The sequence below is a fragment of the Colius striatus genome, chromosome 5 (assembly GCF_028858725.1).
Source record: "Colius striatus isolate bColStr4 chromosome 5, bColStr4.1.hap1, whole genome shotgun sequence".
In the NCBI taxonomy this organism is placed as follows: domain Eukaryota; kingdom Metazoa; phylum Chordata; class Aves; order Coliiformes; family Coliidae; genus Colius; species Colius striatus.
This window is the reverse complement of record NC_084763.1, coordinates 30,099,131-30,171,219: the sequence shown is the minus strand read 5'-3', so window position 1 is coordinate 30,171,219 and position 72,089 is coordinate 30,099,131. Positions and strand designations below refer to the sequence as shown.

The 72,089-nt window shown below is 38.2% G+C and overlaps 2 protein-coding genes across 2 annotated transcripts; one reads left to right on the top strand and one right to left on the bottom strand.

The window, feature by feature from the left end:
- The first annotated feature begins 1,964 nt into the window (after window positions 1-1,964).
- LOC104551389 (von Willebrand factor D and EGF domain-containing protein) lies at window positions 1,965-10,827 on the top strand. The gene is made up of 5 exons (XM_061997309.1): window positions 1,965-2,196; window positions 5,166-5,261; window positions 8,357-8,461; window positions 8,846-8,941; window positions 10,481-10,827. The coding sequence occupies exons 1-5, from the start codon at window positions 1,965-1,967 to the stop codon at window positions 10,588-10,590; spliced, it is 639 nt and encodes a 212-aa protein (XP_061853293.1). The 3' UTR covers window positions 10,591-10,827.
- A 5,673-nt stretch (window positions 10,828-16,500) lies between these two features.
- VWDE (von Willebrand factor D and EGF domains) lies at window positions 16,501-48,445 on the bottom strand. The gene is given in 29 exon segments (XM_061996964.1): window positions 16,501-16,521; window positions 16,916-17,019; window positions 17,558-17,653; window positions 18,924-19,019; window positions 19,119-19,214; window positions 19,687-19,782; window positions 19,925-20,020; window positions 21,342-21,437; window positions 21,958-22,233; window positions 22,556-23,230; window positions 24,686-24,748; window positions 25,329-25,466; window positions 26,001-26,220; window positions 26,339-26,589; window positions 28,488-28,602; window positions 28,957-29,061; window positions 29,618-29,773; window positions 32,230-32,366; window positions 33,559-34,544; window positions 34,985-35,193; window positions 36,401-36,674; window positions 38,666-38,739; window positions 39,477-39,691; window positions 40,341-40,485; window positions 41,631-41,720; window positions 43,201-43,460; window positions 44,136-44,201; window positions 46,224-46,455; window positions 48,386-48,445. Coding segments are annotated over 29 exon segments (5,433 nt in total). The 5' UTR covers window positions 48,431-48,445.
- Between the last annotated feature and the right edge of the window lie 23,644 nt (window positions 48,446-72,089).

Here is a 72,089-nt window from a genome sequence, read left to right as displayed (position 1 = left end):
AGTAAAGCACTTTTACCATTAAACTGTCTTACGGAGAAAAGACAAAAATAGAAAAAAAAATATCAGTGAAGAACTTAATATGGTCAAGATTATTGGCAGAAGTCAAGGAAGTGTAAAATTATTATATATCCAGAGAACAATACAGCACAGAATCACTGTCTCAGTTCTTCTCTGCTTTTGCTTTTGTGGGGTTGGCATAAAGCAAGTTGTTCCTTTTGGGGAGAATTTATTCCTCAATATATTTCTGGCAAGCAATTTTACCGTGAGTGCTCTCACTGCACAATCCAATTACCCTTATACTTGCAAGAGGGAATACTGTATATGAAAATGAGAGCCTCTGTTCTCCCCACCACAACTGGAGCTGCAATACAAAAGGAGCTTAGATGTTTTTATTCTAAAATAACAAACTTTGGCAATTTTGGTGTGGATAATTAGATCACTGCTTTTTTTCCCTTTTTTTTTTTTTTTTCAGCATCAGTGCTATATGAAAGGATATTTGCAACATGGGTTTGCATGGGATGAATGTAATTGTATCTATGTAGAATACAACTAAAAGTTTCTTTGCCTGCATAGGCACAAGCAAGAGGGGAATTGTGCCTATTTCAGACAGTAACTTAGTATCGCGCTTCTGGCCTTCTCTTGTTTAGTCATTTAACATGTTATTTTGTTTCTTGACAAATACTAAAATACAGTCTTGCAAAGATCATGTTATATGTGTCTCAACCTTTGCAAGAAGCCATGCAGTATCTCATGCCATGGGTATGAGATTTGCGTTTTGCTCTACTCCCTCTAGGAACTGTATGTTCCTTACTTTTTAAGTGTTGAGAGCGATCAAAGCCAGTTTTCCAACAAAAGTACCTCTGCCTTTTATTCTATCTAGCAACTACACAAATTCTTAATTTCCAGTCAAAGTGACTGCAGTTACCATATCATACTACTACTTCATCTAGACAACAAATTAAGCTGCTCTATCCCACTTGCAAAACTAATTCAAACTCAGCTTTCGCTGTGGAAGATGGACGTCCTTTTTTATTAGCTTTTTGAAAGGCATGAAGTTTATTTCACTGTTCTATAGATGCCTTGTATAGGTGCTACTATTGGTCAATCAATAGCATCTGAAAAAAATCCCTTGGGCTCAGTCTTGGGATTGAACGCATGTGCTCTGGGACATCTTTAAAATGACAGGAAATGTTGTGAAAGATGGGAAATAATGAAGAAAGAAAAAATGTTTTCTGATCATCTATGTTTGTGATGTCACAACAGAAGATATTTCCACAATTGAACTGAAATCTATTTCTATTTTATTTGTCACAGAGTTGTATTCAAGACATTTGCTGGAAGAGGTGACAGCATGAAATCTGTATTCCTCTTGTCTTCAAAGTGCCAGCGAGCTCGGCAGGTCAGTCTTCTCTCTCAAATCACCCTTTGAATATTGTGTCATCTTCGCATCCTATGACGACTTCAAAGATGAAAGTAAACAAAAACCTGCCTCTGTAAGGTCGAAACGAGGGAGGGAGGGCGGTTACACGGCAAGAGCTGTGCCCTCCTGGAAACTGGTGGAGGGGCCACCAGTCAGCCGGCACGCTGCTATGGCGAGCTCCTCAGCCGATGTATAGTTTAGCTCTGGCAAAAAGCTAGCTGGTGACTGATGCCCTGCGCGGTAGGTGCCCTGCCTGTGGGCCCGGCTGATTGCGGGGCTGCCCTCGGCCTGGCCGCGCACCGCTAACCCCTGGGCTGTTAGGGCGCCTCCGCCCGCCGTGCCTTGACACGAGGCGGGGGGCGGCCGGCACTGGGGGGAGGGTGGGGGTTTGGTGGGGCGGTGAGGAGGAGGAGTAGAAAGAAACTGAGAGGGAAAAGCGAGAGGGGCGTGAAGACGCGGGGAGCGAGTGTGGAGTGAGCCGAGCCGCGGCGGCGGCAGGGAGCGGAGCGGGCGCGCAGCCGTGAGCGGGCGAGGCGAGCGGGCCATGGCGCGGCGGGACGGCGGGGCGCGGCTGCGCCGCCTGCTGCTGTGGCTGGCGCTGTGCGGGCTGTGGCGCGGCGGCCCGGCCCGCGCCCTGCACGCCCCACGGGCAGCGCTGCCCCGCGCCGCGGGCGCCTCGGCCGCCTGCAGCCCGCGCTGCCGGCACGGCGGGCTCTGTCTCGCCAACGGCACCTGCCTCTGCTCCAAGGGCTACGAGGGCGAGCTCTGCCAGCACGGTAACGGCTCTGGGCGGCCGCAGAGGCGTGAGAGCGGCGGGCTGTGGTGGAGGTCCCGCCGCGGGGAGCAGCCGGGGGGTGGGCGCAGGTGCGGGGCGATGGCGGGCGAGGAGAGGCCGCTCCTCGCCTCGCGTGGCGCGGGGATGGGCGAGAAGCGCCGCGGGCCGGGCGGGGGTCGGTCCCTCGCCGCGGGACGCGGCTTGTCGTGAACGGGGCCGGGCGCATGTAGCAGGGTGAGCTGTCTGACCGCACGGCCAGCCTTCCTGCGAGTCTTCCCTCCCCCGAGACGGTCTGAAGGGCTTGGGGTTGGGATCTAGTGTGAGGGGTTTAGGTGCCGGGAGGATGTCAATAAGGTGCGGTGGAAGAAGAGGTGTTAGGACACCCAGTTTCTGGTGAGGCGAGGCAGTGATAGGAAACTGATAGAGCACAACCAAGATCCACGTCCGTTATGAAAGACATTCATGTAGGCGAGTAGACCCAGCCATCGGGTCGGAAATGGCTGTGCGGTCGGGAGATAGCACTCTATTGGTATCGCGTCATTGGGAACCATCCTCTTACTGGGCAGGTTTCTGCATCGGCTTCCTCCGTCATCTTCACCGTGCGTGTTTAAATACTTGGCTGAATAAGGAATGATGCTTTTAGAGAGTTGATGGCTTTCCAAGCCTCAGGTTAAACTGGTGTTTCTAGGCACTAATGGAAACATCAAAAAAGTGTGTAGGAAGTAGGTTATTTTCTGGATTTCTTGGTTATTTAGAATACATTGTGCTTATAAAAATATTGGAATTTACTTTCTAGATGTTACCTGATCCATAGAGGCATTTCTACATCATCCCATTTCCATGGTAGGAGGTGTAAAACTAGAGTGAACTGTAGTCTGTTGCTGTTGATTTCTAAGGGGAGACAATGTGGTTTCAAAGACATCACCCAATATGCAAAAGTAAACATTGCACATAAGAGTTTTTGTTTAAATCCTGTTTAATGTAACATGCCTCATTTTTAAGGCATTTCTTCAAAAGTTTAACTGCAGAGGATTGCAGCTAGAAATTGCTGAAAATCACTCAATGTGAGTTATTTTCCTTCACATGTCCTATGTGAAGAGGTGATATAATTCCTAGTTCTTGAGCCCCTTCATTGAAAATGTGATTTTTTTAAAATATTTTTTTAAACTTTGAAATAATGTGCTAAAACCTTAATTCATCACTGTAACCATTCATAGAGTGTTTTATTTATAAGCTGAGGCTAGCAGGTGATAAATGATACATAACTAATGCACTGTATAGTGGGAATGAATATTTACAAATATCTCAATGGTGGATGTCAGGAGGTTGGGCATCACTTTTTTCTGTTATATCCGGTGACAGGATAAGGGGTAATGGGAAGAAGCTGGAAAACAAAAAAGTTGCATTGAAACGTAAGGAAAAACTATTTTACTGTGAGGGTGATGGAGCCCTGGCACAGACTGCCCAGGGAGGGTGTGGAGTCTTCTTCTCTGGAGGTCCCTTCCAAGCCCTACTATTCTGTGATTGTGGGATTCTATGAATAACTACTGTTCCAGACAGCTGTTGGATCCTAGACACTTTTGGGTTTCGGGGAGATGTGAAACATTGTTGGAGATGCAGATCTGTGTTTGAACTAGAGAGGTGAAGTGTCTGGAATTAAGTGGACCACTGAATACTTGTTTTGGTCATCAATATAGGGGAAAAAAAGTATAAATGAGGCTATATCCCTTGTTCTGTCACAAAAAGATAATTGAAAGCTACACAAAAAACCACAAAAATAAAGTTTTTCTTAAATTGAGAGATGCTGTATGGCATTTCCAATGAACTAAAAGCATCTTGTGAAACAGTTATGAAGAGCCGAGTGGGTCTTTTCTGAAGGTCTGTGTTCTTTATTTGCATGCAAGTACTCAGTTCTGCAGATAATAATGCAAAAAATCATCTATTCTTCAGTTGGGTTGCTGGAGAGTAGATAAGGGCAAAATCAGTGTGGTGGTACTCACTGCTTGTCTTTTCCCTTTTCTTCCTGCCTCTGATTCAGACTTGTCACCTGTCCAGTGAAAGGATAAAGCAATGTGGTGTAGGGAAATCTGCAGTTAATTCAGCTGAGACTCTCAAACACATGAGTTTCTAAAGTCTGAGAAAACATTTCTTTACTCACACACAGATATCAGGAACAATTTACAGGTAGCAAGGAAGTCTATGTGATAGGCAATTTATTTTCAAAGTGAAGATTTCTATTTTAACTTGTCCAAGCTGTCAGCAATGGAAAAGCTGCAGAATCTGTGATAATAAAAGCTTTTCTCCCAACAGGTAATTACACTTATGATAAAAGTTACTTTTGTCTGACATAATTTCTAAACGAACACTGTACATTTCAGAAAGATCTCCAAGAGACCAGTAGAGTTAAAAAAACAGAGTATGGAGGTGAAGGAAGTGCTGATTTACTTTTGCAGATGTTTTAGAGAAGAGATATGAGTAAATGAGCATGTAGTTTTCTGGAGTGGTAGGTAGGAATCCGGAAAACAGTGAAGTCTGGTATTTCTTCTGAAGAATCAGAAGACATCCCTGAAGTTGCAGCATTTTTTATTAAATAATTTCCTTTTACCATCTCTTTTCTCACCTGTCATTTCTTGTTTTCAGTTATGAAAAGCTGCCTTGGCAATCCAGCTGTGTTCTTTTGTCTCCTTTTAGTATGACTCTTTTTCTTTTGCCTATTCTGTCTAGTCTAACAGCTTCCTTAGTTTTGAATGTTTAAAAGCTTAAAATAGCGGAGTGCTCTCTGTGCCAGCAAACTCACGCGATTGGCAGTGTAGGATGGCAGAGCAAATATATCTTGGGGAATGTGAAGATAAACTGAATATTCAGAGAACTGTAATAATGCAAATTTGTTATGTACATAAGTAGCAACTCTGGTGAGTTTCACCAATATTTATCCAAGCTTTTGTTTGTTGTCTTTTTTCTGTCTTTCAGCAACATGTTACCCGAAATGCAAAAATGGTGGGGAGTGCCTCAGACCTGGAAAATGCAGATGTCCACCTGGCTATGGGGGTAGATACTGCCATAAAGGTAAGACCCAAAGAGGAGACAAGGAGTTTGAAAACAGACAAAATTGATCCCGGGATTGAGGCATCCCAAATTTAATACACTTTTAAATAATAACCCTAGTAAGTTCCTTAGACCTCTGACCTTACTGATGAAAAATCACATTGAAGATCCACATGCTTGCAGCAGAATGGGGTGGAGTATATATACTGAAATGGGCTGTGGGAATCTGAGAGGATTTTGTCCCTTGGAAAATACCTTGTAAATGTGTTATGTAAATGTTTAGCTCTAGAACAGACTCTTTCTAAATAACTTAATGAGATGACTTCTATAGATACATATTTCTGCATTAGGTGGTTGAAAGTTTTGTCTAGTATCTGCAAAACAGTAATAATGAGGACAAGTCGCTAAAGATACACGTGGCAATGTACTGTTGATAGGTAATGGAAGATGACAGATATGAGGAGTAGTAAAGTCCAATTTTTATGTTTTTGTGAAGACTGTTGAATATATGCATTGGCTGGAAAAGGCAATCCAAGAAAATACTGTTATGTTGTTTTGATCACACTACTGATTATAGCTTGAATTCTGGGATAAAAGAGGAAGCAAACTTTTGAAGTAGTTTGAGGGGAAAATGATGTAATAGGCAAGAAATCCCTAGAGAGTGAAGGAAAAGAAAGCATTGTTTTCTTTCAGAAGAAATCCCTCAACCTAGCACTTAAAAAATTTCTGAAACTTCTTTTTTAAAAGATTCTAGAAATTTAGTTGGGCAACTGTCACTGTGCTGAGAACTCAATAAGCATTCTGTGACTGTAGTCACAGCAGGTGGTAACACTTCACAGCATTCTCTGCTGATGCATGATGTTTATTCATTAGGCTTTTTCTTTATTTCCTTCAAATGCAGAATAGCTACAAGAGATTACTTGGAGTGCAACCTAATGGATACTTGGAGCAGGAACCCATCTAGTTTCTGTAGCACTCTGCAATCTTGTTGAGTTGTCTGGGTTTGTGGCATTTTAGGTGGTTGTTGTGTATTTTTGTGTTTTGCTTTTTTTTTTTTTTTTAATAAGCCTATATTTTATGAAGAAATCATAAATTACGTGAGTGTACCTAATGTGGTAACACCTAAGTTTTCCGAAGCTTAAACTATAGCTCTGGCATGTTAACTAGACTGAATGGAAATTAAACTGCCAGTGATAATAATTTGGTATCAATATCATTGACATTATAGAAGAATAAAAAAGGTGAGGAAGTGTCTTCATTAGAAGATCTGTATAACATAATACTGTTGTGTAATGCTTTGAGAAATAACTAGTGATTTTCAGTAGACGTAAGTGTTAACAGCAGTGAGGTAAACTGGAGCATGGTCAGCTTCATTTTCCAGCAAAAACATTGGTGTGTGGTTTTTGAGTTTCTTTTTTTTAAAATTACTTCAAAGCTAACTTGAAAGTGTGGGTTTGTAGGGTCTTAACAGATACCCTCACAAGAAAGGGGATTTAATGTTCTCAGAAGAGCCTAAATTGGAAGCAAGGTGAGAAGTACTGCTTAAATAGAAGTGAGGTTTCAGTTTATGCTAAAACTAGAGTCTAGACTTGGATTTGTATCTGTGTAGAAGTCCTGCTTGTATTTTTTATGTTACCCCTGTAAGGCAATGTATATGCTTGTGCTCACCCTTAAGGTGGGGTACTGGGGAATATAGAGCCTAGATGTAGTAACTCGCAATGTGGTGCAATGTGCTATTACAGAATCTGTCAGAGTCACAGAATGGGTAGAGTTGGAAAGGTCATCTGGAGGTAATTTTATCCAAGCTCCCTGCTCAAGCAGGGCCACCTAGAGCCAGTTGCCAAGAACCACATCCAGGTGGCTTTTAAGTATCTCCAAGGATAGAGACTCTACAACTTCCCAGGGCAATCGGTGCCAGTGCTTGGTCACCCTGATTGTGAAGCTATACTGACTCTTCCTGATGATTTTCTTGTCCTTAATGTGCCTAGAAATGGTTTCCAGCATCAGTTGTTGCATTACCAACCAGCGATTGAGATGAGGCTGACAAGAGTGTCGTCCCCTGGGTCCTCCTTGCCCTTCTTGAAGATCAGAGTGAAATTTGCTTTCCACCAGTCTCCAGGCATTTTTCCCAGTTCCACGATCAATCAAATATAATCAATATTAAATACATTAACTTACAATATGTGACAAAGAAGTATGCAATCAAGATTTGAAGAGCTTTCCTAGCTGTGCTGGAGCTGACTCACATGTCCCCGTGTGCTCAGCATTTGTGCCAGAAGTCTGCTGAAATTGTGCTCAAAACTTGTGGTAGAACAGATATTTGGCCTTTTTTCTACCAAGTATCAAGCAGAGAAGTCAACTACACTATAAAGAAGGATAGTTGTTTCTTTTCAATACTGTGAAGGTAGTGTGTACCTTTACATTTGTGTCTGTGAAAGGATGCATTTGTGCAGAACAGTGATTATACCATAATTCAAAGATGGTGCACACCACAGTTGATACCAATCACATATCTCGCATAAATAGCGCTTCATTAATGAGGCCTTCAGGGCTTTGATGTGTAGAACAATTCTGGAATGAAGAGACTGACTTGGATGACCTTTAGGAGGGCACCATTCAATTTGGCTATAGTCATAGGTTCATTTGTCAATGTAATATCCCCTTCTTCCTCTTGTTCTGTGTAGGTCCTGTGAGGTATGGAAATCTGTGAATCCATGACCACAGCTTTACCAGCTGTGATTTGGCAAGATCAATAAGAACATGCATATTTGTAGTGGCTGTGGTGTAGCTGATGAACAGCTGCTTCACAGATGGGGAAAGGAAGAGCTGTGCCATAGTGATAATTATGTTTGTTTGTTGGTACTGTCAGGCTAAATGCTCAACAAGCTTTTAAGCACATGTTTAATTTTAACTGCATTTTGAGTTGGCATTTGCAGATGTGGTTCTGCTGTCCTCATTCACTCCTTATAGAAGTGTGCCGTGCTCTGAACAGTTGAAGTTTTAGTCTTTGCAGATGTGATGAAACAAGTGGTTGATGGTAGACCAGTTGTTTAAAGACAATTATTTGAAGTCCTATGCTGCTTCTGAAATGCAGTGCTTATGCTGCTCTTCTGCAGTAAGCTGTGAAGGAGGCTGTCAAAATGGTGGGGAATGCATCTCTGTCAATGGAGTTGTGAAGTGCCTTTGTGCTTCTGGCTGGACAGGATCAAGATGCCAAGAAGGTAGGTATCTACATTAATGAAAATATTTATATTGATTAAAAATACAACTGCAGTAGCAAAAACATTTTAGAAGTACTAAGAAGCAAATAACTATAGAAATATCACTGCATTACTGTAGAAATGAAGGACCTACATTATTGGTGCATATTCAGATAAAATGTCATATTATTTTGCATTCAGGTGTGCATCTGTTAACATTTAAACCAAAATTCTTCTTACAATACATAAGTACTGTGCCTTTAGAGTTATATCAGTTGGGTATCTGGCCTGGAAGAAAATGTGTTTTGCCATTTTGATTTATATAATCCTGAGTCTTTCATTCTGTCAGGATTCTTTTATATCAGTTTTATAAATCCTGCTGACTTACCCATTCTTTTCTTCTAGCAATTTGTCCTCAAGGTTGTCGGAATAATGGAGCTTGTGTGGCTCCTGGGATTTGTAGCTGTCCAGCTGGATGGGTTGGTGGAGCATGTCACTTAGGTAAATGACTTCTGACATTTTTTGTTTATCCTTTTCTCTATGTGCTTGATTTACCATTATAGTGTTCAAATCTTTAGTGCCTAACTAAGCTGCTAGGAAACCATCTTAGAACAGTAAATGAGAGCTCTTTTTGCACACTGGGGTGCATAAGGAGCAAATGGCTTTTCAATTTAGTCAGAAAGACAGAAATTTTCCACTGTAAATAAATTCAGATTCAGCTCTTGGTTGTCACCAAATTCATTACTTGGTGTGGCTTGTCAGTATTTCTGAAATATAGTCTATGGAATGAGACCCCAGGATAAAGAACTAGAAATGCCCATTACAGAAACATTGTCACTACTGCTGTGGGTTAGAAACTTCTTTAAATTTAATGGAGATGGAAATTCAAAACTGGCTCCTCACTTTGATGATAAGTTGGCAGAATCAAGTCCATGTGTGGCACAAGAGAAAGCTGCCTATGATCAAGGTTAGTACTGACTGACGCTCTTGCTGAACAACCACTCACCCAAATTTTGGTTGACAAAAGGAGATGATGATCATAAAAACTTTACTCCTTCTAATCAAGGGTTTTGTGTGTTCATGACAGCACTACCCTGATGCTAAAGGCAGTAATCCTGGGACGTCTTGGGAGTCTTTTGTCTGCTTTTTGGGATACTAAGAGAACTCATTTAAATGTTGCTTTTAAACTGGATATTGTGTCTGCAAGGTCTCCAAATTAAGTCCTCTGCATATGAAATTTTTGTGTGACGGTGGGCATCCAAATCAGCTCGTGTTCTTCTGCAATATATATAATCAAGCAATCGTTAGCAAATAATACTTGAATGTTCTTGTTTGCCTGGCAAAATACTTATCTATTGTATTGAGATAGAGAGTGATGTTAAAATGTAAGTATGGGAAATGGAGAGAAGGTACCAAATGCTTAGCCCCATTCTCTGCACCAACAATAATGGTTCAGGTTCTTGATGTGAAAACAGTCACTGTTCTCAAGCAAACTAGATCTGCAATGTTTGACATCTGTTGGTGCAGATGCCTGTAAGCAAGTTGCAGCCCCTGGCTTGTTAACTGAACTGTCATGTAGCTAGAGGAACAGATAAAGCTGTGTCTGCTGAGCCCTCCTGCCCCTTTCCTGTGGGGGAGGAGAAGGGCAGTGTGTGAGCAACAGCTTTTATGTGGCAACTCTTTCTTTATGGATGTAGACCCAGGAAACGACTTGAGTAAGTTTTAGTAGGAATGTGCCCTGCTGTCATGGGGGAATCCATCTCAAAAATAGCCCATGTCTTACAAAACAACAGAAATTATAGTATTTTAAAAGCAGAATGGAATGTGAATAAGACTAGGTGAACTGTGACTGTATTCCAGTGAAGGCCACTAGGCCATAAATCGAAAGGCATTGCTTTTTAGTTCTTCCATTATGCTTTTATTTATACTGTCCTGCCGCAGTCACCAGGGAACAATTTTGCTATAGCACAGTGAGACAAAGGAGAAAAATGATCCTGTGTTGTGCTGGAGATACACTGTGTATCTGGTGTCTTGTTTCAGCGGTGTGTAAACTGCCTTGTCAACATGGAGGGAAATGCATTGCTCCAAATGTCTGCCGATGTCGACTACCCTACTCTGGTCTACAGTGTACAAAGAAAAGGAAGGAATGAAGCAACTTCAGCAAAATTAACCTGCATTTTCTTCATGTAGATGAAGCAGTGGGGGGAACTTTAAAAGTGGTAACTGATTTCAGATAACTTTTTTACTTCAGTATATTAGGTAGGTGTTTTCTGTATGAAAGAAAAGCGTTGCTGATTGTAACAAAGCTTTTAAAAGTATCCAAGTGTGTGTAGTTTTCTCTTTTTTCTTTTTCTCCTAAGCAGAAGTATTATGTCTTGGTTGATACAGCTGACCTTGAAATCAAATTTACTCTTCAAATAAAGTACTTCAGAATAGATCTATGGTCTTTGATTTATTCCCCCCCTCCCCTTTTATTAACGTTGTGGATTTTTTAAAAACACATGAGACAAAATGTCCTTAATTCAGATGTTAGTTCAAGTATAATTTACCTTCAATAAGATTACACAGTTGCAAGAGAAAACATGCAGAGATCGCATCTTTCTGGAACATCAGTAAACTTCAAAGCATCTTGTTAAAATCCTGATTATCACTTCATGTATGCTTTCTGTTCCTCTCCCAAAATCAGATTTGGATCTTGATCAGTTAAGCAGCATTAAAAAGAAAAAAACATACTACTTGCTCAGATAGTTCTACTGTTACTTTCTAAAAGCTTAATCCTTATCTTGACTACTTTTACAATCGTATTGTCTCAACTTCCAATCCATTTTTTTCCTAACCACAGCAAGACAGTGAGATGTGTTTATGTCCCTTCTGGAGATGGAGACTTTGATTCTTTCCTGTTCAAGACTGTCTTGTTACAGGAACCATGTTATGAGACGCTACAGACTGGCAATGAGGAAAAGCCATGTCTGCTACAGAGCACCTATGTGGAGGATGCCAAGGCTTGTCTACTGGATGTGTTGCAGTTTGGTCTCATTTCAGTTTTACAGCCTTTTGAAAGTGCTGCAGATCAGACGAAGACTCCTGTGTTCATTGTTCCCTGTCTCATTTGTGGTGTTTTTTGGATGTTGCCATTGAGGAAAGTGTTGCCAGAACACACAAGTTGAATCAGCCAAGTTGCTGAGAGATCATATAATGGTAGGGGTTGGCAGGGACCTTTCGAGATCATCTAGTCCAACCCCCAAATCTTGATGATGATTTTTGCGATGCCCAAATCTTTTTTTTTTTTTTTTTTTTTCTCCTGAGAGGCAGATTGATTTTCATTGTCTTCCAGGTGAAACTGGAATTCTGGTGGGAGAATTTGGATCTTTAACTTCTTAAATTCCTTTAATCTGTTTGCCTCTGTGCTGTTTTAATCCATCTGATGGAATAACATTGTATCTGCATAAACTCCCTTACAGAAAAGGTAGGTTTCATAGGCAGAGTGGCTACTATGGACGCGTTCCTACAGGAATTATGAGCCGCCAAGCATTAACGACAGGCAAAGAAACTAGCATCTTCTTAGTTCCCAACCCTCTCTAAAAGAGCAAACACGAGACAAATGCAAGTTTACGAGACTCCTGTTTTCTGTTGTGAGCAGTTGCTGTGCTGTGTAGCTGAGCAGCCCTTGCTTTGGAGGCTGGTGCACTGCGTTCAGCTAAAGCCTGCTGTGCACACGTGTTGCACAGGTTTTGTTGCCAGGAAGAGGGGACAGAATAAGAGCGGTGAATGGGTCTTGTGCTGTTTTTGCTGTGATACACTGGATATTTCGGACATGCTGGTGAAAAATGTGGTGTTCATGAATGGAACAGGATGATTTCATCAATGATTCTGGAGTAGACCTGAAATTCTGTGTCAGAGTTTACTACAATAATCATGCCATAATTTAGAAATTTGGGGCTTTAGTTGAATACCTTAGATGATACATTGGTTGCAGAGAAGTGAATAGAAAAGAATAATTGCCTCAGAGCCAGAGTAAATTGCCAGAGTAAATGAAAAGTATATAAATGAGAAGATGAGTAGTATCTCAGTATTGTTCCTAAAAAGACTAATAGAGCCAAAAGTGACAATAACAGTGATTAGAAGCCAAGAGATATTAGCATCATTAGGAGCACGGAAACCATGCAGTCAGTGAGAGACCTGCAATTGGTGTCTCTGAGCAGGCCAGACCAAATGCTAATTTAAATGGTTGCCTCTTTAGAAATTATTGCAGCAAGCAGTCAATTGATGGCACACAGGATGCAATGGTGTATTTTAGAAATCCTACTTGAATGCAGCACCATCTCCTGGCTACAGGGCTTTTCGCGGGGACTTTTTTGTTTTAAGAAATATTTAAATCTCTGTAATATTTTAAGTGAGTTTAAAAGTGAATTTTTCTAGTAGCTATTTTAAAGTAGAATGGTCTCAGAATTTCTTCTTAATGACAGTCCAGGTCTCCACATTATTATTTCCACAGTTCCACATATATTTGCTAAAAGAGCTGTCAGTATTCCTTCTCTTCTATTTGTTTTCCACTCACTGGAAGTCTGAATGTACTAGTTAAAGCACATAACTTTTTAAGCTAGATGCAGCTTCCTGTGAAAAGCTGTATATGCATGTAGCTCAAAGGTCAAGAAAACCATACAGGTCAGGTTACCTCCCTTATTTATTAAAGCTAACTGTACCACCTTAGATACTCTGATATTTCACTGAAAACTGGGAAAATTGTAAGGGTATTGCACTGGTGGCATTTTTGATATTCAGTCTTTTGAAGTATGTATGAAAAGGTGAGCTGTGTTTCTTCTTTTTAACTTACACATACATTTAACTGGCTCTATTTTCTCTTCTACTGTAAGTAGCTGTAGACAGAGTGGAGTTACTTGGTTTATCTGTAAAGTATCTTTTCTTGGCTGAACTGGACAGTGGGGGAAGGTTAAGTAAAATGATTCAATATTGTTGTGATACCTTTATGGAAGAGAAGCAGCATAAACATCTTCAGTCATTAGTAACACTAATGTCTACATTTGGTTTTGTATCTGTCTCCAGGTGTTACACTTTATTAATAGAGAATTTAAACTTTGTATTTTCCCATTTGGGCAAGTGATAGAGTGGATTGAGTCAATTTGTCAAGTAGGTTAAGTTTTTACACTGATTTACTTCAGGGTTTGCAATGACTCTTCTTCAGAAGGTTGCTTTTGGTAGGTGGAAAGGTTAACTTGCTTTCTGTTCTCAGTTATAAGAATATATAACAGAAGAATATATAATTATATTTGTCGTTAACTATTGTAAAATCAAAGAGCTTTTCACATAGTTTTGTTGAGTTTTGTGTCTTGGGTTTTTGGTTTTTTTTTTTAAACACAGCCACGATGGATATAAATGTAGGAAACTGAATCCTTGCTAAAACCTGAGTCCTTCCTTCAGAAACTGTTCACTGTATGGCATTTGAGAGATCTTTTCAGGATCGTGGGCAAAAGTCATTCTGCACTTGGGAGAATTTCTGTTGGCCATCAGAACAACTTTAGTGCAACTTGATAATGGATGATGTACCTCCCAGCCCTGTTCAGCAGTTAAAGAAATTGTGCAAGCAAATTTGGTGAAGATAGTGCCTAACACAGAATGCAGGTAAGAATCACGGTAAGATCTACAACTTGGCACACATTGCCCTTTGTTCGATCAGAGTAGTACTGTGGCAATTGCTACAGCGTGCAACCCTTCTCCCCCTTCCAAATCCCCTTACTCTTCTTCCTAATTTCTGACTGCCTTATGCAATCCTATGCATTTTTTTTAACTTGTGTACACAAAACCCCTATGTGTTTCTGTCTTTTGTTGACCTTGGCAATTTGACTGCAGTGTTGCAATGTGCTTTCTTCCAGTTACAGTGAAATCTGTTTCATGTGGATGATGGACAATCTAGTAACAAAAGTTTCAACTCATCACATACTTCCTGGGCAGTTTGGCAGTTGCTGTCTGTCTTCATGCATGTACTAGTAATGTTTCTGCATCCTGTGCTTGCTGGAAAACAAGACAGCTTACTTCTCAGCATTTTACACTATGGTAGTGAAACTCTGAATGTGCTTTTGTTTGAACAGCTTGCATGTGGAAAAGGTAAATTATACATTTTCTGCCTTTAGAACCACTTAAAATAAATGGGCAATACTAAAAGATATGATTCAAAACCTTTTTTTTCAGCCTTAAATCCTAGAAAGGCTCAGAGATATTGATTCAGTTTTGTGAATGGAGGATTGCACAAGCTCATTAACCAAAGTATTATTAGCAGAGTATTGGCAGATGTTCTCTCTCTCTTTAGCACACCACCTCTGTAACAGACACAGGTAATGGGAGTTAGTTATTACAATATAAGACTTTATGATATTGGTGTGTTTGCATTTTAAAAACATCTTCAGAACCTTGTGTATTCAAAGCATCATCCTGGGGCATCAGTTCCAATACGTACTCAGGTTTTGTTCAGAGAGATCTTTGTGAGTTGAGAGAAACAGTTCAAGTGGAGTAGGTTTTAAATAACAGAACAGTTCCCAGAAGATGAGACTCTCAGCCCCCTTGGGTGCTTCATTGGAAGAAAATATGTAAATGCTGACATTTAAAATGCAACTGGGAAACTGAAAATATTTTTAAATATACCAGCTACGCACTTGGAAATCCATCAGGTGTCATTCTGGAACGAGGCTGAGCTCTCAAAATAACAGCTTATTTTGCAAAATGACATGAGTACTACGAAAAGGTGAGGAGAAATCTAGGCACAGGGCTGTTAACAGCTATGATTTTAGCAATCAGCATCCCACACGGGCCGTAAATGGTAAAATAAGCTCTATTTTCTTCCCATTCAAAATTAGTGTATGTAAATTGAATATTGCTCAGGAGAACAGGAAGTCGTGATGTTGGGTTGTTTTTTAAAAGAAACAAACAAACTTGTAAACTTCAATGGCTAAACAGATGTTTGTATCCATTACAGGAGCTCAATTGATTGTGTCAGGAACTGAAACATCTTTTGCATCTCTAGGGGAAGAAGATGGCAGTCCTCTGTGGAAAACCTCAGAAAAAAATGGTTTTGAGCAAACAAAATTCCAATCTGGTATGTAGTAGGTGCTCACAGTTCATTGGAGCAATAGGTAATGGAAAACATTTTTATGTTTTTACAAATGCTTTCTTGATTTGATGTACATGGATGCCATGATGTACAGCAATATACTTCTCTTATTAGTTCTTATGCTAAGATACAGCATGGATGAAAGCATTGTCAATTTTTTCTAAGAGATTCTGGGCCAAAGCTTTCTCATATTACTGAATGCTACCTCAAAACAGTGGCTTAAGTCTTACAGACACAGAAATCCTTCACTATCTGGCTACTCAACTCTGAGTGTGAGCAACACAGTCAAAATGGGAGTGTGTGTATCTGGCTACAAAGGCTTGCCATAGATAAACCGGAATTATTCTGCATCTGGTTGTCTGTTTACAAGACATGTGGCCTTGCCTCCATTGCTACAGCCGTGCCTTGGCTTAGGTTCCCCCTCTTTCCTCACTACTGGCTTGTCATTATAACAGGTTGACACAAATATAAGACACAGAAGAAAAAAACAGTTCTGCTTTTTCTTCTGTAGGCAGCCAAATAATACATATGTAAACAGTGTTTAAAAACAGAAGGTACCATTGGCAAGTGATGAAGTGCTGCTGCCTTTCCTTGATAGGTTCATCAGTTATTAAGGCTTTTTTCTCACAAAGCACATCTCATAGTCCTGGGGGCTGCAGTCCAATCTGTGGGCCCAGGGAAGGAATCAGAGGCTGTGGGCTTTTTGCATGAGGTAGCAAAAAAATTACAGAAATATACGTATGTTTTTAATGACTACAAGGTCGTTGTTTTTAAAGCTTGCCAGAATTCATGACTCCAATCTGAATCTTTTAAAATAATGCTTCTGGATATTTCTCTCATTTAAATAAACTCTGGAATTGCCTTCGATCCACTTGCTATTTTCAAGTTTCGTACTTGAAAATGCAGCACTGTAATTTAATTGACAGGCTTCTTGTCTTCAGCCATGATGCCTTTGGACCTTGGAGAGAAAAAAATAAAGGTTAAAAAAAAGACTTTAATTATGCAGCCCATTTTTATGATAAAGTTTAAGAAACAATTTTAATGAATGTCTGTTTCCCTCCCAGGCATAACATTAACTTAAACTTGTGCATATAGCTTACCTATTTCTCTAAGAAAATGTGCCATTTTGGTCACTGTGTGACCAGCAATATATTTTCTAGATTAAAAAGGGACTAATGCTTTGCAGGATATGTTTATGTAAACATCTAAATCAAAATAATTCCTCTTTTTAGGTCATATATTGGAAATTCTTATCACAAACAATATACTCATAGGATGTCTAGGATGGACTAGATAGGACTTCAAAATAGCTGTACCTGTGATGGTGGACTGTGTCTTGACTCTACAGTTACTTGAATTTTCTTCCCACAGAAGACTCCAGTATAACCAGGACGACAAGAGCATATATTAGGCAATACACATTTGCCTCCAAACAGACACTTCTGGTTGCACACAGCTAAAATATAAGAGGTACATATAAGGCTTTAGTCATGATAACAACTTGGTGAAGCAAAAGTGGCTACTGTCTCTATATACTTGTTCTGCCTACTTCTAGGAACTGAGAACATCGTAGACATTCTCACAGGAAACACCGCTCGATGTAAGGAGATGTCACAGCCAGGGGGAGACAATGCTGTTCTTACGCCTGTCCCATCTCCCTTATGTTTTGATGCAGAATTAATATGGGAACATGCTGAGTGCATGAATGAAACCAAGTTAGGGACCTGAACCATAACTATTTCAAGCTACTGCATGGCCTCTCAGGGCTGCTGCAGTAGTTTCTGGTGTTAGAGCAAGGCCCCACCTACTGTCATGGCTACTGTGGTATTCTGAAGGGCTTCAGAGTGGGCAGAGGAATCTCTACATTCTGCTCTGCCTTTGACACAGATTTGGGTTGTAATACAAGTGAGCTGTAGGACTTCTAGGTGTAATGTATTGCAGAAGCATTCTTAACAGTGCTGAAACGAAAGGTTTACAGGTTATATCCTTCTTACGTCTTTGACACTGGATTCCTTCCCACTGCGGAGGACAATGACATGTACTCGGTCCAATGCACTCCCCACCATTCTTACAGTCCTGAAGACAGATAGCTGTACAAACACCATCACAAAGTTTCATTATATCCCCAGTGATTACATTTATTATTTACACTCCAGACTGCTCCTGAGTGGTTAAATGCTCTCCATATGCAAGAGTCACATCATCCCTGAATAACTATCTAAGAGTGACAGGACATTAAAGCAGAAACATAACTACAAATGAAAAGCCTTACAGCCAAAGCACACAGGGAGATGTACTGGTGCATCACAGCTTGCCACAATATCCGGAAATACTGAATAACTTTGTGTTTTCTATATTTTCCTTTCCAAACCCACACCTTAAAGATATTTTGTCTATCATGCACTAGTGTTAGTGCTGCTGTTGTTGTTCACACAGCGTCAATCAACTCATGAACATACGATCCAAAGTGATTTTCTATGACCCATTTTTTCTGCACATTAATGGCTGCTTAAGCCATAGTCTAAACATCTATTATTTCTCATTGGTTAACCAACTGTTTGATAATCTCACCCCTATCAATACAGGTAGCATTTCGTCAATAAAAATTTCCAATAATTACAAAGAGAAATATAGTGAAAACTGGTTTATCTCCATACCATTAGGGAGGATATTGGCCATATGAATAAGTAAGTCTCAGGTGGGTACCATGGCAGACACTAACACTTTATCTACTGGATTTCTACCACTCATGTTCATGCTGATTTTCATTCAGCTTCTGCTTTTATCAGCATTGGTTCATTTTATTTTTGCACCATCAATATCTTCATTAAGATACAATGTGACCCCAATGTGACTGATGTGCTACCATCAGTCCTATTTCTACCTTTCCCCAAGAGCTTGTGCCCATTGCATTTCAATTCCAATCATTTCCCCCTGTCTCCACAGTTCTACAATCTTTCACTGTACTTTTTTCTATTATATCTTCTTTTATGTTCTACAACAGAAACAGAAATTCTTTCACCTCATTAACTCACCTCGTTGCGGTTGTATTCATATGTATATGTATTCTGAATATGTATTCAGAAATACAGATGCTTCTTATTTAGACAAGAATTAACAATTATTATTTGCTAGGCAACAATTTAAAAGCTATTTTGGTTTCATGATTTACCTTAAGGAACACATGATGTAAGCCCTGTGGCCTAAATTTTGCTGACAAGTTTTAGACAGTTATTTTTAAAATGTGCACATATTCTTGAGTTCTTTGGCATTAACTTCATAATACTTGTGTGGACAGAGCTGTCCTTTAGTCATATTACTTTTAAGGTATGATTCTCCTGTTAACTACAAGATACTTACGTGTGTTACATCTCTTTCCCCTCCATCCTGAAGGACAAGAGCAAATATTTGGCCCTACACACCTTCCTCCATTCATGCACCTTTGCTCACAGACACCTTAAAATCAAACAGAGCTGCCATTTAATATTTTTAACTGATTACAGAATAATTTATTGGTTACTTTCATATCCTGTAAGGATTTTAACGCTGGCTTACTTTTTTCACATCTTCTGCCTGTGTACCCATCAGGACAAGAGCAGATATTATTTCTCATACAATGACCACCATTCTTGCAAGGAGGGCTGCAGATAGCTAAAAGATATAAATAGGAAGAAAAAGCTTTAATTTGCAAAATCAGATAAAAGGAGTCAAGGTTAGCAACTGCATGTGTGCACTAGTACCAGACTACAAAATACACAATGGAACTGGTTGAACACTGCTCAAAAAATTGAGTGGAAGACAAGGCAAATTTTGACCGAATCTAAAAAAAACCCCCATAATTTCTGTTTCGCATCGCTTCTCAGGTGTGGGACTTCATTGTGCATTTTGTGTCTTAAAACCATGTTGTCACACAATCACAGAATGGTCAGAGTTGGAAGAGATCTTTAAGAGGTTATCTAGTCCAACTCCCCTGCTAAAGCACATTCACCTAGATCAGGTGATCTCACAGACTTCCTGATTTCCCATAATCTTACAGAACTCACAGAAAACACAGATTTGTGTTTTCTCACAGGTTTCCTCCTCACGGCAGCTAAGAGAGAAGGGGAGGGAAAAAAAAAATTACCATTTTGACACTGGGCACCAAAGAATCCATGTGGGCAGAGACAAACATCTGGCTTAGTACAGGAACCACCATTGAGACACACAGGGTCACACATCGCTGTGGAAACAGGGTCAGGAAAAGCAGAAAGCATGAAATGATGTCCAAATACCATCTGTAACGTTCCCAGCCACACACTCTCGTGTTTTACACGATGGGAGGGCCCTGCATCCCAGCAACACAGAAGTTGCAGGAGTGTTACCTGTACTGCAGGTAGGTCCGTACCACCCAGGTTTACACTGGCAGATATCTGGAGTAAGACATTGACCACCATTTTCACAGTGTCTGTTGCAAACCACTGCCATCCAAGGAATCGGGCAAAAGCAAAGGAAAAGGTGAGGGCAGGGCATTGGTGGGGGGCATGGTGAGAAAGATATGTGACAAATGAGAAGAAAAAAAGGAATCAATCATTTCTCAAATATTAACACTGCAAATGACATACAATTCCACTAGTTGAAAACAAACTGCTGAATAGATTAATTCTGTCTCAAGGCCATAAAAACCTAGTACCAGACTATAAAGGTAAATAAAATGTCCTTCCTTGTAATTATGCATGGTCTAGTCATATCCAGTGTTAAAAATCTAAACATTTCAAATAAATTCCTTAAAAAATGGTACACTCTGTACTAACAGACAAATGGACCGTGTTACAAGATGGATTTGATGGACTCCAAGAAAGTGTCCTCTATTACTTCAACAAGTGGAGATGCAGGCACATAGTGACTTGAGACTAACAAGCAAAGACATTAAAATATCATGGCTGTGGAAAACCATGACTCACTTCTTCAGGACTACATCTTAGCCTCTTTCTTAGTGCTTAACAAAGAGCAACAAATTTTTTTTGTGTGTGTCACAGTTGAAACTAGAGCAAGAAAAACTGAGACTAAAGAGCCCTGGGATCCGAGGAGAAGCCAAACAAAGGACTTTCTCAATTCAGGATCAATAATGCAGTGGCACATTCAGGTGACAGACTTATAAAAAGCATGTCAAAATCAGGACTCTGAATGACAATGACCAGTATGAAATCTACCCAAAATTTGGAGTTGCTAAATTCCAGCATGTAGAATTCAGTATAAAAAATTTATGCTGAATTTTTTAAGGCTAAGTAATTCCAATTACTTGGCTACAACCACAGCAGATTTTCCAATTTTCATGCCAGGTAAAAAAAAAACCAAAAAACAAAAAACAGAGCCTATAATGTGGCTCTGAACTCAGTTTTCCTGTATCCCAGTTTTTTCTGGCCCACCATTTACTGATACCAACTCCTGAGTGTACCCCAGTGTCTAGCCAATTTAAGATGACAGAAATTAAGAAGCTGTAAGGACCCATTAAACGTGTTTGTTCTGAAGGTGGTATCACACAGACAACATGCTCAATGTTTTCATGTTTGTGAATCATAAATAATAAACTCTTAGCAGTTCTTAATAGTATGGTGTGTTTTCAAAGTTCCATGCAAACTCTAAAAAGCCCAAGCATGGGAGCCTTAAAAGAGACACAGGCATTATGTCACTTACTAGCATTAGACAGAGTGCATCAGAGATTTAAACCATAATTCGCCATCTTACTCATGAAAATTATGGGAAGTGTTCTGTATTCATCCCTCATGCTTTTCTGCTTACTTGTATCACATCTTGGTCCCACAAAGCCGTATGGGCAGGTGCAGAGATTCCTGGCCAAGCAAGTGCCTCCATTTTGACAGGGTGGTTTACAATGTGCTGCAGATATAGAATTATGTTGTTCAAGAAATCACCTCTAAAATGATTCATGGATTGGTTATCCTTTAGTAAAAGGGAAATGTCAATAATTGACAGTAAGCAAAGAACTGGAAATAAAATAAGGAGACATATACAATGTCTTTTGACAAGAATAAGAAACAACAAGAACTTAATTCCAACAGAGTACCCAGATTCCCAACAGTGGTGGTCACCCTGAAGAACAATAATCTGAGACAATGTCCAGACAGGGCTTCCCACTCTTTGGGATTGTCTAGCTTAGAGGCACATCCATTCACTGATGAATTCTTCTACTTACTATGAAAGCTAAATTTAGAAATCTAATCACAAGCAACATTTACAGTGTATATCAAAAAGGAGGGTATATGGATACATGTTACTCCAAGAGTTATGTTTAATTAAAATGAACACACCTCTTTGCTGTTGAGTGCACAGTCATGGAAATTATTTACAGAATTCTTTGGGTATTTATATATTTTAAAGCAAAAAATTTCCTGTTTACCTTCCTCACAAGCAAAGCCACTGTATCCTGGTAAACATTCACAGACATTGGGCTTAATGCACTTCCCGTGGTTTTTGCAATCAGGTCTGCATACAGCTGTGCAAAAAATCAAGAGTGTTCTTCAAATCATTAATTTGTGGACATGAGTTAGCATGGGCTAGATTGAAATGTCACACTTACCGGCCTGACAGCTGTAACCAACATAACCAGGCTTGCATTTGCAAATATTGGGTGCCACACACTCCATATTTTTGCCACATGTTTGTCTACATCTTGCTGAAATGCAATGAGAAAAACAGAAATTAATAAGGAAAATGAAAGTGCCATTTCAGCACAACTGTCTTGACTTACATAATGAACTGATCACACAGAATCCCTTAGGTCCCTGTCTGTAAGTGAGGAGCCTGAGACATATCAGAAAAATATTTTTAAATGAATCCATATGACTAAAAGCCTGTAGGCTATGCCAATGCTAATAAATGAAAATGAGAAAATTCAATACCCTATGCATTTCACTGATCACACAACATACTTTCAAGTCATAAAGATGTCACAAGGTTCTTTTCTGCAAAGCATTTAGTGCTGTTTTTTATAATACCTCTGCAAGTGAAGCCATCTCCATAATAGCCATAAGGACAACGACCACACTTGATGCTTCCATCCTGACTTGGCTCACAAGGAACACCAGGAAAGCAGGGTAAATCAGTACAGGTCACTGCTTTAGGAATTGCTACTTCACTCAATTCTTCAGGAAGTGTTTTTGGTGGAACAGTGACTTCAGCAATAACAAAAGGTAAAGAACTTGCTTTATGCTTGGTGTGTTGCACCCTGTGAGCACTTCCGCCTTTGAAAACTTTGCTTGGCAAAGAAAGCCCTTTGCTTATATTTATTCTGCTGCTAGAAGAAGTCTTCCTGGTGGTCTCAAAATAGCTGTAGGCCTCAGCTTGTGTCCCTGATTTCTTCTCAAGTGATACAGAATGGCTCCTAGAAGATGCAGTCATCACAGCATGTACTGAAGAACACTCTTCCATGTTAGCGAGGTGGTCACTGATGGTGCTGAGAGCATGAGCAACGCTTCCAGGAACAGCAGGTTCTACAGAAGCCTTTCTCTGTGAAGTAAGTGACTTCCAAGCGGTGATTGTTTTGACTGTGGAGGCTGGTAGAGTGTCTCTACTGACCATTTCTGAAGAAATAAATATTTTAGGGACATCTGTAGAACTGGGAATATAGCTTGAGAGGCTTGGAAACTTCTCAGGGGATGACTGTTGAAAATCTACAGCATGTTAGAAAGAAAGGAGTGAAAAAAGTACAGGAATATCATAAGACCTTTTTTTTTTTTTTCTTTCTGAGGGTGGGGAATGTCTTCTAAACAGAAAAACATACAAGTCCGTTCATTCCAGGCTTCAGGAAGTCTCTCCATGAGCTACATCGGAATATATGCAATAGAATCTAACTTCTAACTGTCAGGATTGGAGAATATCAAGTATTCTAGCTACATCATTTCCCACCCTCACTACGGACTTTTCTTAGATGGAAGGAGAAAGCATCACATATACGAGGCAGACAGCTGAGATTTTCCCACACTGCATCAATAAACAGCTTTACCGTCAGTGCAAATTACCAGCTCCTTTTGCTGCTTCCAAACAGCTAACTGAGATATACAGCTTAAAGAAAAGATGCTGCTTATGATTCACCAGTGTCTAAAGCACTAGTAATAAGCCTAGAGTCTAGAAGCAGATATTTAATCGCAAGCAGGTACGTGCTTTTACTTACTGAATACCATGGAAAGTATTTTAAGTGAATAATCCATCACCTTGTAGCAAAAGTATTATCATGTTTACTCTCCATACTTTTTAATTAACTTTAATGTTTATGCATGGGTTTTATTACTGAGATGCTTCACACAGACTGACTCAGCATCTTCATTAAAAGGAGTGCAAACACAAATGAAAACTTCTTCATATTCTGCCCAGGAAAAGTGTGTGGTCTGGTGGGTTGCAGGAAGGAGTATTTCACTGTAATCCCAGAGAGTACAATGTTGTACATGGCCTTTTAGCACTATGGAGCAGAGGAGGAATGAAACTGGAGGAGATTATCCAACCTAATTTAAGCTCTGTCCCTAACCCCATTTAGGACAGGTCTACAAAAGGTTAAACTTTACTGAATCTTATTACAGAGTGCTGTCTCCTACTGCTGGAAGCAAACCATTTTGAAGCTGATGAAGAATTATCCAGCACTGGCAGCAGAGAGTTTTCCTCACATGAGAATTTCTTGCAAAGACAGCCCCAGCAGGTACAGTGCTGGAAATGCCAGCAACAGCCTTTATAGAGTTTTGGAATTAAGACATTCACTTGCCATATCTTTCACCTTTCCTTCGAGTTAAAGTAGGAAAATGGCATTCAACGTACTGCCATAAACTTTTGCTTATCTCATACAACAGATGTCTCTATTCCCATGTTACCTATTCTATGACAGTGGTTAGTCACAAAAAGAAAAGACAATAAGAATGTCATACATCACACTGTCAATAAAATCGGTTGACTGACCTAAGGGATTTGTTGATTTCAGATCAGAATACAACCCTAGTAATGAATTACATTGAGTGAAACTGAAAATGAAAGTGAATAACATAAACCTGACTAGAACCTTTATTTGCCAGCTATATTCTTATCAGTATGTGAATCAGAAATTCCATTTTCTTCATTTAAAAAAACAAATAAACAAACACCTTTACTCCCTCCAGCTTTTCCTGTGGAATCCTTTCTTTCAATATTAGTGTCTTCAAAGCTTTCTGAAAACAAAATATGTGAATGCATATTAGTAGTTATTTTTCTTTCATGTGCCAATAAACTACAGAGTTAAATTTTAGTACATAAAAATAATTCAAAATTCAGAAAGCAGATAAAGAGTTAAACATTTTTTCAATAGAGTATTTTTAAAATACAAATTATTCAGTAATTGTAAATTGTAAATAAATGCTTCAGCAACTTATTTGGCAAGTGCCTTGATCTGGGTAAATACTTCTACATTAAGCAATCTAATAGAAAATTATTTTGTCAGTAATTGCTTGCACTATGAAAATAATGCAGAAAAAGAACTCCCACTTCACTGTATTCTACTTTGAAATAAAAGATTTAGTGTATTTTCTATTTTTTCCAATCACCTGAGAAAAGCATTTTACCACTAAGTGACCCAATGCAGCCTGAGGATGTCATCATCTGAGATTCTGGCCCTGCCATCAACAGTCAGAGGCACAGTCCTGTTTTGCTGACTACTGAAAAGAGTGCTACCTTACTGTTAGAAACATGAAGCACAACCAAACATATTTTATCTGAATGAAAAGCATTCTTAAGAAAAGCAAGTAATTTTACCATAACACAACTTTCCATCTCCTTGCAGATTATCTGGACATGGACCACAATAGTAAGAACCAAAAGTATTGAAGCAAAATACCCCAGGGAAGCAAGGTCTGGATACACATTCATCTACATCATCTTGACAATTTTTACCTGTATTGAAATAAAGATTTTTTTTTTAATATAATATTGTGTCACTAGACTTTGACAGCATGCTCGTAAAAGACTGAAGTAGAACGTATGCAGGTGTTGAAATATAAAAAGAGTATCTATCAAGTCCAAAAAAGTATTAGTACATCTAATAACCACAGCTGATTAAGTGTGATATTTTTTCATCTTATATCAAGTATCTTGCTTATTGCAGAACATGGAAAAGATGGGCTGTGGAGGCTACATGTTATCTGCAGGCATAAGAGGAATCACACTGTAATCAAACTCATCACTCCTATGTCTCACTGTTGCTGAGGTTATCTCTGCAGAGGAAAACAATGGAAATTTGTTCTCATAATATAATGAACTGTTGTATTCATGCAAGAAAAAAAAATCTTGACATAGGTTTCACAAGACTATAGAATTTCTTCATACTGAGTACAATATTTACCATAAAAAAATGTTTTTAAAATAGACAAAATTAGAAACTTTGATCTATCACTAAACATGGTAAATGTGTATAAAGTAGCAATTTACCTTGAAGTTCAGGTGGACATTCACAGTGATAGCTGTTTATTCCATCCACACACTTGCCAACACCACATTGGCTAAGTCTGCAGTCATCAGTGTTCTCTTGGCAGAGATCACCTTCAAATCCGGCCATACACACACAAAGATATCTTCCACTTCCAGGTGGGAAGTTAATGTTTGTCACACATGTGCCATTATTTAGGCAATCACAAGATTTTACACTGACCTACAAGACATATTCAGCAAGACAGTTTTCTTTTTTTAATGAACTGGCAATAAATGCTGTAATTAGAGATCTTAAAACATCTTACTAGTAGGTATCATTTTACTGTCATACTCATTACCTCTATTTCTACCTTAGTCTTTGCATTGCAGTCATCTATCAAAGAAAATGTTAATTTGTGGAGATTCATTGACACAGCTTTCCACAAAAGGAGACCTGATGGGGAAAGACTGGCACCTTCTGGACCAGAATCCAATGTGAAATGAATAGCAGAGCCTTCTGGATCTGAAGCCAAAAACTGATATACAAAATCTTCACCGTAAAAAGTTTGTAGCATAACCAGAGAAGTTTCAAGCACTGGAGGCTGGTTGTCTGTAACAAAGGAGATATTTTCCTCTTTTATAGTAAAAGATGCAACAAACTTATAAAAATTGACAGGAGCATTCCTTTCTATCAAAGAAGTAACATGTAATTATTCATCTTAAATTCTAATATCATTTGATTGGCACAGGAAACATACTAGATAGTTTCATTGTAATGGTAACAACAAAAAGAAATTATACTATGCAAAAGCTTGTAAAAATACAGTGTATAGATGTGTAGAAAGAACTCAGAATTTATCAAATTTAACCACTATATTTTAACTGTGCAGAGATAGTTTGCAGACGAAAGCAAGGGAAGTCATAAAATGCAGAGGTGATTGGTGTTTCCTTTAACAAATAAATAGGCAATGTTAAGCAACACTTGCGAATGTGCTGCAGTGACTATCTTGGCAAAACTGAGCGTGAAGTGATGGAATAGGTTATCCACCTATTGTTCCTAGGAAGGACTTCAACCACATAATAACTTACTGATAAGTCTTAGTCTATTTAGATGTCTGCTCTGTTGAGATCTAACCTATCTAGCAGAAATAATTAGATTTCTACAGACACCAGAAAATGAACAAACAAAACCTCAACACCAGGACAAGCTCTGTGAAAGGGAGAAGCAGAAGTCCTAGGGGTAGTGCAGGTTTTGAAGCTGGGACACAGGAATGAGATTAAGATTGCTAAATTTTGGTTTACAGTGAAATGAATGCTTCAAGCAGGAACCCACTCTCTATAGCATAAACCATGAATAAAGAAGCTGTAATCAGAGCTTCTGAGCTCTGAATAGATTCTGATACCCTGTTCCTAACATCATCCACTCTGGAGAAGAGGTTGTGATTGGTTTTGGGAATTGCTTCTTGTTTGTATTCATCTTCCATTTCTAACTTTGGCAATATTGAATGGCTGTAACATGGAAAACCCTTGACTCTCTAACTGCTGAATGAGTTCCATTTCATTCAGGTTTCATTCATTTTGGCACAGGTATAGCTATCTTGGCTTTCAGTACAAGTTTGAACTAGGAAAAGACTTGTCAAGACAGGCACTTGAAGTCCCACACATACAGGACCCTTCCCAATCCAGGCAGAGTCTTGCCAGCATATTCACATATGAAATCATTGATGGATCACTTGTATTTGAGATGTTATGGACTCGGGTTGATGGGTCAAATTGGATGGCTACTAGTAAAGCCCCAAAAGATGTCTCATTTGTTGAGGGGACCAATATGTTTTGTGTATTCAAAAACTAATATCTAAGACAAAAGAGCTACAACTTCTATGCTATAACTTTGTACTATGGAGAGAGGAAATCAAGAATCTAGACATGAGTCTTCTTTCCATAGTGTGGTTTCTAACTAGACTGAAGTATTACAGCCTTGGATATACTTTCAAGTATTTGTTTAGGCTGTGTATCTATGCCATCAATGTGGATTATGTCCAAATATTAAGTAGCTAACAAATATTATATGCCATTTAATTCAGTTTGTACTCTCCTCATTTGATATCAGACTCATTTCTTGGAAAATATCTTTTATCTCTAAATGCTGAAGACAAACATTTCTGGATATAGCTGTGGCAAATACCAAAAGACTTTAAAGTGCCAATTAGGTTGAGAGTTAATTTTCCTTCGTTATTTGAAGTGGCTACTGTGGAGGCCAGGCAAGAGAAAAAAAAAAAAAAGCTTGACTTTTATATGTATGGTCTGGAAAACAAAATATAATTTTCAGAAATTAGGAGAAATGTAAGATGAAGACAAAGATAAAATTACAAGCTAAAGCAGGAGTTACTGAGTTTTAAATGATACACATAACTAGTTAAATGTAAAACTTCACTATTTCCATAAATTTAAAAACTTAGTAGATTTTCAACTTTGTGCTATTAAATAAACCAACTACTTAGAACTTACTTTCAACAACTGACCAAGTTAACTTTGATACATCAGGTCTGCAGAGTAAGCAAGGGCTGGTTGGATTTGTGTCACCGTCACCATAACAGAGTCCATCTATGTTGCATGTTTTCTCCTTTTAGAGAAAAGACAATGCGATTCATTAATTTTCAGTTATAAAACCAAATAAAGGTGGATGAATTTGTTAAGTGTCAAATAAAATCTAATCTATTTTGCACTTCCACTAAACAACTTAGGCTTTGACAAGTGACAGCATGGGTTTTTTTTATTTGGCTATTATACTAAGTGCTTTCAGTTTGACTTTTTTAATTCAAAACTACCTCATCCCAGCTTCCCTTTCTGTGCTTAGCATTCCTGTGCATGGAAAATCCCTGTTGGAAACAAGAACAGGGTACATTTTCTAGATTTTTTTTCTGCCTGAAAAGATGCATATTTTAATATTAAATATAGAGGGTAATGAAATACATACCTTTAACTTACATAACCCAGATTCTTGTGCTTCGCATGTCTGACAGGCTCCATCATATAATACCATGGTTTTAGAGTTGCTATAAATGAATCCATCATTAGAAATCTGCAAGACGTAGTAAAATGGATTAACTCATACATATCACCACCACGGACTGCTAGCATGAGCTTCAACTCATTAATAAACACAGCTAGCTAGTTACGCTCTCATAATAGTCATCAGAAAACTAATCAATTCGGTCAGTCAATCTAGGTAGATATATGACCAATCAAATGTAGGTGTTTACTTTAGGGTAAACTGAACAGTGTGTAGGCTCTACTGACCTTATTGACTCAATCTCTATGAGAGCTCAGATATCTACCTCACACGGTGAGGTACCTGTAGACTGGGCTCAACTCCATTCTCATAAATGCGCCATGATTTCTAGGGTAACTACCAGGCCATTAATTTCTGCTCTTGAAGAACGTGTGTCCCTGTAGGTCCTAGTGCCTTTGCAGAATACTCTGAAATGGCACTCAACACTTAAGCTTAGGTGATGAAAGATCTCAAGTTAAGCAAGCTATATTCCACTTTTAGTACTGTTAAAAAAAAAGTTAGTATCTATATATTTTCACCTTAAGAGGAATATCAGTAAATGAATATTTGAAATGTTTGTGAGTACCTTTATTTGCCATCTGGCAATGGGTTTATCATCAACCAGATCCATGACATTAGACTGCTGGCCATCGTTTGGTAACTGGCAGTCAACAGCCCTGGCATTTTGGAAAGCAGCTGGCATAGTTAGAGGATGGCCGGGAATCCATTGTCTATCCCTATACTTAAATATTAAGACAGAAAATCCGTTTTTCACTGAAATACATTATGAAATTATTTTTACCAAAGAAAAAAAAATTAATCGCATAGTGTTTGAACCAATGTAATGTCTCTAGATTAGAATGGAGTGGGAAATATTAAATGCAATTATTTGTACACACAGAGTTCTACTTGAGCCTGTTATTGTGGGAGGAAAGGCAGAGAAGTCTTTCCTGTTGCATAGCCCTTATGGCACTGCATTGCCAAGGACAAACAGTTATTCCAGAGAGTAATGGGAGGGTTAAGCAGTGGGTGATCTCCAACAGCATTGATTTGATGTCTGAGTGTCCCTATCACTCTCCATCTCTCCTCCCATGACAGAAAAAGCTTTAGTCAAAGAAACCAATGAGTTTTTTTGGCAGGGCTCAGGTATCATCCTGGGTGCCAGGGCAATACTGGCAGTTAGCCATTAAACTCTTGCACAAGCCAACAGGTTACACCATTAACCCTATAGACTTTTCTTCTAAACTGCAGTGAGGACAAGTCATCAAAGGATCTACCTTGAGAGTTGAAGGTAACAGAATATGGATGACAATACTATCTGACTGAAGTATTGATGTGGAAGTAGGGATAAGTATACTGAAAATAAAAGTTAAATGGAATTAAGAATCCAGACAATCAGAATAATTTTGAGTTTGACTAGGTTTTACTCAGCTGGCACTTTTTTTCAGTTACTGGAGCCAATTGAGACATTTATTCAATTCAAATCCTGACATGGGGAGTCACCCACTGATAAGGCCTTACTTTTTTGTTCAAACAGGAAAAAAAAACAGAAAAAACCCACGTTTGCTGAAAAGACATAGAAGTCATTTTTGTTCCAACAAGACATTTTTCTTTCATTCTATATTCAGTTAAGGAATCTACAGCAAGGGTGAGTAACAGCAAAACAGTTAAACGTTCCTAAATATGTCATTTTTGAGTGCATTTAGTACCATAAGCTTTGATGCGTGATGCTGCCTATTGTGCCAGAAAACTTTTGTTATTAGCTGTAGGCAAGTTCAGATAATTTCTTCAGAAACGTATTAATGTTTCAAACAGCAATTAAATACCGCCCCCCAGATCTACTAACATACTACCTCATTAGGTTGATTGGAAAATTTTACTTCTGCAGTTCAACGTAAATAAGAAGGAACCAAAACTGTATTTTCATTTTGGGAATGTTAAACACACTCTCTTCCTTTACAAAAATCCTAGTAAATTCTTGATCTGTGTAATCACAGGTTCCTTGGCCGTGCCCTACCTAAACCTCTACCAAGAGACGTGCAGAAGTCACAGAATCACAGATTCTGAAGTCTTGCATCTGTGATATATTTCAATACAAAATTCTCTGCATCACGCACAAGACCTACATCCTTTGCATCATGGTAGGACAACCCATGGACAACAGATTAGATATAAACTTTGAAAAGTGAAAACATAAAAATAAGAAGTTCATTGCATATTAGCTCTAAATTCCACCAAAATGCCTCTTCTATGCAATTCTGATCATTTAAATTTAATCTCAAAATATGGGGAGTTCTATTGTTTGTCAAGTCCACTGACATTTGCATAAGTCACTATTACTCCAGCCTGAGACTTAAACAAACAAAATTAAACAAAACAAAACACCCCAACTTTTGTCTCAAGAATGAAATTTTGCTATTGAATGGTTCCCCTTTTGTCATCTTCCCCCCGTTGCCATCATCACATCAATGAAATTAGAAGCCTTTTTTATTCTTGTGTTTAACATGACAAAAAAGCTTGTAATTGCCAATTTTTTACTCCAGGCTCACACTCATAAACTGTTTGCAAATTTGCCTTGAGCAAATTATAGGTCTGAGCAACAGCAGTCTTTCTATACAGATTCCTCTTAGTTTACAGTGTAACATGTTTAATCTGTGTTCAAACCAGGGGTATGGTGCTGACATATATAACTAAATAGCCATGGTACTCTACATCAGGGAAATGGACAACACATCAAAAATGCCTTTCTCTTTCTGTAGTAAATCCTTTATATTTATAAAAGGGCTATTTCAAGCATTAGATTTTAGACAGAAATCATGGTTTTTAACCTTGACGTCCTTCTTCAAAGAGGTGGTACTTCAATTCCTCTCCATAAGCACTTAAAAAAATGAACAACGATGTACTAGTTGTTACTAAGAGGGCTGCCCTTGCCCTTTTCTGATGGATAGCTACCATATGCTGTTATCTTCCTCTTGGCTGCTGAACACTCCCATTCTGTTTTGTATTTCTCTTATAATGGAAGAAATAGCAATCTTGCAAAGACTGAAGTGCCTGCTGCAAAGTGCTGAGTGCTTTTGCTTTTAGCTTCTGCTAAAGCATTGTGTTGTACCCACATCAATTAATAATATGTTTGACATTTTTTTCCCCTCATTCTCTGATAAATTTGAAATGTAATTGTTACTATTCAGGGAGATCTACCTGTAATTTGATGAATTCACATTTCAGATCCAGTGAATCCCTGAAGCCATGTCCAAAAGCTCTCACTGATGTGCAGTCATACTGTCGAATATCACACAGGCCAGTATTCTCCAGCTCTGTAATTTCTGGAGCCTGGTCTTCAAAGTAAAGATTAGACAGTGAATGTCAGTGTATTAGCTCAATCATATACATTTACATTAAGCAACAGGTTTATTTCTATCCAACTAAGAAAACTATGTAAACAAAAAAATCTGGACCCAGATGAAGAAAGGCATAAAGATATTTTATTGTTAAAATTAACCTTAACTTTAAAGCTAGGCCTTTGTCTTTTCTTGGAACTTGATTATTAATGAAGCAGAGAAAATATTCACCTGGTAAACACACACTTATGAGTATGTGTTCTGCTTTCTCATCTTTACATCATACTTGAAGAATAAAATCTAAATGAACCTTAGGCCCCCATAAAAGAAACTGGAAAGGTTACAGTTATGCAATAATTTATAACGGGAAGCTTTTGTTTGAACATTAAACAAAAACATCTTAATTAGACGTTATTTCAGGAAATGAACTAACAAATATTAGAGCACTCAAAAATAGTTTTTAACGAAGCAAAACCAGTTTATTTAACTTGAAGAGTAATTAAGTATTTCTTTTTATTATTCCCTTATCTCTTTTTCTATTTGCTTTTAAATAGGTCACTAAAACAGAAACACCACTGCAAAACAAAATATTAACAGGTTTTGTTCTAAAAGGGCTTTTAACTTTTGGAGTACTTTTCATATTTTTCCAGTGTACTTGCTTAACTGAATTTTAAGTGTATGTCTTATTTACTATAAAACCCATAGTTCTATTTGCTGTTCTTCCTTTTTCTTCACCATAATTCTGCTTCTATCACATCTAACAGCTTACAGAGATCTAATATCACAGAGATAAAAACATCCCACTTACAGCTAATAGGATCACATTGACTATAAAAAATTAGGAAATGGGTCAATATGTCAGATCTTCCCTGAAGATGACAGTGTGTGGAAATGCTGTTCATCTCTTGGGGCAATACCTTGGACTGCAAGCTCACAAAATCGTATTTTTTTTTAAATCTGACATGCCAGAAACTAAGATCATGTGTTGCCCTTAAGAAACAAGAAAGCTTAATAGAAAACAATTATGGCTGTACTAAACTGGAACTAAATTGCTGGGTAACAAACAGGGCTGCCATAGGGAATCCTTGTAGGCATGCAAAAGCAGGAGACAAAGACAGCAAAATAAATATATGTTGCACAATCATTGAGAACATTTACTTAAATAATCGGATTTCCTCCCCACGCTTACCAGATAGCACGCTGCAGTCATAGGAGCTGTAGCCTTGAAAACATGCACAGCCCCATTCTGTACATTCCCCATTACCACCGCAGAGATTGGGACACTTCAATGCAACAAGTAGGCTCTCAACCAATCCTTCAAGTTCCTGTTGGTTGTAACTGATTTCTTCTAAAACTCTTTTCTCACATTCATTCTCTAGAAGAGCTAAGGAAGCTTCTGTCCAACTGAGGTCATCCTTCAACAACAAATCTTTAACACACATATTGATCGCATCTTCTACTCGCCGGCCAAGAAGGCTGCCACAAGTACTTCCTATACTGGAATTTGCTATCGCTTGCTGGCATAGTAACAAAGCACTAGACTCCGTGAGGCCAGAAGGTGTGGGCCAAGAAGGAAGAAACTTTTGGTCTGTGTCAGTGGCATGGTCCTCTGGGAAAAAATAACTATATCCCTTTAAGTCTGTTTGGCTAAGACTTTGAAACAGAACTATGGGGTGGTAATCATAATAATTTTGGCGCTTCCCCCTACTTGGAACAGATTGACTTTTGTGAAGAAAACTGCTGTAATGGTGAGAATTTCTTTTAATGCCTGAGCTTGAATCTTCTTCTCTTTCTACATGAGTATTGCCCTCTGAGGTTGCAGACACACCTGTGTTTAGTAATGATGTTTTGTGAAGTTTGGTTGGATTATCCTCCCTCTGCAGAAGTGTAGATGAATCAATTTCACGTGCAGACGAACGTTTCTTTAATCCTCTGACAAGATCAACAGGACCAAGATACTCAGCGGTGACATCCAGTCCTGGTATCAAAGAAAGAAATCTACCATTTTCACTTTCTTCACAAGACAGAGGAAGTTTAGGCTGAGAAACTGATTCTAGTTTATTTACTGATTGGTACAATCCAGCATCTTCAAGTGCACAGTCACAGAAGACCGTTTTTCTGTAAGTTGTTAAAGAAGCAGGTGTCTTGTCAAACAAGCTATCTCCTGGGGAAATTCTAGAGAAGAAAGACGAAACTGTATTTTAATTCCTTTCATTGCTTTAGTAAAGCAAAGCAAACATCAACACTTTATGTTGTTTGACCTTTCTACTGCACAGATGACAGAATCTGCAGCATACAGCTGTATTTAAAGACTGGTTAAATCAAAAAACCACAAAACTAACTCAGAAGAACTGAGAAACTTTCCATATAGCTTGACTTTTTATGCAAAACCTACTCAAACTAATCTTACACCATATTACTTAAACACTGAATTGGCACTTCTGCTTCTACTGCTCTCTGAAAATTAATTATGGAATGCAACAATGCCATTTTAACATTAACCTCAAAACTTTGGAAGACTTTTTAAATTATTATTGTGACAGGTTTTTAAAAGTGTGAAGGAAAAGTTGAACCAAAAGTGATGACATTTGACTGCAACAGAAGTATTTTGTTACCTCCATTCCTTAATAAAAGAAAAAGGAACATTAGCATGGCTTGGGATTTCTGCCCCGCTTGCAGTGTGATAGTCATTCTCTGCACTTCCGTCAAAGGTGCCACAGAGTCCTCTTGTATGTCTGTAATCTGAACTGGGTGCCCTAAGTGTTATGCTCATTCCCCATTCACTCACATCGGCACGAACAAAAGCTCCAGAAGAAAACAAAATCTAAAAATAGATTGATGATAGCATCATGAGAAACATGATTTTTACCCAGAAAAACTAGGCACGTTTCTTAGAGAGGAACAATTGGAAAAGGCCAGGCATATAAAGACATCCCACTAAATTCTTGCTCTAACTATTCTGGATCAGACAAACTTCATTATTTCTTCTTCTCATGAAGCCAAACAAGTGAAAACCCTATACGTCTCAACCTTCGCAAGCAGCTAGATGGTACACAATAGGTCATCAGTCTTGATCCACCATTTGCGGCTACACTGTGGAAGGTCAGTGACTGCAAAACCACTGAGAATCAAAGATCAGCTGAGCTGCTCACTCTTCATGTTAGCATATGGAAAGAGATGATTATGGCAAATAGCCTCTTTGGCAGCACCTTTCTCAGCTTCCTTTTGTCAGCTACATGATTCGGTTTTAGTAGCTTGATATAGTCACTTTCTATGTATACTATTTAATTTTAGGCAACTTTACAATCTCTTGAAAGAAATATGAGAAGTCTTAAGAACAAAATCTACTGCAAGTTCACATGTTTCTATTATTAACTTGCCGTACAAATCTGAGTAAGTAAATTTTTATTGTTCTTTTAATTTCTCTGTTGCATAATGTTGTCTTAGTATTTTATATCTGAGTTCTTCAGATGAAGTTAAGTTTAGGGCTTCATTTTTACATTCTGCTTCAGTTGAAGTTCAGTGGAGTCCTACAGCACTTCTATCTACAAAAGCTACAGGAAATTATAAATGCAAAAATGAAAGTTTTATCTGAGGGAGACCTTCTCTAGAGAAACCATCTTCACTTCTAATTTTGTGAAAGTCGTTTGGTATACTTAATTATCTGCATGCACAGCCTTCCTATATGACACCAGCATGAGTGCAACACAGCACACAGAGATCTCATTTTGGAACATTAGGGCTGCTAAATAACTGCATACTGAATCTGAAAACTGCAAACAGAGGCAATTGACAATGCAAAAAAACTGCAATTGACAATGTGGTTCCAGAAAGGTGTGCACGTCAACACATCCTTGTTTTGAGGACAACTTCTTTCACTTACAAGAAAACACTGGGCAAAAGACTATGATTGTAAAATAACTATTATGCTATTGCTTAGTTGCAGAAAATAATTTTCCAGCTGGTGTGAACTGGTTAAAAGTGATAGTTGAAATAAGCATTACATCTGCAAGCAATTATTTACTACTTACTGTTACTTTTCTTCCTAGGTAGGATTCGGTGATTCTGACATTACTTCCTGATGTATCTCTATTTATTACAGCCAACCGTGGCTGTGATTCACGTAGCTGACCATTGCACATGTCAAATGCAATTATATCACTTCTTTCTTTGGCAACAAAGCCACAGTTACAGGATGCTGGGTAGTGGAGACTTCCACAGTCCCACTGGCGAACATGGACCTCAAAATCTCGAGATGTACTCTTATAGAGAACAAAAGTTCCTGTTTGAAAATTGTCATAGAGTCTGGAATCAAAAGAAAAGCGTGTGGTATCACTTTAGTTATAAAATAACTATATCACCACCTATCAGTCACTTTACCTTAGAACAGGTTTCTAATATATGGTGAACTTCAATACTGCAACACATTTTTGTGCATCAGAAAAAACAAACTTTGTTCTGAACAAATACCACCATATCTTCCTCTGTGCATCTCTAAATCAAAAAAAAGCCCCATACCCAAAAAATGTTTTACAGTATAAAAATAAAGAATAAAAGAAGGGTCATGAGTAGGGTATAACTAGACAATGCCTGTGAATGGAAACAATCATGAAGTCACTGCTGTTCTTTCATGTGGGTTTTGTGTTCTTAAACTGCTTCTGACAGGGAACTGGAGGGTACTTCTCAATCTTTGTGTTTCTACAGACCAGTAAACCTCTACAGCAAAAGCGGTAAGGTGTACAGCAGTGTGCATGTGGAGGGCAGACACTGAAAAATGCATTAGTAATCTTGAAAAAAATTATTTAGAAAGTCACATTCTTCTTTCGAAAAGGTTTACTTTACCAAGATGGAGATGGGGAGTGCTTACTCCCAAAGACTTGAAAACTACTGAACCATAAAAAAAGACTTTCTGTTTTTTCCTTCGGGTTAGCCAGACGTTCCCTCAAGCAAGGTTCAAACAGCCATTTAATGATTCAGCACTGAGAAGGGGAAAAAATTTTTAAAAAAAGGAAAATAAAGGAAAACCTCCAAACTTTTACTGCAGGTTTAACAGCCTCTTGGCAATAAATGGCATTTGATGGTTAACTGCAGAATGATGATTTTCTTTGTGTGTAACAGGCCAGCAGACAAACTGCAGATGGCTACCCTACTGGGACCGCACAGAACTACTCACTTATGATTCAGTAAGGACACTTCCTCTTCTCTTTCCTCAATTTGCAAATAAAGCAGCAACAGATTTAATCCTTAAAAAAAAAAAATGTTCTTTCCCTACAGCATCATGATTCCAGCCAGATCATATGACAATAAATCATTGCTTCATAAAAATGTTTGACCACAATGCATCCATGGTTAAAATGCCCAGTGAACCCATTTCTACAATTTCTACTGAAGGAGAAACTGCAGCATAACCCCAGAGACTTTATTATTCTTATTACTAGCCATATCATTACTACTGTGCTATTAGTGAAGCAATTACAATTTGTCTTTTCCCTTCCATTATCAAGTTCCCAGGAAGAGTGTGGTTGTGGGCTGAATATCCTTATTTGGAGGCAATATATTTTCCTCTTCTCACATTGCCACTTGAAGAAATGTGCTTTTGCTGAGCAGAAAATGAGTCCCAGGTGCAGAACATGAGTTTAACACCTTCCATGAATTGGAAACACTATAAATGACAAAAGCAAGCCAAACTCATGCCAACTGTGGTCACGGAAGCTGTGCTCACTTTAGAAATAAGGCCAGCAATATGCAAGTGACAGCAGTGAGTCCCTTTCAATGCCATTAACAAACTCAGCACAATGGTACACAGACAACTGATAGCTTCCAGTAAATTGATCCTTATAAGGATCCAGAAACTGATACCCAGAAATGGGGAAGCTATGCTGTAGATCAGAAAGACCTTTGCATTAAAACAGTTTTGCCTAATCATTGCTTCTATTAAACATTATTGTCTTTCACAGTCAATAGAATGTACAGCAACAAACACTTGCCATACCACTCTAAAAAAGAAAATAGTCCATTTGCTCCACTCCTTTGCCACAACCCCAAAACTTGCATTTAGAAATACAAGTATTACAAACATCATCATGTCTGGGAAGTTTTTACTAACTAAAAAACATTTATCCTTACGGTGCAAGAAAGAATATAATATAGAGTCTTGTTGTGGAAAACTACAGCTAATTCATATCACCAGTATAGATTTTAAATAAATAATTGGATAAAACAACCCATAAAAACATATCCACAAAAAAAAAAATCCCAACACACTTAAATTTTAAGAGCAGCATTCCAGTGATTACCTTCCATCAAACGTAATTATGTGAGGGTCAGTAAATGAGTAGCAATAGGCAGTGGGTACATCCTTTACTCTAATCTTCAAAATGAAGGAGCACATAGTAAGCCATGTCAGATTGGGAAACAGAGATAGGCATATTATTTATTATATTACTTTACATTCCAATAAATCTACTATCATTTTTATCAATCTGAATCATTATATCAATATACTTTTTAAAAAAAAATAATTCAAATGGAAACATTTCATTTGTGCCTGTGTCCAGAGATGGGCAGTTAAGCTGCTGAGTCTAGAGAACAAGTCTTATGAGAAATGGCTCGAGGATCTGGGGTTTATTATTCTGGGGAAGAAAAGGCAGAGACATGATCACTCTCTACAACTACCTGAAAGTTGTAAGGAGGTGGGGATCAGCCTCTTCTCTCAAGTAACACATGACAGGACAAAAGGAAATCAGATCAAGTTGTGCCAGGGGAGGTTTAGATTGGACATTAGGAAGAAAATTTCACTGAGAAGGTTGTTAGACACTGTCACAGGCTGCCTGGGGAGGTGGTGGAGTCACTAGCCCTAAGAGGACATGCAGATGAGGTGCTGAGGTTCATGGTTTAATGATGGCCATGGCAGTGTTAGGTTTGTGATTGGACTCTATGATCTTAAAGGTCTTTCCCAATCAAACAATTATATGATTCTAAAACAATGGAAAATTGACCACTCAGAAATCTTGGTGTGAGGCAGCAAGCCACAAGTGAAACAGTAGCTTCATTAGTATCAGCCACATTTCTGGCCAGTTTATAGAGCTTAACATGAAGATATTCAACCTGTGTGCTTTCTGGAACATAACCATTCCACAGGAAATTCTCACTGGATATAGGTTCGACTGCAATTCTAGTAATTCTGTCTCCATCCTGCATAAAGTCTGTCACAGCAGTGAAATAAATTACAGCTTGACTACAGATTCCATTATTGCAGTGTTTCTGAAGAAGATCCACATGACAAGAAGAAAGAGCCAAGTTTAAGCCTAACTGGTTTTTACCTGTTTTAATGAAAAACACTTATTAGTAGATGTTCTGCTAAATAAGTCACATTTTGTATACTACTGTTCATATAGATATTAACTTATTTTAAAACACTTTCATCAATTGAAATACTTAGGCATTTTTCTTGGGTTTAGTCATGCAAAACCCCCTCTCTACATATTTGTGCACATCCTCATGAAAACAGTTTCCAATTTTCCAGTTTGATAGATAAATAGAAATCACATTGGTCTTGCTAAGACAATGAAAATGGTTGTCATAGGTAAGGCTCCTCCTGGGGTTCACAGGACTGGTGCTTCAAAAAGTATTACAGAAAATGATAATAATAGTAAAAAATGAGGACTTCACAAGTGCATATACAATACTTGCAACACAACAGGCCAACAAAACGAACCGCATTGCACACTTTGCAAGCATTACGGTATTCCATCTATCCAAGTTAAAGATTATGGCTCCAATATCCATAGCTGTCAAAAAAATCTGCTAACTTCAACAAGTAATAGATTATGGACACATTATTCCATACTTTCAGCAGGCTGTGAATATTTTGTTTTAACATTTCAGGAATCTAAAGATGGAGACCAGTGGAAATATTTAGAAAAGCATATTAAACATACAAAACACAACCAAAATGAGGAGAACACTTACCTTCATCAACAGCATTTAATGTTAGTGAGATTTTGCAGTCATTTTCAAGCTGGCTAAACTCAGGACAAGGAATAGGAATACTGCTTTCTATTGCCAGCCTGTATTCTTTCCCGTCTTCTGATATTTCATGTGTTTCTGGATATATCTAGCACAGAATAAATTGTATTTAAAATGCAAGCTTTGTGAGTAAACTATAGCAGTGCTTACTAACCAGCTAGGTGTACAGTATAAAACAAAAATGAAGAGATGGAATGACACTGTGTATGGCCTGATTCAAGTGATTAGGCTTCTTTAGATGTCTGAAGAACACTGGCATACCAGGGAGAAGATGAGAACACAGTAGCAAGAGCCTTGAAGAGGTGGGAATAAGGGGCAAGGATAAGGCAAAGGTAAGAGTATAACCTAGCTAAAAATGTAAGGAATTGTAAAACCACACCAACACTCCAAAAATAAATTCTCTCAATAACTTCTGGAAGCTAAAATACAAACAGTTCGGTGTATTGTCTGGGGAGAAAAGAAGGGGAAGCTACCTACAGGCAATGTCCCAAAAGAATCTGGAAGCATCACATTTCTCCTGGGACTCCTCTCCATAAACTTACACCACAGTTCACTATAGATGCATAATCAAAAATACAACTATACATGAGTAAGAAAGGCCTACAACCATGCATTGGACATTGGGTAAAATCCTGAACAGAGCCTCACAGGGAAACAAAAATAATGCATTCACACTTTGCAGTGTGCACTACAGACTTTAACTTATATGACATAAACCTAGGCCCTGATCCTGCAAAAATACACTCAGGCTTCATCTTATGAAGGGCAAATCCTTATGCCAACAGGACTATATCTGCCAAGTTACTAGAGTTATATCCAGAATAGGAATTAAAGTGAGTTTGGAGCTTGGACCCTGACCGGAAAAATCAGCAGCAATGAAATGTAATGGACAACACCGTGCCAGGGCTCAGGTCTGAGCCACGAGCGTCTTAGTTTACAAATACAGCATCAGAGTTGACTCCAGCTGCTGGAAATCAAGGCTTGTGCTACATGTGCCAGCTACCAATTCAGCCTTCCTGCACCTTGAGTACGTGGGGACCATAGAAATAACTGTGATAGAAACAACTTTGATTCTTCTGCTTTTTGACATGTTATGACGTTTGTCAGCCAATTACATGCTCTATTAATCCACAATTACTACATTTTGAGTGCCTTCGAGTCAGAAGACTGACTGCTGTGGCAATACTCAGAAAATCCCTACCACAATCAAACATAACCTTTTTCCAAAATTACCTTAATGCCAGCAAAAAATTCCTTGCTCTCAACAGAAGAGCTTTGTCTATCTGGCTTCTCCATGAAAAAAGTAGAACTGCTACAGTAGACCTGTAGGGCAAAATCAGAAAAACAGAATACGGTTTTGGTATGAAGTGGTCATGTGCAGACAAAACCCACCCATCATGAGTCAGTTTGATGGATTCATCATGCCTAGTCTCCTGTTTGCACCAGAAGTTACCAACTGCTAGTGGTGATACTGCTTAAGAAAAAAATCACAGAAACATATCAAGCATCCCAAGACCCTTTCCTGGCATACTTCACCAGTGATACAGAGACTTCTTGAAATAAAAACCACATATAAACAATTATGACTAATGAGCAATTAAGTCTCCATGGATTTAACAAATCTCTTCTGGAGCACTTCATTCCATGACATCTTGTGGAAATGTATTCTATACATTATTACATTTTGTTTACTTCTGTTTGCCATTTCACATTTTATGCCTTTTCATTTTGTTAAGTGCCCATTACATCTTAGGTTATGCAAGACAACCATCCCCTTATCCCTGTACTTTTTTCCTGGTGTTACAGGCCTGAATAATATTTTTCAAGCTGAAGAGTTTGCTGTGATTTCCTACCACTGAACCAGTTGCAGGCTACTAGACACTGGGACTTTGCTTTGGTTTCACATTTCTTCTTTGCTTATTTTGTTGTATCCCTTTCGAGATGTGTTGACCACACATGCACTATTTCAGATCCTGAGAAAAACAAGGATTCATAGCAGCAGCAGGTAGTTTATGGCTGCCTTTCCTTTTGACTGTCATTGAGTAGTTGTCTGACAGTGTCAGTTCAAAATCACCAAAGGATTTTTGAGGATTAGCAATTATTGTTGTCTGTAAGCCATTCAAGCAGTCTGGCTTTAGCTATGAACACATATGCACATTAACTATATGCTTTTTGTTTATTTTCTCCAGGAAAAATTCAACTGTATTTTGGTAGCTAAAAGTAGAAAGCTTACTGATTTTCTGATGCTTAAGCTTCTCAAAGTTACCATGAGAGCCTAAATGTCACTTCTGCTACCATGGAACATCATACAGATACTCCCACTGCTTTTGATGGAAGAGGTTATACTATCTAAATCTGATTCCAGAGACAAAATCATCCAGCTGTGTCTCATTATTGAGAGAAATCTATCTAGTGCATCAACCACACAGCTTCTCAGAACCTTCTAGCTCTTACATCCTCTCACTTAGATGAAGTTGCATCCAAAAATCATCTTAACTTAAAGTATCAAACAAAATTGCAGTAGAGGGTAGATAAGATGGAACTTGACTAAAAGTTTATCTCCTGGTGGCACTCTACACTGTACTGAGACAGGCAGTCTCAAAACCGTAACAGCAATGATAATTACTGATATATTCTATGGTATTTCCACGTTCATATGGGTACTGGTGATGTGTACAACTAGAGGCAGTATGCCTCTGCCAAGAAAGGTGCTGGAACTCTGTCTATACAAACTGTTAGTGTATACTGAGTCATATTTACAAAGATACAAATAGATTATTATAATTATTATGTTTTAACATACTCTGTCTCCAAGTCTGATGTTTATCCCATCTAGTTCTAGAAGTGAGAACCCATGAACTGTTCTTTCATGTTTCAGTTCTTCTTTCATACCATCAGGAGAAAGTCTGGACCAAGTTACAATGAAGCCGACTGAGCTGTTTGCAAAAGGAAGGCCAAAGGTACATCTTAGGTAAATGCTGCCTTTGATCAACTCTGCTACAACTTCAGGAATGGCTGGTAGTGGTGGTGACACAGATGGAGACAATGAAGGAGCCAGGTTACCTAGTCAAATGGAAGTGGTTTGTGCTTTTTATTCTGTGCAAAAAACAATATCAGATGAAATAACATCGACATATATTTTGCCAATTAACATACTATTATCTTTTTTCATACGTAGAAATGTTACATAATTTCTTAGAAAAACTATACATGTTCCTTTTATTAGTATTAAAAATATAATCAAAGGCTGATAAAGATTATTCTGTCCAGCAAATAGGAAGGTGCTGAAAAGAAGGACAAAAAACTCCTGCAAAACTAAAGGAATAATTTACAATTAATGATTTTAGCTAACAGGAGAGAATAACACGCAAAGGAATGTGCCTGACAGAAGAATTCTTTCTCTACTTACGAAGAAAGGAAGGAAAGAAAAAAATGTGTTATGCAAAAATGAACAGAACAAGCAACAGTATGATTTGTAGATTCATCTTATATTTGACTTACACACAATATCAGCATTATTAAAATTACTTTTTAACGGTTTGGTACTTATTTTGAACATTATGCTGAGAAAGTACTTTTCTAATCCAAAGGTCTGAAATTACCTCCAAACTGCTCATTTTACAACAGACTGATAATATGATATATAATAAGATGAATGTGTTTTTATTTTAGACGGAATATGACTAAAAGATGATATTATTGGGTCATACACATTGAAAACCAAAATAAAATACTCACTGCTACAGACACCTTGAATTTCCATTCCCTCGGGATCACAGGTCTGTGGCTTTGCATCTGAAACAACTACAAATTTATCTTAAATTGTATATTCATGCACATACAGAGTACATTCATCAATGCTCTTAAATTATTGTCCTTTGCTAAAAATACACCAAATATCACAAGACAGTAATTGAAATGTAAATTAGGAGAACAGAAGCAGTCTTTTAACCTGATCCATGTACAATTACGGTAGTCATCAGTACAAAGCTTTGTGTTGGAAATCACAAGTAGATTGGCTACACCTAAAAGGAAGGGTATAGAATATTCTACTGCCTCTACATCTTTTACTGCAGATGTATCCAGCCAATACTTACAGATGTTGCTAGTGAATAAAAAGGAATTAAACAATTTTCTTGAATATGTATTTTGTCTACCCAAACCTACATCTGAATGTCTATTCATTAACAGTAATCTTGGGACAGACAAATCATTCAGTGCAGACGTGCTTTGAAAAAAATCATCTTCCTACACAGGTCTAAGAAAAAGTGCTTGTGCACTGCTATTGTTTGGTACTATGAATGTTATTTGAAAAAAGTGTGGAACTTTGATTAAACATGAAAATAACGGTGAATTTGTAACAGGAGGAGAAAGACGTTAGTCACTCCACTCAAACCAAGTCAAAAGGGCAGTGGCAACACTGAAAAACCCAATCACTAAAAAGAATACAGAGCTGATTTTGATGCTCAGTGCTTCACTGACACAATATTTGAGTTCCTTAGCATATAATGGAGAGACTATTTGAAAATTTGCATTAAGCATTTAGAGCTACCAAGTATTCAAGATAAAACACAGCACATGTAGTAACCTAGAAACAAAAAGAGTACAACAGTACAATGCACTTCACATTAAACGAGGGCCTTTAAAGTCAAAATGTGTTTCAGATTTACAGTATTCAGCAGAGCCAAACCAGATTTATATTTCTCATCTCCTTTGTTTTGAGGCAGTAAAAATTTGCTGGCTCCTGCCTATGGCTTTTATAACATCCTCTTTCCTCTTCATGAGCCATCATCCAAGGTAAATGCAAAGTCCTATAGTGCAGGAGCTCTTCATTGCTTCAGTTACTTGCATGATGAAATGTCCCATTTCTGGCATTTTTTTCCTGACAATAAACTCTTGGAGAATGCCTTAAAAACTGGACCTAAAGGTATAATGATGGCCCAATAAAGTGCTAGAAAACTCACTGACAGTTTTGCTATTAAGCTTTTGAAAGCAGTCAGTAATAACAGAATACAACTTAGCACAATACAGTGTATAAGGCATAAAAATATCGCTGGTATTTCCACAATGGTGTGTTACAGGAGCTAATAAGAATTGTCTACTACACTATTTTCTCACTATTTCACAGTACTTTAACTGTAAGAATTTAACCATGCCTTCCTTAAGTTATCTAAAAGATCTGGCCTGAATAATGAAATACTGAAGCTTTGAGCTGTGAATACAATCACACTTTTGCAGCACAAGGGCCTCAGACAACGTGAGACATTGCAAAAGGACTCCAGTTCTTTCTCATAGTACTACATAAACCATGTAGCAGTAGAATATTTCTGTGTTGAATTTTGTGCTAGAAACAACATGTATACTCTACAGAAAGCCAATAAAAGAGGAAAATTATTACTAACACCACTAAACACTAATTAATATAAATACAGTTTGGTCCACTTCTTAATCAAAATTTACTCTGACACATAATTCTATGCATATTCAGTAATGGGTATTTGCAGAGTCTGTGTGCCACTGTAGGTACTCTGAATTTTGACTTCTAGATGAGTCTATCCCCTCCTTATTATGTGAAAAATTTCAATTCTTAAGTTCCTGGTCTTTGAAAAAGACTTGAGTGTTAAATGTAAGTTAAAAAAGGTGGTGCAAACCCACTCTACCATACCAAATAATTATTCTACCATATCCATTAAAAGTAAGGATTGCAAGGAATTTTAGAATATGTAACTACCTCCAGACATTTCCACTCAACCAAATAACAGAGAAACATAGTTACTCAGAAACACACGCACACACTTAGGTGAGCTAGAGCATGTATTTTCTCACCTTCTGCACAATACCCCATGCATCCTTGGGTGGGCTGCAGTAAGTAAACAAAGAAATCTCCGCAATTCCTCACACTGACAGGGATTCGAAAAAGACAGCAGTCTTTTGAAGTGCTGAAGAAAAACTGCCATGTAGCACAAGCTGTTAACTGTTTGATCTCACCAGGCCGGGGCATGGATTCTGACTCCTTCAGAGACAACCAGACAGGCGCTTGAGTCCCACAGTGATTCATCTTCAGCATCAGAGAAAAACATCAGAAAATGGTTAATGCTATATCAAGCTGTTGCTGTGATTTAATGAGGTACATCTGTATTCAATTAATTTTCTGCATGAGCTTTTAGCAAAGTTTAAACACTATAATTGAGGGCTTGCTTACTTTCTTCCTCAAGGACGAATACAAACACAGACACAAAAGAGTCTTAAATCCTTATTTGAGGCTAAAGGATTTGTGTTTCTAAAGACAAACTATAATTAAGTGCCTGAAGAACTTAACTGGGAGCCACACCTGAGTTTTTTGCTCCCAAAAGCTAACAGTTATGCTATGGCTTAATGAGTTACTCTGCACCTGTTAACCTCCAGCAATTGACTGTGTGAATACTACCAGAGCACGGCCAAACACAGGTAGAACACACATACGCACATTTCAGCTAAAGGTGCTGAAACTGATGGGCTTTATCTGCCTCTTGCTATGGACTGAAGGCTTACCTAACCTCCTAGATTTCTTCTAAGTCATGTGGCCAGCTGATGCAAGGTTACTGACTTTCAGCCCTCACCAAAAATTCAACACATCTGAGAAGACCTGTCTTTCAGTTCCTCATCTTTAGAAACAGATATGGTTGTTAACACACCCCCCCCTTAACAACAATGACTTTGTAGCAACCCAAATCCTTTGATGTTTACAAAGCAGTGGACTTCACAATGTCTGGGGTTCAGATGTGATTCAATGGGTGATTTTAGAGAGCTGTTGCTCCCTCTCTCGCAAACAAAAGCCATGTTCAGTGCTTCTCCTTGTAGAGTGAGAAGCATGCTGTGGAATGGTATACTTCACCCCTCACCACTGTGGCAATGTGAGGTCTTCAAGTCAAGGAAGCTGCCATCACAACAGGAGTATCGATCATGCTAATCAAAGTGTGTCTGACCTAGCACACACCAGAGTTTACCAGTGGAATACAGAAAAATGAATCCTGAGAAAGGGAGACAAAAATGGAATCTGATTCACGTATTACCAGACCACCTGCTATCTTCCATATGCTGCAGAATACAAACTGAAGAGAAATACCTAGAAGGACACGGGGTATTAAAGATAGCATTTGGAAAACCTTTAAGTGAAAACTACAAATCTGAAATTACGAAATTTTCAGAACTTCTCCTTCTTACACTGCCACAAGTATTTGTTTCTTTGACCTGACAGTGAAATAACATCTCAGATCATCTTTTCCTTAGACCTCTTGGTCTAAAGACTACTGCAGACTCATTGAGCAATTACTCATCTCAAAAGTACATTTTTCTTTCTTAATCCACCATCAATCCATCAGACAGAATTAATAAGAAGTAATGAGATGGATTGTATAACAAAGTCTGAAGCTTTGACATGGATTAAATATAGCTATAATAAAAGTCTCCTAAAGAGACAAAAAGGAGGAAATGTCCCCAACAAGACATCCATTTTAGTTTGGTCTTAATGTTTTGACTTTGAGATTTTAAAATAAATGTCTCTGTTTTGTCAACGGATGCAAAGCAGATGTCAATGCATTTTTTTAATTTGCTGAGTAAGTTTTGAATCAATCTCTTTCCACAATTACTGGATTCATGTTGCTGTGAATCTTTATACCATGTTCACATGGCCTTCTCAAGAGACTGACCATTACACAGTTGAAGCTTTGCAACATCTTATCCCTGCCATGCTGCCACTGAGAAAATCTTCTTTAGCACTGACTACAAATTACAGTTTCTTCTAATATTGCCCATTCAAGTGTAAAATGCTTAAGACTTTAATTTTCCAGTTAACACATTTTAATATATTCAAATATTTAGACAGATAAGTTATTCTGTATTTCTCCACATCAGTCTCCACAACTGTATTCCTTTTTTACACCTACCCTAATGAAAAATTATTAGGAAAAAATATTTCTTTCTCATAATCAAATGCACTGTAGCGATACCTCAACACACTTCGTTGGCATCTCAGCACGCTTATCAAAAATCATGAAGCGATACCATCCTGGAGTTAGGGAATGGTCACATATTATATCCTGAATAGTTGATTTCTGGAGGTGGGATGAATCAAAATCAACACTTCGATACGGGCTCCACAGGACCTGATGTCCACCAGGAGAGCATTCAAGAACTGTGGAGAAATAATATTTCAAGTATCAAGATGGAATCCCTAATGAGTGTGTTAGAAAATATGTTTAAGTATTTTTAATGGGAAAATAAGGATTTATCGCAATATGTGAGGCTACTTTTACTTGAAAATATTTTGAAGTCTCAGTAACAACAAATAGGTATGTTAGCACTCCAAAACTTAATAGAATTCATCATGTGGTAACTTTCTCTTCCTTAAGTAGACAGTAAATGCCAATTAATCACCACATTTACCCTAGACAGAAAAACAGTGGAAAGGAACATGTTTATACTTTCTCTCTGGAATTTTACTTTCCAGTTCCACTGATGTTTATAAAACCTAACGACCTCAATAAAAATGGTATGTCAGATATATGTGAGGATCAAAATCTTAAGAAGTGTGTGGATTATCCAAAGGTCTTTCATAAATAGGCTACCACTTTACAGAGTTCCTATGCATGAAATCAAGAATTCTCTCACATGGGCGAGAGGAAGATTCATTCAGTTTGCATGTATACATGCAGATAATAGTGAAAAATGCATAGTTATATATTTTAGGCCAATTTGCATGAGTGGTGTCATGTCGCATTTCAATAATGTAATACAATTGAAATCCATCTTTTTGGACATCTAAGCCACTTTGTGGCCTCCAAAAAAAAATTAGAGTTTTTACTCTCATTTTTTGTCTGTATTTGTCCCCTATATGGCATGGTATACTTGTGTCACTGATTACAAATATATTTTGGTTCAAATCATGCATTATCTTTCACATTTTTCATGTCACTGTCCAGATTACCAAAATTATAAAACAGCTTCAAAATCAGGTAATTCTCCTCTTTTAAACAGAGAAGATACCTCATTTAAAGAACAGACTTCATCTCTTTCAAGCACAGTATGAGAAACCTATAGTCTTTCAAAGACTGAAGATTTAATCTGATTGGGCTTTAGGCTACCCAGGCAGGTAACAATAGCTTTATCTTCTATCTTCTAAGGACAGATGGAAGACAATGTGACTGACTGTGCCACCACAGTGCTTCTGAGCTGTTTATACTAGCCTGTAGGCTATTCACGTCCATACAAGTTGACCTTACTGAGAATTTATCCTTCATTGGAATTTGAAGGAAAGGCCTTGAAGAATCACAGGTCAGTCATGTGTGTTATTAAAATGTTTCCAAGCAAGATACAGCACAAGCAGTTTATGAACCATAGTGAAAGTTTCTTCCTGTCTTCCATTTTTTATCAGAATTCTCCCTTTCATGCAGCACCCTCATTAGTTTTCCTTCCTGTAACTGAATCACTCCTGAAACAATTAATATCCGTTACCCTTTCCATTAATAAATCAAGCTAGATGTGAGACAAGTCTTTATTTTCTTTTCCTCCACAGTTTAATTAGATCATCGTTTGACAGATCTTTAAAAGACCTGACTGTATTCACTTTTAATAGGGTTATAAATCCTACTAAAGATCAAATGATACATTTCTTCTTCTTCTGCACGTCATTTTAAAATGTCACCCAGTAATTCGTGTATTCTCTTTTCCATTTTAAAAGTATGCCAGTATTTCCATAGCTATTGAATGGAAATCTTATGTTTTGTAATGCTGGTTGATTTTCTTATTTTCTCTTTTCCTTAGCCATTCTGCAAAACTACTAAAAATAACTGCGATCACCAAGAATACAAATTAGTATATTTCATTACACATCAGAGTGTAACTGATGTGCCATTTAACTCTAGCAACAGTAGAAACAAATAAAACTATCATACTTACGTACACATACACAAGGAATGAATGTTCTCTGTGAAAAAGTTACCCCAGCAGATCAGATCTGCTCAAATCACAGGCATTTAAAAGGGGAGTTGGCTAACTTTTGCACCAAAATAACGATTTCCTTACTCAGGATGTATGTAAAAAAGTTGTTTTTTATATAAACGTTTTTCAAAATTAATTCTCAGAATGACAAAACTCAGTTTTGCTTTAATGCTCAAAAAACCTTTTGCCTATGTCTAAAACCCATCAATTTTCAATCCAGTGAGCCTAGTCTGACAAAATAAAAAGGAACTGAAAACAGAGTCTGGTAACTTGAAAGTGCTAAGGAAGCTTGCCTACAGGGCAGGCTTATCTACCAGCTCTGCCTGGTATAAGAGGAACATTAGAGTATGTGAACATGTGTGTGACTTTATTCCCAATCACAAAATATTCTGACTTGTTCTGACACAAAATGGAAAACTCATGTTAGATTTAACAGAATTTATCACTTAAGCATGGTTATTCTTGATGGAAATATTTCCATATATGTGGGAGTATTCTTTCTGATTACTTCCTTTCGGTCCTTTAGATGTATTAGTGATTTAATAACTTTATTTTAAAATATTTGCTTTAGAATAATTAAATTCTAATTATAAAATACACAAATACTTGAGACTCAAGACCATGAAATTCAGTCTCCTTTGTAGATTGTGCGCCATTGGTTTACCTTAACCTAGCAGAGATGCGTGTGATACACTATGAGGAGAGACTTATTTCTAGGAAGCCAAACCCTCACAGTTCGTTTGGAGATCCAGATACTATACTGTCTGCTGAAAACACAATCCATCTTGGGGAAAACATGCAGCTACTCCTCTAGAATTTGAGTTAACATATTCTGTGCTTCTTCCCAGCAACACCCTACATACTGTACGTAGATCTCTACTGTTCTGAAATTGAGGTCTCTGGATGCCAGGAAGAATTTGATTCTATATTTGCTCTTTTCTGTCTTCAGGATTAGTACAGTGAGCTTTGCCTGGATCCATCCCAGATCTACTTGGTCCTACCAGATACTGAGAAACGTGATCCTAAGACAGAAAAGAATTCAACTTTTGCAACATCTTAAACATAAGGATAGCACTGTGCCAAAGGATGAGCCTTTTGGGAGAGATATAGATGAAGTCTCTGTCAGCACATCGGGGTTTGTACTATGACTGCCATGAACTAGGTCAGGTAATAGGTTCTCTGAACACCACACACTAACCAAAAGTCAAAATGCTTCCTGAAACAACACAGGAGCTCATCTTCCACAAAGAGATACTAAAGTAGCTCCTGATGATAGCCTCCGAGGCACTTGGGTGGAAAATAAGTTCCACAAAGGGAGGACTGTGCAGTTTCCTGTTCACATCTCTTTTCAATCCATGTGCAGAGAGAAGCCAATGACATTCCACCTGTCCATAATATTTCCAGTACTCTGGGGCAGTCTGTGACTGAGGACTGGTGTGTGCAAACCAGAGCAGACACAGGAAAAGGAACCACTGGCAGGCACAGGCTAAGTGGCAGGACTGACAAGTCAGTTCCTCAAGTATGAATAGCTTATCAGTTTGTATCTCTTGCTGACCAAAGGCCAGGGTCTGGCAAATGCTCATGGATAGCCAGAGTGTCATTAATAAGTGCCCACTTTGACCTTCAGTGTTCTTTTTCTTGCATTTAGTGGCTGTAAAGGGTGTAGAGTACCAACATCCCCAAGCAGAAATTAGAATTGTGGCTACAACTCCTTCGGTGAGACTAGTTCTCTGTGCCACCAGGCTGGGAAACGAGCGATGCACGGGCGCAGAGGGCCGTCCCGTCCCTGAGCCGCTCCTGGGAGCGGGAAGGGACGCGCTGCCTGCCACAGGCAACCGCTGCCCTCTGACCCCGTCGGCCACCTGCAGCCGGCCATGCCCCCGCCCGTGGCCGCCCGCCCGCTCTCGGTGCCGGCCTCGCTTACCTCGCCGGCGGGGCCTGGCCGCTGCCAGGCACCCCAGGACGGACGCGAAGAGCCAGAGGCGGTGGGCGGCGGCCCCCGCCATGCCCCGGCGCGCCGCTGCCCTCCGCCGCCTCGCTCGCCCCGCGTCCGGGAGATGCCGCGTCCGGGAGATGCCGCGTCCGGGAGATGCCGCGTCCGGGAGATGCCGCCGCCGCGCTCCGCACCGGCCGGCACCTCCGCGCGCTTCTGACGGCGCCTCCTGAGGGCAGCCCCTCCCCCGGGCGTCCTCGGCGGCGCCCGGCCCTCCGTCCGCTATCGGCCCCCGCCCCGGCCGCGGCCCAGCGGGGTTCGCGGTGGTCCCGGGGCTTGGGTGGCAGCAGTCTCTGCCCGAGCACGGCGAGGGGGCCTTGGGCACTGGGCCCCAGCGGTTCCCCTGCCCACCTAGGTTTCCGCTGCCCAACGCTCCACGGGGCAGATCCTCACAACGAGAAAACAAACAAAATGCCAGGGATGCTTGTCAGGGGCTCTATGAAGATGCTTTTCTGTATCCCAAACGGACCCAAAGGTGATTGGCATCGTGAAAACTCAACCTCCTACTGATCTCTGATCCCTAATTGTATTTATTATGTGCAGTAAATTGCTAAAAAGTCGTTTTCAAATTATTTGCTGTGAATCCTTACATCACCAAGAGTGATCATATACTCCTACTTTAGGAATAATTACAGTCTGCTGTGTCTGATACCATTAATATGGAATGAGTATCAAATACTTGAGTCAAGTTTCAAGGCTTGCTAGAAGATGCTTCTCTTCAGAAATGCCTAGCAGAGGTTTGGTAATGCTGGTGTTTTTATCTGCAGGCCTGAGGTTGTGCAGGCACTGGACTATCATACGAGAGTGCGCAGCAGTCCACAGAAATGTTTCACATTCTCTGTAGGATATGTAAGCCTAAATTAAATAAATAAATGTTGCCAGCAGTGAAACGATCCACTGAACATCTTGCAAGGGTAAAACACTCAGCAAAGACTGTTGCTAGAAACTACTGATCTTAGTGGCTCTTTACAGAACAGGATTCCCTGCAGAAGGAAGTATCAGGGCTTGGAGTCAAGGCAAAGACTCAGCAGTGTTGTGTGGGTTCCCTCAGTTGTCTTTTGCACACATACCCTGAGCTTCATTGCAAGAAACAGTTCAGCTCCATGACAGCAGCAAGTTTTTAAAAGGAATCACAGACACGGCCTGAAAGTTGAATCCAGTCTTGGATTTCTATCAGTTCTCCGAGGCAGGTTCTTTTCTCCTAAGCATTCAGAGATATTTTTAAAATTTATTTTCTTAATCGTTTAGTGGTCTATCTGGGTTATTTGTTAACAGATATGATAAACATTTATGCTGAAAAGCTGCATAGATCTGGAATTAGTTTGGGATTATTTTTTTTTTCTGCCCCAATCTACGTGTTTATAAAGAAGAAAGAAGGAAAGGAAGAGTTGCAAAATAAGGACCTAGAAAAAGAGAAGTGGGAAGCTTTGACAAAATTTAAACATTGACCTATTTCTTTGACCCCTGCTAATCATAGTGAGTGGTATTTATGGGAGGATTAACACCTTTCATCATGGGTCATGCAGGAGCCTGAAAGAGGTGGCAGTAACTTTACTGCATTGGCTTTCCTCTGCCAGCTCCCTCTGCTACTATCAGCCTTGTAGCCTCCTACAGAGACAGCAGAGCAAGAACATATTGTGGTTAAAAGAGCTGATACTTGCCAGGAGTGAGGGACTTGTGTCAGTGACAATGAATTTCTGAAAAAGTAAAGTGATTCTAGGACAGCCTCATGCTTATAATAGAAGTATAGTTCTTTTCAGGAGATTGAAATGTCAGAGTTTTAGACAGTAATTTACATAGCTTTAATTAAGTAAATCTTTGGCTACATAAAGTTGATCTGCACTACTGAAAACACCTTTCACTTACAATGGAATATGAAGTCAAACTGCAAGTTTGTTTGTGCATATCATTAAGTAGCAGGATGTTTGGAAGGAAAAACCAAGACTATCGAAAGGAGGAAGAATTTAAGAGACTATAAATGATTATGTAGTCCAAGTCATTAATGTTGTAACAGTTTAAAGCCGGACTAAAAATGCAACACAGGGAGCAATGGTATCAATGCTAAAGAGATTTAGATGTTGCAGCACAGAGTGACATTTCCCAGAGTGACTTTTATGGATAACAAGAGAGATGTAAGGCTGGTTTTGAAAAATATTCCAAGGCTGACTTCCAGTTTAGTAATCTCAGTCTGTTCAGTAAAGCTTTTAAATGTCTATTGAATTGAAGGTGGATTCTTAAGTTTTGCCTGTGAATGAACTGGGTTATTTTTTTTTGAACGAAGCCTGAGTAGCTATATTTTTGCTGACTCAGGACTGACTTAGGGAGAGAAGAACATAGTGGTAAATAGAAGAAAACAGATGTGTTGGATGACAAGGAGCAGGCACCTAGACAACCCTGAAAATAGACTCATTGCAGAAGTTTTAAAATTCAGATAAAAAAGAATGTGGCCCTGCTGATGCTAAATCCTTGGTGCTGCAGTTAGATTGTTATGGTTTAATGGTTATCTACACAACTCTGTGACTGTGCATCTCTGCCTGTGTGAATGCATAACAGGAATCCTAAAAAAATGTGAAAGAGAACAAAGGGAACTTTCTCATAAACACAGCCAACACAGCAACTTCTTACTTCATCTATCACTTCTATTGCCATCATGCCAGTGTGATCTCTTTAACAGTGCACCTCAGATCATGAGTTTAATGTATATGAAATACACATCTTACACAGCATTTAACAAGATTATGTTATCTCAAATTGTATCTAGGGGAACAGTCCAGAATGTGCAGCAGTCAAGTGGATAGCAGGCTGATTGAAGTTAAAGGAGGAAGAGCCCAAACTATTTTAGGTAACTAACTCAGAAAGAACAATCAGCAGTGTTGCCAAAATGTGTACATTCACAAATATGTGTGCATGGCTGTTCAGGTGTGAATTGGAAATGAGAAATCACCTTTGAGTTTTGAAAGTGGCTCCAGACAAAGCCACAAATGCTTTTTGTAGTTGTATCCAGCCCTAAACTTAAAGATAAATAAGGGAATCACCTAGAACAAAGACAGTGTTTGTGGTAGATGGAATAACAAGTAATTAGTGTGAATGCTGGTGCACAAGAGAAGGTAAGCAGAGGATGAGAGCTGAGGGCAGCAGCTGGGTGGACGGATGTTGTCCTGAACAATGAATCCCCAGCTCCAATGCTTAAGAGGTTTTTAGTGATATTTTGTAAACAATTACAGAAGAATCTAATTAAGGTTAAGATAAACTTGTCCACTAAAATTATCTGAACTATTATAAGCCTTTTCCTTCAAAGTGTGTAGCTAAGAGTATGAATGGAAGTCTTAAATGAATCCTCTGTACTGTACCATTAAGCTTGCCTGTGTCATAGGCTAGGTAAATAAGAATAAGACTTTCACATGTGTGTTGCTGTATTTGTTATCTGTGTGGAGACAGAACAGGGATGATAACTCAAAATAAAGCTGTGAGCAGAACCTGGAAGCTAGGAGAAATTTCCCTGCAAATCTTCAAAGAGTCATTGTAGTAATATCAAATACTGAATGTTTGGAAAGAGTTGGCTTCAGCAGATAACACCCCTCCTGAAAGAAGCAGATGGCTGAGAAATAGTCCACAGCTCTGGGCAGATCCAAAATAATCAGAGAGGGATGAATTCTTTTACAATTGCCATTTAATGTTTTTGTCTCTTACTGTTTGTAAAAAAGAATTTCTTTTCAATTGTGCCAGTTGGTGTGTGGGAATGGTAAGTGAACTTCCCCTTTCTGAAACAGTAAATTGTTAACATTCTTTGTCTAATCTAATCAATTCTATCCTTAAAGCCTAATTCCAGTCTTCCATTCAAATTGTGGGTTGTGTGACTTTTAACTTAGCTAAGCTTCATTTGATTAAAAAATACATAGTTTAACAGCTCAGAAACTAGTGTCCCAAAACATCACCGAGACAAGGGAAAACACATTAAGATATATTGACAGTTCCAGTTCGGAATGAGATATTTGATTCTATCCTCCATGCCTATTTTTGACTCCAAAAAGAAAACCACAGAATCAGTAATGGTCATAAGCATTTGTTTTATTTTGGTAATTTTGTGGCTTAGCATTACAAGAGGTTAAATTCGCTCATGTTGATTCTGAGGGAGGTTTTTTCTGAAAACTTTGAGTGGTGTTTGTTTTTCAAAATGCTCTTAAAATTTGTAGAGGGTATTTTTTAAGCTGCCATGTAAATGTACTCAGTGTTGACAATCTGTTTAGCTTTCAGAAGTAGTGACATCTTTAGTATATTTTAGCTCCTAATTCTCTTTTGTATTTGACCTCTTGTATATAGTATATTTAATTTATGTAGTAAAGGACATCAGTATAAAAATCTAATGTCATTTGGCTTAAAAAAGCAGTATAAGGTATAATGTAAGTCATAGGAAATCTATCTCCAGGAGTTACTAAGAGCCAAGTAGAATCAGTGGTAAACTCTTCTAACTTCAGTTGTCTTTGGATCAACCCCTTACTCTTTTATGGTTCTCAAGTACTTTTATATTCTTTATTACATAATGACTTGAAACCTAACTCAAAGATCTATCAGCTGTATTTATACTCAGAATGTGGCAGAACAATTTGAAGCCGGGGAAGTCCCTTGGCTAGCAGAATATAACAGAGTAGTTTTGTTATACCCATACTGAACTGTGGTACTGACATGTCATTACGTTGATCAGTTGTGTATGATACAACTCTCAACTATTATTTCTTCTCTTTCTGTCTCTCATGCTGTTTGCCTTTGTGTGCACAGCTTACTTAGTTGTAATTTTAAAAAAGTAGGAAAACATAGAATTAATTCTTTAGCCTATATAGAACAAATACTGTTTGAGTGGGGTATAAAGCATTGATCTTGCAGGTAACCATGTATTTCATACTCTTAGTCTTACTGAATTTAGCCTATTTGTGTTTGCAGTACTATTTTTGATATTTATGAAATAAAAACTAACATTATTGGATAAAAGTATTGACTGAAATATGCGCTGTTCTAAAATGCAGATGAGAAAAAATATTCTTAAAATATATAACCTATTAAAATGATGAAAAAATGATGAAATACTTTTCTTAGATTCTCAGATTATCTTTGGTAGTGTCAAAGGCTTTCATCGTGTAAAGACTAATGCATGTGTTTTACTGAAGTCCCTCAATTAAAGAAGGGATTTAAAACCAAACCTTCCACATCCTAGTGCTAAGAGATATGTTTTGGGCCTATTGTTTCTCCTTCTAGATTTTACCTTATGTGTGAGATCAGCTTGCTAGGTTGTAAGTCAATAAGATCGCTGAGCAGCCAATTCTGGCTGTGTCAAAATACAGATAGAGCACCCTTGGCAACAGTTACATCCTATCAACATGCAGCAGCTAGCTGATAACACTGAATAGACAAATAAATAAACTGTGGCTAGCTCAGCAAGGAAAAGATACATTCATCAAAGCAGAAAAAGCCTATTCTTTGGCTTTGCTTTATGAAAACGTCTGATCCTTTCAAAAGGAGAGAGTGCACAGCTGAGGGTCATAAAAAGAAGCAAGCACACGAGTAGGGTTTCCTCAGCTTTTACTACTGCATTAGGTTAGTTTATGCCTTTCCTAAAGCCTTTGACTGCATTGTAGAGAAAGGCAGCATTTATTTATTTAATAAAGGGTGGGATGGTAAGAACAGATGCATTCTAAAGGTGCAGATGCACAGATCGTCAATTAGCTTTATCTGGCTGGAGCTGCATGGATTTTTACTGAGGATTTCACCCAGAGTTCCTGTTTTTGTGTTTATCTTCATACATTAAGAAGAAACTGAAAAGTGTCCTCACAGAGAGAATCAGATAGAGTTTTGTTTCCCCTCCCAGTTTTCCGTTGGGCTTTGTCATGGCTTTAAACAAGTATTTAGAGGAATGCAGATTCCCCCTACCTCACACTAATGGAAAATATGTTTCCTGTCTGTTCCCCTGACAAAATTATGCATTTTTCTTGGATAAGAGTAAGATATCGCACTGCAGACAGCACTTTTTTGGAACAGAAAGTTATGAAAATGTTTTTTATCATCTGTAGTTTGAAGACACTGGAAGGATAATCTCTGACTGGTGCCTTGTTAACTTCCCTCTCCGATAGTCTGGCCATCTGAGATTTTAGGTTAACAATACTGGTTTCTAAAATGTTTAAAAGAACAGAGCATGGTCTGAGTAACAGAAATCTATTGACATGGGAAGAAAGCACAGACCTTGTTTCGAAGTGGTAATAAACAAAGCATTAAAAAAATATTTTACAAAATTGTTCAGGGTGCTGTTGCTAGTTGGATTTCACAATGTGAAAATCTACTACAACATTATTTCAGTAGTACATCAGATTTAAATGCATGGTCCTTTAATCTGACTTCGTAAGTGTTATTTTTATAGTGCACCAAATAATTTATAAGAATATAAGAAACTCCAGTTTCTGTCTAGAAATAGCAAAGTATTCGTTAAATAAAACTAATTATTAAATAAATGGTTGCATTAAACAATGTACATGTGTGGATATGTAACTGATGAAGAGAAAGATATTGAGTACCATTGCTAGAACTGTAATACTTTATTTTACAGTATGGATATCCTTGACATAACTACTAGTATCAAGTCCTCATCCACTTAGTATCATACTACATACACTTCTTCAAATTTCAAAATATTCAGAAGATATGTTAGCAGCTCATTCTCTTTCTGACAGAGGTGTGGTTTTGACAAATACTTGAAGGTTTTGATAGATGAGCAGAATAAAATTATGAACCTCTGTATCTTTTACATTAGTGGCAAAAAGGCTAATGCTGGTCAAACACAGTCCTATTTCCTGCTACATTTCAATTTTCAATTAAGTGAAATTCACCATGTGGAAGAGCTTTGAGCTATTGTGCTTTGAAGAGCTATAGGAATACTGTGTTACAATCAGTAGTTGAACATGCTTCTACTGTTGATTTTCTAAGTGTTCTTGATGAGCCAGAGGTATGAAAATATAAAATTAAATTAATGTATCTTATTATTAATAGTCTTCTTAGACCTATTAGTCTGTAATTCTGTTAAATTTTCAACTTCCTTGCTATATGTTTTAGAGACCACTCATGGGCTTGGAGAATGCTTTCAGCAGATCGTTGATGAAACTGTCAGATGAAATCAACGTAAAAGACATCAGTAAAAAGCAGAGGCAAATTATACTGTTATACTGTAGCAATGTCTGAATGCAAGATGGGAGAGAAAAGGTGAAAAGAATGGAAAATGTTTGTTGTTATCATAGCTCCAGTAACACTGGTGGGACCTGCTGAACTTCGTGACTTTGTGCTAGTAAAAGTTGATAGGATTTATATGATTTAATTAGGGAGAGAAGACTTTGCATTTAAGTGGGTTTTCTTTCAGACCTGATTGTGTGTTTTTAGTTTTCCATTGCATATACTACTTCTGCAAGGATCTACTTCAAAATATAGGCCACAAATATAAAATCAAAACAAGAGCTAATGAAAAACACTGAATAGTAAAAATTCCCGTATCTTCAACAGTCCTCGATCCCCCGGTAAAAATTTGTTTTGTAACCAGTCCTGAAATGTGATGTAGATAAATGCTTATGAGTCTCTTGTGAAATGAAAAATATCACAGTTTAAAGCTTTACATGCAGATTGACAGATCATATATATCTCAAATACAGTCGCTGTGTCCTGAAGGACTATGCCAAGCTGATGTGCTTTGCATTCAGATTAAAAGAATAACTATCCTGGTCAATGCTGTTTTTTAACTGTCAGAAAGCAAATGGGATCTGTTTAATTACTTGCCTAAAGTGATGATTGCCCAAAAGTGAAGATATTTAGAAGTGACTTGCTTAGTAGATGACGGAAAGGCTGTGGACATGGTCTTTCTGGACTTTAGTAAGGCTTCTAATACAATCTTCCACAGCACCATCCTGGGGAAACTGGCTGCCCATGGCTTGGATGGACCTACTCTGTGGTGTGTGGAAAACTGGCTGGATGACTGGGCCCAGAGAGTTGTGGTGAATGGAATTAAATCCAGTTGGCAGCTGGTCACCAGTGATGTTCAACATCTTTATCAATGATCTGGATGAGGGGATTGAGTGTACCCTCAGCAAGTTTGCTGATGACACCAAGCTGGGTGGGTGTGTACATCTGCTTGAGGGCAGGAAGACTCTACACAAGGATCTGGACAGGCTGAATTGATGGGCCGAGGCTATTTGTATGAGGTTCAACAAGGCTAAGTGCCAAGTCCTGCACTTGAGCCACAACAACCCCATGCAATGCTACGGTCTGGAAGACTGTCGGGCAGAAAAGGCCCAGAGTGTTTTAAGTGACAGTCAGATTAATATGAGCCAGCAGTGTGCTCAGGTGGCCAAGAAGGCCAATGACATCCTGGCCTGCATCAGAAACAGTGTGGCCAGCAGGACCAGGGAAGTAATTGTCCCCCTGTACTTGGCACTGGTGAGGCTGCACCTTGAGTACTGTGGTCAGTTTTGGGCCCCTCACTGCAAGAAGGACATTGAGGTGCTGGAGCATGTCCAGAGGTGTGCAATGAAGCTGGTGAAGGGTCTGGAGAACAAGTCTTATGAAGAGTGGGGATGTTTAGTCTAGGGAAGAGGAGGTTGAGAAGAGACGTGATCACTCTCTACAACCACCTGAAAGGCAGTTGTAGTGAGGTGGGAGTTGATCTCTTATCTCCAGTAATGAACGATTGGACAAGAGGGAATGGGCTCAAGTTGTGCCAGGGGAGGTTTAGTTTGAAGATTAGGAAGAACTTTTTCACCAAGAGGTTTATTAAGCATTGGAACAGGCTGCCCAAAGAGGTGGTGGAGTCACCATCCCTAGAGACATTCAAAAGAATGCATGCTGAGGAATATGATTTAGTTTAGTGATGGGCCTGGCAGTGCTAGGTTACTGGTTGGACTCTATTATCTTAAAGGTCTTTTCCAGCCATAATAATTCTACGATTCTATAAAAGTGATCAATACAATGAGACATTTCCTGTCTTTCATTTTATCATATTTAGACTTGTCTGAGCTCACATACATTACAAAGCAACAGGATGTTTAAAATCTGTTAATTTTTGTCTACATAGTAATACAGACTTATTTGTAGGAAAATGGACAGTCCATCAAGAAGAAAATAGATAATGTAGGAGTGGCAAGAAGATGATTAGTTGCCTTGTGTATAATAACAGTCTTAGAATTAAACCTGTTATTTTGAAGAAGGAAATGTCCTCTGTAGAATTTCTCTCCCACTCAGTCCTTGGTAATCTCCTTGGCTTCTCTTTTCAAGAGTACCCTCACATAAGCTAGGTCATCTGGATTTTGAGGATGAAGGGTTATTTTAAAACTCACAACCTCTTAATAGCAGGTTTACTGAAGTTAAAACAATCACTCTCTAAATTCTCTGCAAATGCAGTATAATAAATCTCACTTTATTTCACATCTTTCCTCTTTGATGATACACATTTGATCTGGAGATATTACATTTGCATATTTGTAAAACTAGGAAATCTCCTTCTATAGACCTGTGACTCCTAGTTTTACTGTTACCTCTCTGTTTCCAGACTTGCTGCTAAGCTAAGAACAGATATCCTACTATTCAGTTGGAGCTGTAGCATTGTGTACTTCAAGATAATCCTTAGACCACCACCATCTTTTTGGCATCTGTGAATGTAAAGGTTATGACAGTTGCCCCTTCTGAGTATAATCTTTGGTTTTACAAGAGTCGTACTAAAATATTTTCAAGCTGTGATTATCTTTCTCAGCTTGTGTGGTATTGCTAAGGAAAAAGCATACTGGAAGTTTTAAAAGTAATACATTCTGCAGTTTTTTAAGACCTTCAATTTGCAACTAAATTATGTACTTAGGTCTACACGCTTGACTTCTTTGGACTGTGTTATAGCTTACGCTACAGCACATTTTTAAGTGTTTGCAGGATCAAGATCAACGTCATCTCTGCACCATTAAATGTTTTGCAATTGAAGAGTGGTTAAATCCCCAAGAGATTGTCTTTTATGTTTAAGTGGAGAACATCCATGGCTTGCATCTGGGATTTCTCATCTTGTTTGAGTGATCTAATCTCCTTAGTGTGTATGTGTGTACTCATGCACTTAAATATATATACATGGTAATGACCAGAATAAGCTTGCTGGGGTAAAAAAGGCAAATAGGGGAGGGAATTGCGAAACATTCTTTAAAACATATCCCCCTGTTTTGAGGAAATTTTAAAACACATTGCTTTCTGGCCAGGTCTATAAATTATCCACTACTTTCTTGTATTCTTTCTGCCTAGAAAAGCTTGGGGCAGCTTTCAGTATTCCACATAATTGACTAGCATTTAGTCTACAAACAAGAAAATAGTTAAACCTACAAAATTTTCCTTTTCCTTTTTTATTATCATATAAAATTTAATCTCTGCTCCTCTGGGCCTCCCTCCAATGCTATTCTGAAGCAGTTTATCATAACTTATGTGTGTGTGTGTGTATATATATATGCTTCTTATTTATAGATAAATATATATGTGTATATATATATATACAGTAAACATTAAAGCTGCTTGTTAAATCTATGTAAATTTATCTAAGTAAATATAAAATGTATCTAACATGACAAGATATTGTGGGTCTAATAGGGTATATTAGTGACTTAAAATGAAGAAAATATTGTTATGTGTAAACAGAATAATAAAGATTCTTATACAAAACCTTATGTCTTGTCCCATGGCAATATTCACATTTTTCAGTGAACACAAAAAATTGCTTAGAGTTTACTGGAGCTTAATGCATCAGTGTAAATTCATTAGTTTTAACAGTATTTATAAATTTGATTGACTTTTCTTAAAGCTTGCAGCATAACAGTAACTGTCTAGGCATATCTCCGTATATGAGGGCATTGTCCTGGAACTTACTTGCAAAGTGCTTTTTTTTAAACAAGCTGGTCATAAATTGATAGATGGGTTTATTTCACTAATCTAGGCACAAAGAATACATTGGTTTACCTTCTTATGAAGTTTTTTTACCTGTAACCCATGAGCTCTAGAGCAGTGTGCTTATTTTACAATAGAGTTAATTTTCTGCAATGGAGTTAATTTGCTTAATAGGAAGCTAGTATGTTTTGGATTTGTGCTGAAAACAGTGTTGATAGTACAGAGATGTTTTGACTGTTGCTGAGCAGTGCTTACACAGAGTCAAGGCCTTTTCTACATTTGACCCCACCCCACAAGTGAGTGGACTAGGGGTACACAAGGAGCTGGGAGGGGACATAGCCAAGACAGCTGTGACGCCAACTGACCAGAGGGATATTCTATACAATGGGATGTCATGCTCAGTGTATAAAGCTGGGGAAAGAGGAAGTGGGAGCACATTTGAAGTTATAGTATTTATCTTTCCAAGTCACTGTTATGCATGATGAAGCCTTGCTGTCCTGGAGATGGCTGAATGCCTGCTTGCCCATTGGAAGTACTGAATTAATTCTTTGTTTTGCTTGTGCACATGGCTTTTGCTTTACCTATTAAACTGTCTTTATTTCAACCCATGAGTTTTCTAACTTTTCTGATTCTCTCCTCGTCCCACTGGCAATGAGCGAGTGACTGTGTGGTGCTTAGTTGCCGCCTACGGTTAAACCTACGATGATAAGAAGTCAAGTGATTAATAGAAATAATCAAAACTGTTTAGACAAACATTTACCAGCTGCTTAAGAATGGCATGTTTTGTCAGCAGTTCAGTAGGAAGACGTGCTCTCTGACCTTGGCTCTGCATTAACCTTACACACTATAGCACAACCATTTGGCACTGTGGACATGCTTGAAGATGTCCCATGCTATAATTCCACAGGACTGAGAGGGCTGCATGTGTACGTGTGTGTGTGCATGTTTGTGGCTACTTCAGTGATAGTTTTCAGTGAAAACTGTTCCACAAGAGCTTACTGAATAAACATTATAGCCGTTAAAAAACCCTAGATGAGATAGCTGTGAGCCACTGAGACTGATTTGCACTAAAAAGTAAAAACATCTGTTTATTTTTTAAATGCTCTGCTATCATGGCTTTTTCAAACATACACTCTAGAAAAAACATGACAAAACAATAGAAACAAAATGCTGACGGTATGCCTTTGCTCATAGCAGTATGATAATGAAATAAATGATACATTTTTGTTTTTGATAGGATAGGGTTTTCCTCACATTAAAATGTTTGTCTCTTGTGTTAATCCCTCTGTAAAAATAATAAGAGAAGCTTTCAGACCAAAAGGTTAGTTGTCTCTCACAAACAAAACATCTCAAGGACAAATTCTATATGTTTTGTCAGGTAGATAGAGCACCTTAGGCCTAAGTTCTACAAAAATATAAGAGCAAACATTTTTATTACAAACTTTCCAGTTCATGTAAATTATGTGTACACATGTAAATTATGTGTACAGAGCTTCAGCAGCATCCTGTCATGAAGTAATTCTTCCTCCCTTCTAAACACTAGTCTCTTGAAGGATCCTCCAGCTCTTTAAAGAGCTGCCACAAACCTGGAAAGGTGTCAACCTGTTTAACCCACACACCTTGATATTTATATTGTTTCACTATAATCTCCTATGGAGTACAGTACCACCATCATTTAAAATATGGAATATTTGAAAGAATCTTGAAGACTACTAATCTCATTAAAGTCCCACATGAAATATGAATTGTGAAACAGCACATCAATTTTTTAAAGTTTATTATTCAAAGATAGTTTTTTGAAACTCACACAGACAAGACCTCTTTTATTATATATATAGGAATAGCTCTAATTTTCTCTGACTTTCAAACCAGATATAGGTGAAAACAATGACTGGATGTGGAGGTCAGCCCATATAGTGATTTTGTTTTTCTGGAAAGCAAAAAGGTGATATGCTGAATTGCTATAATTGGAATTGGGTTTAATAAAAGTTTGAGTACTTGGTAGAATGAAAACCATTTCATACATATTATAGCATTATTCTACTTAGATGTCAGTATTTAACTAGTTGAGGACCTTATACTTTAAAAAAAAAAAAAATTCTATGCCAACTTTCCACGTATCTCAAAAGTTCCTTCTAAATAGGACTAAGTAGAAATGCGGAATGCTGAATGCTGTAAGGATTTGGAACGCAAGCAGTTTCTTGTGGAGAATGGAATTTAAAAAACAGCTTTAATGATGGTCTTTAGACAATAATGATGGCTTTGAAACTGGTTTGTTTTCTTGACCAAGTCAAATGCAGAATGTTGCTCCAGGATACGTGTTTTCCTGGTAATCTTTTCTTTGGCTGTGAGCACAAACAGACTGAGTAGCAGTTTGCTTCCAGTACTGGTGAAAAACCTTGTGTTGAGGAAGCATTTTAACACAGAGCTCATAAAATGGGCAAACCTGCTTACTGAATGGAACAATGTGGTACTTGCCATTCAGCTCTTACTATTCAAAAGGAAGTACATATCCTAGTCACTGCTTGTCTTTATGACAACACCAGCAGCAACTGAATTTACTGGGGACAAAATTTTGTTCAGCTTTTTGTGCCTCTGTAAAAGGATTCTACATACTGTAGTGCTCATTGTCTCTACCTTTCCTGGACTCTCTTAGAAAATTGTTCTCCTGATGTACCATTTATAGATGTTATACACTTACTTTGAATATTGCAGCAAATATTGTTTTAGAAATATCCATGGAAAAGTTAAGTCCTTTATCTGCTATATGAGTGAAAAAAAAATCTTTTACCTATGAGGCATGAGCACATACATGCATATAAGAAAAGGCAAAGTTGTACAAAAGACATCTTCACATTTCTTATATATGCAAAAAGAAAAAAGTCTTTGGAGTGAAGCTGGAAACAGCTGAAGGGCTCACTGTCCATTTGGAATAAAATACACAGCTAAGAATCATAGAAATCTTTCAGGAAGGTCTGACCACATATATTATCTTTAAGTTGATAATATGCCACTCTGAACAGTTTCACTGTTGATGTTTTGTGTTGTGTATTAGTTGGACTTTCAGGGAAAATTTAAAATTATGGTTAAAAGCTCACAATCAATTGTGAAAATTTTTAAATGCTTTACTGTTATAGAAAATATTTGCACTTCTCCAGTTATTGGGTTAAAGACAGGAAAAAAAATTAAAGGGCTCTTCTACATGAAGAAAAGTATATCCCAAATTACATACTTGTATGTCTAGTTTGACACATTTATGAAGGAATTATTTTAAATTGAATAAAAACTCAGACAAACATTCAAGAGAATTGAAGCTTCTAAACTGTTGCTTCATTTTCTAATTGATTATTCTTGTAGTGTCTTGCTTGAGCCATACTGTGAATGTTCAACTGACTTCTCCATTAGTTGAAGTACACTTCTGTCTATGCTAAAATGAATGGTGATTTTGGTATCGCCTTTGATAGGAGCAAGAACAGATTTTCACCTCTTTAAAATTATTGGTACATACTACATTGTTAATGAGTTTTTCACAAACATTACCACAATAATTTCTGTCTTCCAGCAAATCCTGAGGTCATGGTCCCCTGGTTATTGTCTCTACTTATGAGATAGCATGTCTATGAGATCTAAGAATAAAGCTCAAATCTTCCAATGAGTATTACTGCTTCTGAAGTGCTTTGGGGCTAGAAACAGCAGTCAAGTCTCTGATTTTGAGTTGCGTAGTAAAATAAAATATTTTTGTTGAAAATTGAATTTACTTCTGTTTATAGTCACATACTTTGCAGTCATATACTTCTCGGTCTATGAAATCTTTTGGTTATAACCTTGACTTCCATTTTGAATGTACATACTTTAGTTCTACTCAGTCATCTTAAACATGCATCTGTTGACATGTTCCTTAGTAATGAATGCATGCTTTCAAGCCCATTTCTGTGTGAAAAGGAACTTCATTGATTTTTGCTGTATGTAATTCATGAGGAGATGCATAATATATAGTGACTTTTTTTGTTAGAACTGTTATTGCCTTTCATACCCAGAAATGTATGGGAGAGAAAAAAACAGACCACAGGACATTGCTGTGTGCATCATATCTGGTGTGGGTGAGACAGCAGTGGGCTCAGGATTTTATTGACAAAGCCAGATGAAATATTCTAAGGGAATTCCATTGAGGTACAGATGCCATATTGTTCTAAAACTCCTCAAAATATCAACACTGGCAAGTCTGCAATTATGCTGTAATCAGGTCCCCAACTGTGCCTATTTTCAGCTCCTTTCTTTTCCAAGGAGGACATCCGTGAATGCATGGCACAAGAAAAGTCTAGCCCAAATTAGAGCACGTTGGCAAAACTTACAACAAACCAGTTTGTCCTGATGAAAAATACCTTCATTCCTGTCATAACTTCTTCTCATCTATGTTTCTCAAAGAAGGGAGAAGTTAGGTTTTAGATTTAGATGTTGTATATTATTCTTTACTTTTCCCCTACCTGAGTTTCAAAACTCTCTTTTTTTTTTTTTTTTTAATATTTAATGTATAACTGCATAACTAGATAGTGTAGAAAAGCAAGGAATGCAGCATCAGAGTAATTTCTGTAGGAGATGAGGCTTGTGTATCATCAAAATTACAGACTAATTGTTTAGTAGGATTTAGAGGGTGCACTACCTTTTACTGACTTCCATGCTCTATGGACTGTGGGCTAGACTCTTCAAATTTTGAATTTCTAGCTAAGTATAAATATTTATCTGTTCCTGGAAGTTAAACAGCTTTTGGGGATGTTAGCAACTTACTTATTTTTGTATATGTTAAGCATCTGGTATTATGTGGCCTTCAGAATTGGGATGTTAAGGTTATTGTATTCTTCTCTTCAAACAGAAACAATCACATTTGAAAACTGCTGAAGGCAATGGTGACTATCTAAGTTGTCATTAAGTATTTTGTAGGGCCAGTCCTTAAAGGTTCATTTAGTTTCCTGAATTTGGGGTCGTTGCATCCTTTTTAGATATATACTAAGAACATCCTCTATTAGGAAAAAATTCATGGATTTGTTTTTTAAAGGCTATTTTGTTAAAGAAATTAAATTCACAAATGTGTCATGAAACAGTGTGCAGGTGAAAAACTACCAGTCACACATCATCAGTTGCCCAGGTGAGCAGTAATACACAGGAAGAGCTCTTGGGTGACAAAGTTTGTTTCCTTTCATACCAGTTTGGTATTTCCATTCTCTTTCTAATTATATATGTGAACAAATTATACAAGCAATCAGGCTCAAGGGAAATCCTCTTATTTATTATCTGAATAAAGTACATTGACATTAAATAACTATCATGAAGAAGTAAGTCATTGTCTCCCACGGGGAAGCTGTTCTTTTATCTTGTCTTTGAGATTGATAATTTCTGAGCCCACAGACAAGTCTCATCTTCTTTTCCATGTTTTTCCATTTACATATGCTAATGGCTATTCTGTCTGTAGATGGTACCAGTTTCCTCAAGCTATTGTTACAGAAAATGAAATTCTCAGAATTGATTGATGACTCAGTTAAAAATTCAACTTAATTAAAAAGTATAATTAGTAGCATGTGAGCTAACCTTGGAGGAAAAAAATACAGCATCAGGAGTAGACTTAAACAAGTATTATCACAAAAATAAGCTAATATAATCCATATGGTGACATTTATTATGGGATCCCTCAGATCCAATACAGGATGAATAGAACAGGTATTTTATCACTATAAACAGTGTGAGAGTTATTCTTCTCAAGGAAAACATGGTTTGTTTGGGTTTTTTTGATTCTCATCAGTGGAAACATAACTGTCTACCTTAAGTTTTATAAGAGTATTTTAAATCTTCTAGTACATCAGTCATAGATGCCAATACAATTCACGTTCAATGGACAAGTGCAGAGTCTTGTATCTGGGAAAGAACAACCCCATGCACCAGTACAGGCTGGGAGTCAAACTGCTGAAGAGAAGCTCTGCAGAGAGAGATCTGGGAGTCCTGATTGATAATAAACTAAACATGAGCCAGCAATATGCCCTCATGGCCAAGAAGGCCAATGGCATCCTGGGATGCATCAAGAAGAGTGTGTCCAGTAGGTCAAGGGAGGTTCTCCTCTCCCTCTGCTCTGCCCTGGTGAGGCCTCATCTGGAGTCCTGTGTCCAGTTCTGGGCTCCTCAGCTCAAGACGGACAGGGAAGTGCTGGAGAGAGTTCAGCGCAGGGCCACCAAGATGATCAGGGGACTGGAGCATCTTTCATAGGACGAAAGACTGTGGGAACTGGGGCTGTTTAGTCTGGAGAAGAGGAGACTGAGGGGTTATCTTACTAACATTTATAAATATCTAAATGGTGAGTGTCAGGAGGTTAAGGCATCCCCTTTTTCTATTGTATCTAGCAACAGGACAAGGGATAATGGAATGAAGCTGGAACACAAAAAATTCACTTAAATATAAGAAAAAACTCTTTCACTGTGAGGATGACAGAGCAGTGGAACAGGCTGCCCAGAGGGGTTGTGAAGTCTCCTTCCTTGGAGGTCTTCAAGACCCACCTGGACATGTTCCTACACAACTTGATCTAGGTGAACCTGCTTCTGCAGGGGGTTTGGACTAGATGATCTCTAAAAGTCCCTTCCAACCCCTACCATTCTATGATTCTATGAATGAAGAGGAAAGAAGCATACCATCTAGAAATACCTCCTTCACTACTGTGTAATTTAATGTTATGTCTGTTTTCTATGGAAAGTGTTAGGGTATCACCGTCTCATGTACATATCAGAATGGGGGAAAGAGGAAAGTAGGGCCCTCATTTTTGCAAAGAATTATCTGTTTGTAGAGGTGAATCTTTTACTGAAACTTGTATTGCACATACTTGAATTTTCAGAGTCCCAAGGAGATGTTGGCATGGAGAAGACAAAGTACTTTCAGTTTTACAACTCTTCTTGCTGTGATGATTTGCTGTCTACAGTTCTTATAATTGAAGCTCTCAAATTGCCCAGCTCTATAGTTGACCAATTGAGCAGAACAAGGGTTCAACAGAAGATTCAGAAGAGTTTCTCTGTTTACTTTGCCCTAAGTGCTCAGTGGCAAAGCACAATCTTATTTCATTTGTGTACAAATAGTGAGGTTCCATTTAGAAACAAGATATTAAACCACGAGACACAGGGAAAAAGAGAGGATTTTTAGGAGCAGCTAGATAGCACTGTAAATGATATCTGCAGTGTGCCTAGGAGGAAGAGGGTACAGATTTTAAAACCTAGGGCTTCTACCAGTCTAACATTGCATCTACATGTAAATAGTATAAACATTCAAATTAATCAATCCTGAAATGGAGTCTCCCAGATAATGTTGTAAACGGTCCAGTCTTCATGTTCCAAAGACGATGTCTGTAGGTTTTAATACAATATACTATATACTTTCTTTGACTGTGCACTTAATAGATATGACACTGTCAATTCTGAGTGTTTCAAGAACAATTAAAAAATTATAGATATTAAATATGAAATGAGGATATTATTTCAGCTGGTGCCTCAACCAAATGTGTTTTAGGTTCTTTTGGTTACAACTTACTGGTTTGCAGTGTTTAAATCATACAGGTTTTAGCGCTCACAGAGTCAGCTCCTTTCTTCAGAACAACGTTCCTTTATACATGTCTAATTGCTGCAGGGAAAGTGTGGTTTAAATATGTCATGAGGTTGCCAAACTAGAGATAAAACCATTCCTTATTTAAATTGAAAATTCAGCAGACTCTCTAGGGATTACAGTCTTGGATTTTTTTCTTCACTGCTGATTTATCCTATGTTCTCCAGAGGAAAGGGAGTTCCCAGAACTTAGGGTCACCTTACACATCTTATTAAAGATATTTCCAGCATTTCTTCTCTGTGTAAATGCATTGTGTACCTTGCTAAAAAAACCCAAACAGTTATGCTTTCATTTCCTACAGGAAGAAACTAGAGAAGTTCACCCTCACAAGCAGAAGTTTAGAGTTCTGTCTCACAAATGATGTAGAAAAGAAGTTACATGTGACATTAGGAGGGGCCAAATTCCAACAGAACTTCTGTAAAGCCTGATTTTTCTCAGCAGCTTTGCTCCTGCTACCTGAGGCAATTAAAGCTCCAACTCTTGAGACAAACTTTCATTTGACTATAGTGATGTACAGACATATCTAAGAGTATTTTCTGGTTGCTGTGTCTTTTACTTTGATGCAGCTGTTGGGCTTTCAATAACAACGTAATATTTGCTCAAGCTTTCATTGCTGCTGTGATTTCTTTCAGAGCAAGCCTAACAAAGCAATGAATATAAAATTTGCCCTATCCAGTCTGGATCTAATTTGTGAGTAAATGTTAGACTACAGTGACAGTTAAAAGAGAGAGGAAACTTACACAGGTTCTGTTGAGCTAGTGTTAATCCCAGATGCTGCAGTGACAGTTAAAATTTGCCTTAGGAGTTTAAAGCAATTTTTTTCTTGATTTTGCCTTTATCTTTCTTACTAACATATCAGCAGTTGCAGGAGGGACACTAAGGGACATAAGGTTTTAAAATAACTTTTCACAGAGGTATTTTTGTACTATTTTCTTAAAAAAATAAACAATGAGTGTCAGAAGCCCTAAAGTATGACAACACAAGAGTACAAGTGAAATTGTTCAAAGAGATTAAGACAAAGCCCTTGATAAAATGAGTTAGGGTTGACCTGCACCCTAATATGCTGGTATGTATATTCTCAGCTTCATTTTCTTTTACAGTCTGAATTCTGCCATATTCATACCAAACAGAAAACTATCTTGATGTGCAACAAATAGTAT

Bases quoted from the DNA above. Each gene is read 5' to 3' on its own strand.
- LOC104551389 (XM_061997309.1), top strand. From the start codon at position 1,965: ATGGCGCGGCGGGACGGCGGGGCGCGGCTGCGCCGCCTGCTGCTGTGG. The intron at 2,197-5,165 runs GTAACGGCTCTG...TCTGTCTTTCAG, and splicing joins GGGCGAGCTCTGCCAGCACG to CAACATGTTACCCGAAATGC. The intron at 5,262-8,356 runs GTAAGACCCAAA...GCTCTTCTGCAG, and splicing joins GGGTAGATACTGCCATAAAG to TAAGCTGTGAAGGAGGCTGT.